Below are 72,089 nucleotides of genomic sequence, written 5' to 3' on the forward strand. Positions count from 1 at the left end.
GTGCAGACAGGGCACAGATCACACTGGGCAGGTTTCCAGCTGCCGAGTCCAGGGCTGCTGAGGTTAGACTGGAATCTCAGGGAACCTGGACCTGGCTGTGTAACTGGGGGTGGGGGGGAGAGGGCGGGGACACCATGGACAGCTTCTCCTCAGGATCCAGAATAGCCTGAGACAAGACGGCCATGCCCCAGACACACCTGCCTCCCCTCTGCTCCCTTTCCCAGGCCAGCAGAGAAACCACAAACCCAGCAGCTCCCTCCCTCTGGACCAACAGTATCTGCACTACCTGTGCTCTAGCTCTGACCATATGTTCCTGTCCTGAATGTGGTTCCTCCTGGACCTCACACCAGAGGGTGCCCTCCCTTTCCTCTTCTGCCAAGGCTTCCTCCCCTCACCCCTGTCCCCTCTCCTCCCCTCCCCCGTCTCCTATCCTCCCCTCCCCCTGTCTCCTCTCCTCCCCTGCCCCTGTCTCCCCTCCTCCCCTCACCCTGTCTCCTCTCCTCCCCTCCCCCATCTCCTCTCCTCCCCTCCCCCTGTCTCCTCTCCTCCCCTCACCCATCTCCCCTCCTCCCCTCACCCTGTCTCTTCTCCTCCCCTGCCCCTGTCTCCTCTCCTCCCCTGCCCCTGTCTCCTCTCCTCCCCTGCCTCTGTCTCCTCTCCTCCCCTGCCCCTGTCTCCTCTCCTCCCCTGCCCCTCTCCTCTCCTCCCCTGCCTCTGTCTCCTCTCCTCCCCTCACTCTGTCTCCTCTCCTCCCCTGCCCCTATTTCTTCTCCTCCCTTCACCCCGTCTCCTCTCCTCCCTTTCCCCATTTCCCCTCTTCCCCTCACCCCTGTCTTCTCTCCTCCCCTGCCCCTGTCTCCTCTCCTCCCATCCCCATCTCCTCTCCTCCCCTGCCCCGTCTCTTCTCTCTACCCCTCACCCCTGTCTTCTCTCCTCCCCTGCCCTGTCTCTCCTCTCCTCCCCTCACCCCTGTCTTCTCTCCTCCCCTTCTCCTTTTCCCTTCTCCCTCTCTCCCTGTCTCTCCCCTCCCCTTCTCCCTGCTCCCTCTCTCCCCCTTCTCCTTTCCTTTCTCCTCCCTCTCCCTCCCCTTCTTCCCACTTCTCCCTTCCTCTCCCTCTCCTCTTCTCTTCCCCTTCCTTCTGCTCCAAGAGCTCCACCAGGAAAGAATCACATGGAAAACCCATCTTCAGACACAAGCACTCGTGGGTCCCATGTCTACATAGCTGTGCCACTGGACTTTGCAGCTTGTCCTTACACAGAGGGATCCCTTAGCAACATCACCAACTCCCTGGTTCCCTCCACCTTCCTGGCTCTGGGCATTCTGTGTCCGGGGCACACTTTGTGTCCAAGGACTGGCAAGGTACTTGCCCTCCACAGTTGGGACTCACAGGTGTGACCTACCATGCCATCTAAAGGGTGAGAACTCTTCATTAAAATGTCAAAATCACCCATTACAAATGCTGAGAACATGAGCTAGTGTCTGACACACTGTAATACTACAGGAGGGTACTTCCAAAACTGAGGAATTAAAGGACAACTTTTGGTGCAAAAAAAATTAAAATTTTAAAATCTGTGTATAGTTTTCTCATAACACATTTTCCACAAACTTTTGGTAGAGACCTTATGCGAGTACAAAGGTTGACATTCTTCTTTTTTTAGAAATGGTTTATTTGTTTCTTATTTGACAGAATGAGCATCAGAGAGACAGAGAGGGAAATCTTCCACCTCTTGCTCACCCCTTGAGTGACTATGATGACCAGGGCTGGGGCTAGAACCTGCAGCTCCACCAGGGTCTTGCACATGGAGGCAGGAACTCAAGTACTGGAGTTACCCCTGCTGCCTCCCCAACTCACTAGTGGGGAGCTGGATCGGAAGCAGAGCAGTCGGGACCTGAACTGTGCACGGTGACGGGTAGGAGAGGCCTGGCCTAGGCCAACCCTCTCGGGGAGGAAGAAGGCGACCTCCTCGGTAAATGACCCTGGGAAAGCCGGGTCCCGGGGCAGCAGTCAGGGCCTTACCTTGCACCGCATCAGCCCAGAGTGGACTTCAGGCCCAGAGCCCGGACAAGAAAGAGTCAAGAAAATGTTCAGGAACATCAGTCAGGGTGGAGACTCTGAGTTGGACCCGGACACAGGCAGCAAAAGCAAAAACTGACAAGTGGGACGATATTCCACTGGCAGCTTCTCTGGGGGAAGACACACTCAGGGGTGCTTTCTAGCATGCAATTTATCCAAACAGCTGGAGAGCAAAGGAACAGCCCAGTTCAAACAGGGAGCCACAACTCAGAACCCTGGTCAGGATGGCCGTCACCAAAACCACAGAACCCACTGAGTGCTGGCAAGGGTGTGAAGAAGGGGTCCTCAGCACAGTGTTACTAGAGCTGGCAGTTACAGGCCTCTCTGGAGGGTCCAGAGAACTGGCAGCAGAGTCAGCCATGATCAGCCATCCCGCCTGGAGCCTGCACCAAGGAGCTGAGCCAGTCTGTAGAGCAGACACTGCACTCCATGTTGCTCACAGCACTGTCCACTGTGGCCAGCACAGGGAAACAACCCAAAGGCCCACAGCCAGGTGAGTGGACCAAGCTCTGGTTTACAGTAGAATGCTACTCAGCCTGGAAAAAAAGTGAAATCCTGATGATGCTGTGTCGGGGAAGAACTGTGGGCCATCATGTGATGGAGTCAGGCACCAAGATGTCACTCCTTCCTCATGCGCATAGCTGCTTGTCTGGACAGAAAGGTTCTCAGGGCCAGAGGAAGCTATGGGGGAGAGCGATGGGGGCAAGTGGGGTACCAGACAGGGTCAGGGGGAATGCTGGATAGGGGCAGAGAAGGGGGCAGAAACCTGTGTAGCAAACACTAAGCCACCGAGAAGTATGGTCATCTCCTGATTGCTAGGGAGAGTGCTTCAAAGACTCAGTGAGGATGTCAAAGGTATGGATGCTCCTAACCTGAACTCCTAATCCTAACTCCAAATCTAAACTGAAAAAGAACCTGAAACCTAACCCCCAGCCATAAACCTAACCCATATCCTATCCCATATCCTAACCGGTACCCATACCCTAAACAATACCCTAACCAGAACCCTAACCTTAGCCCCAACCTTAACCCTAATGCAAACACATAACCCTAACAAGAACCCCTAACCTTAAACCGAACCAGAATCCAAAACCTAACCCTAACACTAAGTCTAACCCGTACCCATACCCTGTACCTATACCCTAACCCTAACCTATAACCTAACCTATACCCATACCAGTACCCTAACCCTAACCACTAAGCCTAATCCTAGCCCTAACCCTAGCCATAACCTTTACTGTAACCCTGACCCTAACCCATACACTGACCCTTACCTGTACCATAACCATACCCGTACCCTAATCCGTACCCTTACCAGTACCCTAATCCTAACCCATTTCCTTACCTGTACCCCAAGCTGTACCCTAACCCTAACCCTAACCCTAACCCTGAAGTACTGCACATGCTCAATAAAACAAATAAATGTGGAAGATGCATGTGCAGTGAAGCGACAGAACTGTGCATGTGCGAAATGCTAAAACTGGGGAATACCGCATTCTTCCCCGCCCGGCACAAAGGCTCCTTCCGCCGGAGTGCAGATGGGGGATGGACACTTGGTTCCTCCTCTTCCTGCCTCCTTCGTCCTCCTTCCAGCAATGGCGGCCTCCATGACTGACGGAATGTGTTGCCTTTGGTGCAGCGGGGAGCCTAGCCGCATGTTTTATGTTTTCCTGTTTCTTCTTTGTGTTGCTGCTTGTGGTATTCCTTGGGGTTTCTATTTTTGTGTTCTTTTTTGTACCCGCCGCAGAGTGAGCTGGAAAGAGAGGGCACAATCTGGGAATGAAGAAGCGAGGTCAGGCCGGCAGGCCCGGCAGGGAACGGGGAAGGGCTGGAAAGGCCAGGGGAGGCCGGGGAAGGACGGGCATTGCCGGGAAGGATGGGGGAGGCCGGGGAAGGACGGGCATTGCCGGGAAGGATGGGGGACGATGGGGGAGGACGGGGAAGGCCGGAAAGGCCGGGCGAGGACTGCGAAGGACTGACGAGGAGGGGGAGGAAGGGCAAGGATGGACAAGGCTGGGGAAGAAGGACAAGGACGGGGAAAGCTGGGCAAGGATGGGGAAGGACAGGGGAGGACAGGCGAGGCTGGGGAAGGACTAACGGGGATGAGGGAGGAAGGGCAAGGACGGACAAGGCCGGGGAAGGACAGACAAGGACGCGGGTGGCTGGGCAAAGATAACAGAGGATGGGCAAGGCTGGGGAAGGACAGGGGAGGATGGGGAAAGCTGGGCGAGGATGGAGAAGGACGGAGGAGGATGGGCAAGGCTGGGGAAGGACAGCGAAGGACAGGCGAGGATGAGGAAGGCTGGGCAAGGCCGGGAAGGACAGGCGAGGATGAGGAAGGCCGGGCAAGGACAGTGGAGGATGGGGAAGGATGGTGGTGCAGCAGGTGGAGAAACCGGAGAGAAAAAAGACAAAAGAAATGGCGACTCCTCAGTGGCTTCAGTCAGCTGGGCTGTGCACGTTTTTGGCAGCGGGAAATTTTCAAAGATATCAAAAAGCCTGGTTTTTATGTGAAATTATCAAATTGCATATTGCTTTTCATTTGTGAAATGATCAAATTGGTTTTGGCATAAAGCGCTTAGTGTAGGAGGAGGGAGGGAGGGCACAGAAGGCTTCATGGATGCCTGTCTGTGGCACAGACAGAGCTGAGGCCCCATGAATACTGATACCTGTTTTCCCCAGGAGTGTGGAGCCATCCTATGTAAACATACCATGCTATGTAAACATAGAAGGCGGAGGAGGACGAGGAAGAGGATCACGAGGAGCTGGTGGAGGGCCACGAGGAGGACGAGCAGGAGGAGGAGGTGGCAGACCACGAAGACGAGGAGGAAGAGGAGAAGGAGACATTCAAGAAACTGCCATTTGACTCTGGTGCAGTAAGTCAATACCTAAAGAAAAATAATTCCTGGCTGAGACTCATTGAGGCTTGTGTATGCGATGAAGGCGCTCTCCAAGAGCCACTGAGCACTGCTCATAAGTAGATGATGAGTGAAGTCCCTGCTTGCAGAGTGAATGTGTTTAGGAAGAGGGAGAGGGGAGAGTTAACAGAATGCCTCCTGAATCATAAGGAATAAATGCTAAAGTCCCGAATGCTTGATTCATGACCGTGCTGTGGGAAATAGAGGCGAGGTCTCATTAGCAATGATGCATCTTCTCTCCAGGTATGTGAAGCCTTCATTCGTCCACACGAGAAGAGGAGGTGACATCAGAGCAAGTGATCCCATCAGGCTGTCTGAGCCAACCATCCATCCATCCATCCATCCATCCATGTATTAATAAAGGTCTGTGTTTATGTGAGAATCTGACAGTTCTGGAGTCTTCCATCCCTCGCACCTCATGATGAGGATTCCTCACAGATGTCCCCTTAACCACACTCACCTCACACAGAGAGACCAAGGCTGCCAGGCTGTCCTGTGAGTCCCAGAGCTTAGAATAGCATTGCCTGTTCATGTCCTGGGATTCTGTATCCCAGAGCATGGCAACTGTCTGCCAGAGTGTCTGTGTGCACAGGTGTGTGTGTGTGTGTGTGCGTGTGTGCATATCGGTGGCTGTGTATGTGTGTATGCATGTGCCCAGCTTCCCCCAGCTGGTGTGCTCTGACTATGTAAACACAGACACACACATGCTCACACACTTACAGGTCCTGGGTTCAGCAACTCTCTCCTGCAAGGGCAGGCCTCTTTTGGCCAGTGTTGAGGGCTCAAGGGGGACTGGCCCCAGGTAAAGGTGTAGTGTTTAGAGGAGTGGTTAACCCTTCCTCAGCTAGAAGCTGGTGGCTAGGCATTTTCCCAAGTTGTCTGTGGGGGTCTGCTTTGCTTTCCTCCAAGAAGGCACAGAATGAGTCACTAGTTCCCTCTCTTCCTTCCCACTCCATCTGCCATGATCCTCATTCTAAAAATAGATTTTCCCCTCCCCTCTCACCTGGCCTTCCAATGTACCAGGGATTCTCAGGGAAATTGGCTGTGTGATGAGACCCAGGGTGAGGAAGAACGGAGTAAGGGACAAGCAAGCAGGGGGAGGGGCGGCTGTCCATTCCTGCTTTGCACAGATGGCTGTTAGCATCCCTACCCCACCCCGTGAGATGAAAAAGTGTAATCCTTGTTAATTACCTTTGCCTACATGCCATGGATGAAACTTCAGAGATGTGTCTATACAGGGAAGAAACTGTTTACAAAACTCAAAAGTGTGACATACTGCTCTAGTTCAGTACTAAAAAGTTCAACACACTTGCCCTCCTTTGCAGTTCCCTGGCTGGGGCAGCTGATTTGAGTGAGGTTCAGATATTGCTGTGGGTATAGCTAATGGCTTCTACCCTTAGCTCACATGGGAGGAGGGAAAGGCCAGAATTCCTTGTCCTATGGGTCCCTCAGGAGACTGCATTTTGGCTCCTGGCCAGTTCTGCACAATGTCAACTTTGAATATTTGAATTCCCAGAGTCTAACAAGTTTCTAAATAAATAAACTCATTATGTGTCTGTATTTAAAATTATTTCACCTCTCTCATAAAAGCTGTAGCATCCTATTACATTGGCCTTGCAAGCTGATTTTTTAAAATAAGCAAACAAACAGCTGAAGGCATTTTAGTAGCCAGATTTCCACACATGTATACATATCGCAAAGTCATTCTCTCATGTGTGGCTGGGTGGGAGGATCCTAGGCTATTCGGTGTGGCCTTATAATGAATTGTATTTTAAAAAAAAAAAAAAAAAAAACCCTACAACCAGAAAGTCAGTGAAATATTAACCACATTGAAAGGAAAGCTTGACTCCAACTTAAGGGCCTTTATGTAGGTGATAATTTTGTCTGTTGAATCTCTCGGGAGCCAGAGAGCTTCATGGCTATGTCCTAGAGGGACATCAGTGTACAGTCAATAGAGGCAGGTACAGAACTCTGCCAGATGGAATTTTGTTTGGGCATTTCCCATCCCCACCCCCACTCTCTCTGATGTATCTGTCTATATCTATAATTTGGAAGGAGTAAATACACGGATGTTATCCTCATATTTCAGTTTGGTGAAAAAGTCCGTGTGTCCTATGGTGTTAACAATTTCTCAACATTTTAACTTTTGTGTTTTTATGCGGATAAGAACAGTTATTCTAAGAAGTACATATTTAATTTAAAAATAAGGCAAGGGCCCGGTGGCATGGCCTAGCCGCTAAAGTCCTCACCTTGAACACCCCGGGATCCCATATGGGCACCAGTTCTAATCCCGGCAGCTCCACTTCCCATCCAGCTCCCTACTTGTGGCCTGGGAAGGCAGTCGAGGACTGCCCTATGCATTGGGACCCTGCACCCACATGGGAGACCCGGAAGAGGTTCCAGGTTCCCGGCTTCGGATCAGCGCTGCTCCAGCCGTTGCGGCTCACTTGGGGAGTGAATCATCGGATGGAAGATCTTCCTCTCTGTCTTTCCTCCTCTCTGTCTTTCCTCCTCTCTGTATATCTGACTTTGTAATAAAATAAATAAATCTTTCAAAATAAATAAATAAATAAGGCAAGTTCTAGTTCTCTTGAAAGCATGAACCCCATCTGGAATTAGAAAAGAAAGTGGAATTTACTCTCATTAATGTGTAGAAAGTGTGTTCTTTAAAAGAATGGGATTTGAAAGGGCACAAAGCAGAACCCATAACATTTCACTGGTAATGTGGAGAACACAAAGAAAAAAAAAAACAAGACAAAAAAAAACTTATGCAAACCCTAAAATAGATTACAATGACCTTAGTCACTTAATTTTTCAAAAATAATATCTATGATTAAAGTGTGGAGGAGGTGTGTTGTGCTTGGAATGATACTCTTGCCTTATTATAAAGATTGTTTTGAGGATAGAGAACTGCTTCATTATAAATAAAAGTGCAAGTAAATTCTTAATTAAATGCCTGACTTCAAAACTGTTCATTCTTAAATTCCTAATCTTTGATTTTTGGTATTGTTCTTACTCATTAGCAAACGTGTTTCAGCTTATACATTCAGGCAATCCTTTCCTACCAACTTCTGTAATAATTCTGAGGCAGGAGATTTTTATTAATTCTTTTAGTAAATGCCTGCGTGGGGGTCAATGACCTGTGACAGGAAGAGCAGGAGCTCCCTAAACCGTACTCAAGAACCTGCCTTGTTCAAATGACAGTCTTTGGAGGTAGCACTTGGCGGGCTTCGGGCATGGGCAGGCTTATAAAACGAGTGTCAATGAAGTACTACTGTGATTAGGCATGGACAGAGCTCATTCCCTGCTCTGAATATGCACATCAGAATTTGAATGTGAATCCATGCTCACTGATTAAATAGTCATCTTCAAGTGCCTGAATGCCTCTGGTCCTCCATATCTCTACTTGTGAACTGGAAGTAATAATACTTCCCTTCGTTTGTTGCTGTTCAGGTTAATCTGGGAAATGTGTGCAAAGCAGCTAAGTCACATGCAATCACTCAATAAATCTTAGTTCCCTTCTGATTTATCAGTTAAGTTTTTTGAAGAGGAAACATCCTTTTCTCTCTCCTGCTTCTTTTTCTTTCTTTCTTTCTCTTTCTTTCTTTCTCTCTTTTTTTTCAGACAGTTTTTGCATGTCTATGGTGGGCATTTTGTATGATTCTCAATAAATTATGCCTTCAGGATGAAGAGAAGTCGTATCTAAAATTGACCTCATTGTAACTGTCTATACCAAGCCAGACAGGCAGCATGTTTATTCTATACACTTGAGAGTCTTTTTTTTTTAATGGAGGTGGGATGGAGAGGAAGGGGGACTTATCTAAATAAGATGATTGAGATTTTAGCTTTCTTCTTAGGTTTTGGCATTGTGGTAGCCACACAGCTGAATTTAATTTTCCATACTCCCCACTTTTTAGATCCAGAATGAAAGTTTGGCTTTTCATGGAGTGAACTTGTCAGTTACTTCCCTCTCCTGGCCAAGGCACTGCTCTCTGAAAGCAGAGGATGCAGCACCCTCACAGAGCTCTTAAACTGAAGTGCCTCTGGGGAGTTAGAGGTATGCTATGTGAGTCAGGCAAGTGGGTGTAAGTACTAGGCCCTCTCCTGTTTTACATTTAGTTCCTTGGCATCCAGATTTTGTATTTCAGACCAAGAGGGAGAGGTTGGGATACAGCAAACTCACAGCCCATGGTTTCTCTGAAGGTGGCCATCGCTGCTCAGCTCCAGCTCATTGCTGCCCTTTGCATGAGAGGGCCCAGAACTTTCTATGTGATTTTTTTTTCTGCTTTAAAATGTAGGCCCATCATTTTCTTCAAGAAGGTTCTTTATTTTCATTTCTTCAGCTACACGTTAGTCATTTAGTAGCATGTTATTTAATTTCATGGTGTTGTCAATTTCTTTTTCTTCCTGTTGTTGATTTTCTTCTGTGACTTTTCATTTAAGGGGATGTACAGTCGCTGTGTAATGGAGACTGTCATATCTAGTAACATGTCATTTAATTTCATGGCATTGTAAATTTCTGTTTTTCTTTCTATTGTTGATTTTGCATTATGATTTTTCATTTAAGGGGATGTACAGTAGCTGTGAAATGGAGACTAACATCCAGATGTGGGGATACAATGTAGTATGCATTTCTGCTTCCAGACAAAGATGGACTTACAATGAAACTGTTTACTATTTCTTGACAATAAGATGCTGGACTCTGCCATTGACCATGCCCACAATGATGGACATATGACTGTGTATGAAGAACTTTATTTTAGTAATGATACAGAGAAACTAGGTGGGGGGAAGGATTTGGGGAGAGGATAAGGGAAATGCCAGGAACCTATGGAACTGTATCATAAAATAATAATAATAATAATAAAATGTTAAAAAAAAATGTAGGCCCAACCAAACATCTCTGAATGCAGTACGTATTTTGTGAGCCTTAATTTTTCAATATCTGGATTAGCTGATTTCTAAGCCTCTTTATTCTTGAAAGTTGCAGTACTCTACAATATTCATGTTTCCTGAATTTTATCTTGTGTTTTTAAGATCTGTATCTTCCTCCGTACCCTAAAGGTAATGTGTATACGTGTATGTGTGTGTGAGTGTGCGTGTGCGTGTTGATAGATGGAAGTGCTTATTACAGAATCTGATATCTGGCCATTTATCTGGAAAAAGAGTAGTTGATGGTCATGTTGTGTCTTTCTTTCTCTACATTCTGCCTCATCATTAATTGGCTTAAGAAAATAAATGGAACCATCCCCTTCTCCTCTTGCAGACACTGGCTGCTGATAACCATCCTCCAGCTGTGAGTGATTATTACGTTTCAGTGGCTGCTGGTTGAGGACTCCCCTTCACCAAGACCAGCCTGGTGGGGACTTCTTGTTCTGTTCTTAGGAATGCTCTTCAGTCCCTGGAAATGAGGGTGGGGGCTGACAAGCACAGCTATTCTACTTCAGTGCTGACTGTAGACTTCACTTGTGGCAGGGGCCATGAAATGAACTAGTAGTAAAACAGTTTATGAGATGACCGAAGGAATGGAATTTGGATTTGGCTTGGGTCATGATTTGTGAATTTCTTTTGGATTTCAGACCCCTGGGAGACTCTGATGAAAGGTTTGAAATCTCTTTCCAGAAACTGCTTAAATGCATAGGATTTTTTCATTTAATTTCAGCAGTTCATAGACTTCTCAATTCCAGAGATATTTATTTACATTTTCAGACTTGACTTACCCTAGAGTGTTTATTTTGTAACATCATAATGTTCTTATCAAATTTCTCATTATGTTAGAAGTGTGTGCTTTTCTGATCACAGAACTTCCACACAATAAAAAATGAAACAGAATGTATCCTACAGAAAACGGAAGTTCTTTTCTTTCTCTTGTTAAACTCTATTTGCAGATGAGCAAAATCCATCCTTTATTTAAAAGCTCTTGCAGTTTTTCACCCCATACATACCAGGGTACTTCAAATTGTTTATAGAAAATGAAATTAAAAGGTATATTTCTTTTGGTGCCAAAAAAGTGAAATCCAAGATGTTCATGTAAATATGTGTACTAGGAAGAAGCTATGCATGGATTTCAACATGATTTTCATCAAAATAAACATGTCTTTCAGTTCAGTTTCTTCACATTTTGAAATAACTAGCACATTCATGCTTACTGAGTTACAATGCTTTAGAGTAACTTTCTTTTTTTATTTTTTTATTTATTTATTATTTTTAATTCATTAATTGCATTGTATTATGTGACACAGTTTCATAGGTACTGGGATTCTCCCCACCCCTCCCCAAGCCCTCCCCCCATGGTGGATTCCTCCACCTTGTTGCATAACCACTGCTCAAGTTCAGTTCAGACATCTTCCTCTCGCCATTGCTTATAAATCTAACCTATTCTTTTTTTCATTTTTTAATTACATTTGATTGTATGACACAGTTTCATAGGCTCTTGGATTCCCCCAACCCCTCCGTGTACCCTCCCCCCATGGTGTATTTCTCCACCTACTTGCAGTATCACAGTTCAAATCCAATCCTCATTCTTTCATTGCAGCCATATACTTTACATAGTATCCAGCATCTTATTGTCCAGATAAGTTCAACAGTTTCTTAAGCAGACCATCTCTGGTCTGAAGGCAGAGCTGGCAGAATATCATCCTGACCAAATAAAAGCCTGGACTCATATATACCTTACCAGGTAGGACACAAGCATAAGTTACTCCTCACTAGGGTATTGAAGATTTCTCTGCACACCCCTCCTAAAACTGTTCTGAGCCTTAACTATTGGCATATGCCTTGTTAGAGTTATAAGCCAGTAAGGACTATCCCAAAATCCACCAAGTTCAGTAAAATTAACCTATTCTTTTTTACAGGTAGCAGATCTCCCATGGTTTGAATAGAACATGGTTTTCAATTGAGCCCATCCCCTATGGATCACATTTGAGCAGGACAGAAAAGCTCCCCAAAGCAGGATTCTAAGGAAATGAAAATGAAGTCTACAATTAAAGGAAGCTCACAGTTCAGGGCGCAGTGTGCTGGCCCCTGAGCTGTGGGGCAGAGGGCTCTCAGGAGATCCCAGCAGGGTGCCTCGGCCTGTCAAGATAGATCAGATTTCCAGGCATCTCTCCAGCTGGAGGGACCCAGGCTCCGGCCCAGAGCCATGTAAGATCTGTGTAAGAGCCACTGAGATCTGTGCTAGTTCAAGCTTCCTGGGCTCTTCTGAACCTGAAAATGGCCTTGTTGCCATTTCTTTCTGATACTTTGAACAGGTTGTAGCTAAAACCAACCCCAATAGCCCCAACTGGAGAAGAATAAGTAAGTCTCAGGTCAAGTTTCAGGTCTCAAGTTTCTTCCTTCCTCCTTCTCCTTTTTCTCCTCCTTCTTCTTTTCTTTCAAGGAGAGTTCCTTGTCTTATGGGGCATCACTATCATCCTCCCCATAATGTATACATACCTGAAGCCAAATGCTGCAACTAGATGAATGTAGAAGTTTATCTGAAGTGAAGCAAAATGTTTTTGATGCTCTTAAAAACCCCCACATAATTTCTAATGCAGGAATTGGAAAGACAATTTGTAAAGAAAAATGTTTCTCCCTGGGTAACCAGACTATGGGAAAATTTTTATAATGGACACCATCTCTTACTTTTAACCATAGCATAAAAATATGACAGTATAAAGTTACACAGTGAAACCCGTCAGATGCAAAATTCCAGTTTTTGATTATAACTTATAAACCAGGATAGACAAATTTCTGAAAAGCAGTTTTCTTTGGCAATGATGTTGTTGATTAAATATTAAAAATTCAGAAAAAAAATAGTTTAGTCCATTCCTTTACATGGAAGATTACATAAATGAGGTAGCTGCATTCTGGTTCTACTGGGAACTACTTTGTTTATTATAGCTCATCGGATTATATTAGTCTAGAAACATAGTGAACATTTTAGACTGTATTTGAAAAGGTAATATTCAAAGAACAAAAATGTAATCATGTAAATGTTTTAGAAATTAATTTACCTAATTTACCTTGTAATCTTGATTCCTTGTAGTACAATATTTGTCCTAAGCTCACATTTTTTTCCCTGTGGATGCATAAAGTTTGTTCTGTGGGGCCATTACTCAATTCAATGTTATTCAAAGTGTACTTCAAGTTAACTCAAATTGAGTCGGAAAACGACTATTGAATGCTTAATAATATATAAGGCAGGACAAACAAAATCGTACAACAGCCAGTTTCGCAAATATAGTGGACCTCATCATTTAACAGACATTTATAATACTTTTCTAATGGAAACAAAGATCATCATGTACCTGTGGCTGGTTGTTCATGACTGTAAAGCTGTTCTTGGAGTTTGAAATGCTGAATCCTCTGCCTACTTGCCCCAATATTTGTTCTCCGGCTTTTTTGTTAACCTTATGAAGTCACACACCCAACATGTGTCAGTGCTATTCTATGCATTTAGGATCTTCCACCTGCAAATAATACCACATTCCATTTCTTTTAATACCTGTCAGATGTGGAGGTCATTGCTGCCACACTAAATTATCTGTATGTTATTGCTGCTTTGGTTCTCAATCAAGATACTTGGAAACAGGAGAGTGGCCGTTTATCCTGGTGTGTGAAACACCCTTGTCCCACACTGGAGCACCTAGGGTTGATGCCTGGGCCTACTGGCCATTCCAGCTTCCTTCTAATGCACACTCTGGAGACGGCACTGATGGCAGCCTGGATCAAGGGCCTGGCTTCAGGCTTAGGCGGGGCACAGACCTGGCCATTGCAGGCATTGGGAATGAATCAGCAGACAGGGCTACTGATATTGTCTCTATCTCCCTCAAAAGAAATACTTGAAAACAAAACCAAGGGGTCAGTGCTGTGTTGCAGCAGGTTAAGGTGCTACCTGCGATGCCAGCATCCCATGGAGATACTGGTTTGAATCCCAGCTGTTCCACTCCCAGTCCAGCTTTCTGCCAATGGAACTGGGAAAGCAGTAGAGGATAGCCTAAGTACCTCAGCCCCTGAACCCATGTGAAAGACCTGGATGAAGCTCCTGGCTTCAGCCTGGCCTACCCCTCACCATTGTTGCCATCTGAGGATGGAAGATCTCTCTCTCTCTCTCTCAGCCTCCTCTCTATTTCTCCTTCTCTTTCTGTAACTTTCCATTTCAAATAACAAATAAATCTTTTTTTTAAAAAAAAAGAGCCCTTTGTATCACCCATCCATTCACTCAATAGGTGTGTATTCCATGTTTATAACTGTAGATCAAGGGAAAGCACCAGCAAGCAGCATGGACAAGGCTGTTGCCCATACGGAGTTCACGTTCTGGAGGAGACCAGGGTATAGGGCTGTATACTACAAGATTTGTTGTGGTATGTTTGAAGGAAGAAAAACAGAATCACTTCCTAGAGAGCCCGAAATGACCGTATTGTGGAAGAGCAATTGAAGATTGAAGATACTTTGAGAAGATGACATGTGAGCAGACAGCTAAGTGAAGAGAACATTTAGTAAATGTTTGGAGTGACACACATCCCCGGAGCTTAGAGAATGGCAGGAATAGCCACCTGCCTTATTTTTTTATCTTTGGACAGAAGCAGATATTGGACAAAGGTTATGAACAACATTTATTTCAGTTGTGGCAAGTACATTTTTGAATATCGTATCTACAATGGACTGACTCCAAAACTTAGGAACCAGGATAAAGATGCTTGTGTCAGGCCCGGCAGTGTGGCCTAGCAGCTAAAGTCCTTGCCTTGAATGCCCTGGGATCCCATATGGGCGCCAGTTCTAATCCCGGCAGCCCCGCTTCCCATCCAGCTCCCTGCTTGTGGCCTGGGAAAGCAGTCGAGGATGGCCCAATGCATTGGGACCCTGCACCCGTGTGGGAGACCTGGAAGAGGTTCCTGGTTCCCGGCATCAGATCAGCGCTGCACCAGCCCTTGCGGCTCACTTGGGGAGTGAATCATCGGACGGAAGATCTTCCTCTCTGTCTCTCCTCTTCTCTGTATATCTGACTTTCCAGTGAAAATAAATAAATCTTTTAAAAAAAAGATGCTTGTGTCTCCTTTTATAGATAGCTGTAGGAAGTGGGACTTCTGTGTTTGGTCTATAAACATTGGATTAGTGGCAGCCGCAGAATAACATATTAAATTTTTAGACCTGTAAGTCAGTCTAGTTAAACAAATATTTATTGAATATGCATCAAACAATCCAAGCCAAGTTCTGTGTTAAGCACTGTGCACACAAAGAGAGATAAAGTATGTTTCCTGCCCTGGAGGACCTTCTAGTTTAGTGGGAAAGAGGCCTGTGACCAGATGCTGTTGGTCCAGAAAGAGTTTATGATTCAAATTTGAGGGTAAAAGATTGTGTGTGTTTAATAATGTGCTTAAAGATATGTTTCTAAATGCATCTTCTGAGATTTCCATTGTCTAATACAAAGGTAATTCGTACATTAAATGGACAAGTGTTTTCTGAAAAGTCTGTCCATGACATTAGTTTGTTGTTAAGGAAATGCTGGTTGTAACAGCGGAGTAAGATAACAGGTGCATTCCCCACAGCCTTGAGTCCTCAGATAGGTCAACTATTCTTCTGTCCTCACCAGTTTAGTCTACTGTATTCTCTGTGTAGTTAGAATAAGGTTTCCCATCACAGTTCAAGAAGTTCTTTTTGGAGGGTCACCCAAAATTTTCCCTATTTCCTTGCCACTTGGTGCCTTGTCAGAGAGTAAACAACTGATCAAAATGACCAAAGTGAAGCTTCCATGGCATAACAAGGCACATCACATTTTAGGTTTGATTTTTATCCAGTAGAAGACTCCTAAACACACGTGAACTTGAGTGGCTTGTCTCTCAGGCTGTCACGTGATTTTATTGTTTGCAAAACAGAAGCAAGCAAAAAAAAAAAAAAAACCCAAGGCATTGCCTGCCTTCTCTCCCAATTCTATGCCAGCCTTCCTGCTAAACCGTGTGTGCATCCACGCCAACATTCCAGCCCGAGCCCAAACCCGAACATGGACCCTAAAACCGAACACTAATCCTAACCCAAACCCAAACCTGAACACAAACCCTAAAGCCAAACACTAATCTGAACCAGAAACTGAACCCCAAATCGCTATCCCAAACCCAAACCCAGAACCCAAACCCGAACCCAAAACAAAATCCCTATTGCAAACCCAAACCCCAAACCAGAAAACAGACCCTAAAACTGAACACTAGTCCGAACGCACACCCGAACCCCGAAGCCCAACCCCGAACTCAGACCCTAAAACCGAACACTAATCTGAACCCGAACCCGAGCCCCAAACCCCTATCTGGAATCCGAACGCTGAACCCGAACCCGAACCCGGACCCTAAAACCTAACACTAATCCAAACCCGAACATTGAACCCCTATCCCAAACACGAACCCAAACTTGGACCCGAACCCTGAAACTGAACACTAATCTGAACCCGAAGCCAGAACCCGAACCAAAACCCCTATCCCGTACATGAAACCCAAACCTGGACCCTAACCCTAAAACCGAACACTAATCCTAACCCGAACTCGAACCCGACCCAAAACCACTATCCCAAACCCGAACCCTGAACCTGAACCCGGACCCTAAAACCGAACACTAATAAGAACTCGAACCCAAACCCCAAACCCCGAACCTGGGCCCTAACCCTAAATCCGAACCCTAACCTGACCCCATCCGGAAACCCTGGCTTTCCTTCCTTGTCTTGATCACAGTCGCCAGCAGGGGGCAGCGTTGCCTTGAGGACACTCATCCTGCAGAAGCAGAGTGGCTGTTCAGGGAAGCTTTGTTCCTAACTATGCATAATGGGTAGCATGGCAAGGATTCTCTGAGAGAAGGCCACGGACCTGGGGTGATTCCTGGACTGCGCACTGGCCACCTCGGGCATCTGGAAGCCCAGAGGCAGTACTCTAAGGGTCTTGTGCAGGCACAGACCAATGGTCTTCTGCTCTAGTGCACCTGCCTGCAGATGGCAGGGTCGCAGGTCACCCGGTACTCCAGGGTGGAGGAATGCCCCACATATGGCTTTCCATCAGCTCACCCCTCAGAAAGGCCCGAGAACGCTGCCAGAGGCCTGAGTGCAGCCCTGCAAGCCAGGGGTCCCTGCTTCAGCTCACCACTGCCTCACAGAGCCCAGGGTGGCCAGCTGGGGTTACCCCTCACACTGCGGTCTCCTCAGTTAGTTTTCTGAAGAAGAGAACTTGACAGGCCTGACACCCATGCAGAGTCCACCCCTGCATCCCAGCGGTGCAGAGACATGTGACACATGGCTCCCACGGCTGCAGAGTAGCAGATATGGGACTTTGAGTGCTGTGGTAGAGCCGGTAAGCCATCTTGTGGTGCGGGTTGGAGTCCCCACTGCTCCACTTCCCATTCAGCTCCCTGCTAATGTACCTGCGAACGCAGTGGAGGAGGGAAATAGTGCCCATGCCCCTGCACCCAGTGGGAGACAGGGAAGAAGCTCCTGGCTCCCAGCTCTGGATGGGCTCAGCTGTGCACATAAGCCACATGAGCCCCACCAGCTCCACAGACAGGCTGTCACCCCTCAGGACTGCGACCCTGGTGTCCCAGTTCCCCCTGCAGTTCTCCCTGCTCTCACCTGGAGCCCTGCCCTCCCATCTCTTGTCCTTCACTCAGCCACCTGGACACCTTTGCCCTATCCAGTCATCTCACCTCCCCACCCCCTGACTCCTGCCTTGATCTGAGGCCAGGGCCTCTCCCCGACCTGGGCTCACTCCTGCAAGTTTTAGCTTTGTCCCAGTGTGAGGGATGCCATCCATGAGTTTTTACAGGCAAGCCAGGTGCTCACAACAAAGGGGAAGGACACGTCCTGCAGGGACAACACTAACCTGCCTGTGTCCCCCAGGGGGCGAGCCAACTCCACTAGGGAGGGCCCAGTCCTTCCCTGGGGCTCCGGAGGGTGAAGAGTGTTGGGGGGAGGCGGGTCAGGGTCTCAGACCCCTGGCCAGCCAGACCCCAGCAGAATGGATGGCCCTGACTGGATGTTGGACCCTCCCCTCCACTCAGCTGTTTGCCCTTTGGTGGACACACCCAGATGCCTTGGACAGTGCCCTCTGGCAGGCTCAGCAACATTCCAGGGGTCCTAGGTCAGCGGATGCCGGAACTGTTCACAACTGACACAGCCCAGTTGGGAAAGTGTCCTCCCCAACCCCTTGCTCCACGCAGATGCATGGGGACACCCTCACAGTGCTGCGGAGGGCTCCTGGGCTCAGTGGGTGTCTGCCACAGGTGCGGGTGCTGTCTGGGCTCAGAGCTCTCCTGGCAGCAAGTTGATCACCATCTTTTGTGGAAAGCCTGTTCTGTGATTCCCTGGAACCTGAAGCCACCTGTTCTCTCAACACATCCTTCACTTTGTTCTGGGATCAAAATAGCACTCCTGTGCGGGGGTTCACGGTGGCTTCTTTGTTAAGATTTTGTTTTACCTATTTGAAAGACAGAGAGGAGTGACAGAGAGATCTTCCACCTGCTGGTTCATTCCACAAATGTCCACAACAGCTGGAGCTGTGCTGATTTGAAGCCAGGAGACTTGAATGGCAGCCAGGTGCAGGGGCCCAAAGACTCAGGCTGTCCTCCCTCCATCCATTGCTCTCCCAGGCCATCAGCAGGGAATTGCATGGGAAGTGGAGCAGCTGGACATGAACCTGCAACCACATGAAATGCCAGAAGCTTTGTCCATTGCACCAACCCACCACAATTCTGACCAGCCACCTCATGGAGGCCTCTGTCTGTCTGGGCCAGGGTCAGTCAGCCTCCCAGGCCCTCGAGAGCCAAGTGGGGTGGGCACTCACCAATGTGCCACTGGGGTCCAGGCAGTCCTGCTTCAGGCACGTTTGGGGCTGAGGTTTGCTCTCTCCAGGGACACAGGCACATGCCCAGCCAGCCCCTCAGGGGACCCTTGTTGTCCTCATCACCTACCCCACATTCACTATGCTCCTGATGGTACCTCGCTCGCCCCCCAAGTATGACCTGTCTGTCTGTCTGGGAGCCCACCCTGCCTGTGGGCATTGAGGAGGCAGCTCCTGTTGGGTGCCTGTCTGCCGTGTCTGCACCCTGCCTGCGAAGCCCTCTCTGGGCCTCCTCAGGACTCCCCAGGAAGAACCTGAAGCTTCCCTCTGGCCATGGCTCAGCCCAGCCAGCCCATTTTCCAACAACAGACTTGAGCACTGGCCAGACAGACAGATGTTGCCACTCCCCTGTGTTGCCCTACAGGAAATGCTCTGGGACTCACAGGACAGCTTGGCAGCCTTGGTCTGTGTGAGTTGAGTGTGGTTAAGGGGACCTCCGTGATGAATCATCCTCATCATGATGTGGGAAGGAGGGGAGACTCCAGACTTGTCAGGTTCTCACACAAACACAGACCTTTATTAACACATGGATGAGTGGATGGATGGTTGGTTGGTTCAGACAGTTTGATAGGATCGCTCGCTCTGATGTCACCTCCTCCTTTCTCGTGTGGATGACTGAATGCTTCACACACCTGGAGAGAGGATGCATCATTGTGAACGAGGCCTCGGCTCTATTTGCCACACACAGCAAGGTCATGAATCAAGCTTTTGGGAGCTTAGCATTCATTCCTTAGGATTCAGGAGCCATTTTGTTTAACTCTCTGTCTTCCTACACACATTCACTCTGCAAGCAGAGACTTCACTCATCATCTACTTATGAACAGTGCTCAGTGGCTCTTGGACAGCACCTTCATTGACTTACTATAGCAGCGTCAAGCAACAGGTTCTTGGATGTCTCTGTCATCTCCTCGTCCTCCTCCTGCTCCTACTCCTCCTCCTGGTGGTCCTCCCTCTCCTGCTCCTCCTTGTAGTCTTCCACCTCCTCCTCGTGGTGCTCCAGCTCCTGGAGGAGGTGGAGGAGGACCATGTCCTCGTGGTGCTCCAGCTCCTCCTATTCCTCCTCCACCTCTTGCTCCTCGTCCTACTCCTCGTGGTCTTCCACCTCCTCCTCCTGCTTCTTCTATGTTTACGTAGCATGGTGTGTTTATGTACAATGGCTCCACACTCCTGGGGAAAATAGGTATCAGTGTTCATGGGGCCTCAGCTCTGTCTGTGCCACAGAAATGCATTCATGAAGCCTTCTGTGACCCTCCTTCACTCCCTCTTCCTACACCAAGCGCTTTATGCCAATACCCAATTTGATAATTTCATGTTGCACCGCCTTCTTTCCCTGTCCCCTGCCTGGCCTGCCGGCCTTACCTCGCTTCTTCATTCCTGGATCATGCCCTCCTCGATTGTGCCCTCCTCTCTTTCCATCTCGCTCTGTGGCAGGTGCAAAACACAACACAAAAATAGTAACCCCAAAGAGTAGCACAAACAGAAACCAAGAGAACAAGATAAAACGTGCGGATAAGCTCCCCGTCAGTTGTAGAGGCCACCACAGTTGGAAAGGAGGAGGGAGAAGGAAGTAGGGAGAAGAGGAACTCAAGTGTCTGTCCTCCCTCCATCCACCCTCCGCCAGAAGGAACCTCTGTGCCTGGGAAGAATGTGACAACATGCGCGGTCCAGCTGACTGAAGCTGTCGGGGGCCTGCTGTTTCTTTTGTGCTTTTTTTTCCCTCTGGTTTCTCCGTATGCTGCACCACCGTCCTTCACCATCCTTCTTTGTCCTCCCCTGGCCTCGCCCAGCCTCGCCCGGCCTTTCCCGTCCTTTCCTGTTCCCTCTCCAGCCTGCCAGCCTTACCTCGCTTCTTCTTCATTCCCAGATTGCTGTGCCCTCCTCTCTTTCCTTCTCGCTATGTTGCGGGCGCAAAACACAATACAAAAATAGCCACCCCAAAGAGTAGCAGAAACAGCAACAAAGACAGCAACATAAAACACGTCACTAGGGTCCCCATCAGTCATGGAGGCTGCCATAGCCGGAAGAAGGGAGGAGGAAGTAGGAAGAGGAGGAACGCCAGTGTCCGGCCCACATCCGCTCTCTGCCGGAAGGAACCTCTGTGGCGGGCGGGGAGGAATGCAAAGAGAAAGACAATGAGAGGACCCAGCTAAGCTGTGTTAGGGGACTCATGAGTGGTCTCCAAGGACTCGCTTTGCAGTGAGACCTGTGTTGGGGACCAGGATAGGGTGTCAGGGGAGAAGGTGGCAGATAGGTCAGATCCAAGTGGATGATTGTTCTCTGACAGTCACTGATGAATGACTTGGGGAGAAAGAGAGAGACAAACTTGAGTATCAGATTCTGTAGGACAAATAGGAGCCCTGGGACACAATCATCTCTAGGGACTCTCAGTGCCCATGTGGAGATGACTGAATCAGACAGATGATCCAGTCTGTGGAGCTCATGGTGGTCCTGAGAATACCTTGATCCCCGTGGGTGGGTGGGTCGGTGGGTAGGACCTCGCCCCAGGTCTGAGAACCACCTGCAGCAGCTGATGAGCATCTCTGAGGGCAGCCAGGCCCACATGCCTGCCTCACTCGGTTTCCGTTCTGAATTCTCTGTGGATGAGAACACAGTGAGCTCTCTGGTGTGAATTTCAACTCTGCAGTTGTTTCAAAATGACATTCAATGAAGAAATTATGAACTTTCCCATAGATGATGAGGATGTGAAAGCAAGAGCAAATCTGCATAGGACAAAAAACTGTGTCTCTGGGCTCTCTCCCACCTCCAGCTAGACCCAGAGAAATCCATCTCACGTGGTTTGCAGATCTAGAAAACGTGAAACGTCCAATAATAGCTCTCCTGGAAGAAAAACACCATTTCCTTTGCTTTTTCCTGTCAGGGTAGTATAGTGTTTGGCGTGAACTCTTTCGCCTGTCCTGACTTCCCAGAAACAAGTAGAGACCATGTCATTTTCAGGCACCCACCCCGGTGGACTGAAGCACCCGCCGTTTCCTGGATGCATTTTCAGTGTTTTCATTTTTTTTTTTTTTTTCCTTTTTTCCCTCTGGGTGATCACTCCACCTTGGAGTGAGGGAGCATCCCCTCCCTGGGGCGGCTGTCACCAGGAAGACAAAGGGCCAAGCCTCCACACTAGGAATGAAGAGACACCAGCAGCTCACAGAGCAGAGCAGCAGCACAGCAGAATGGCAGCTCGGCAGCGCAGAGGTGGGCGGATCGAATCCCAGCAGTGGCAGCAGGAATCCAGGTAAGCAGGTGATCCAGGGGTTGGAGAGGGGAGGGGAGCGGGTGTGGTGGGGGGCAGGTATGCAGGGCAGATGGGGGCGGGTAGGCAGGTGGGTCAAGAGAAGAGTGGTTAGGATTAGGATTAGGGTTAGGGTTAGGGTTAGGGTTCGGCCCTCTCCTGCCAGTGTGTCCTGGCTAATGAACCAAACACTATGAGTGAAGTGAAACACATCTGAAGGTGGCTTTGTTATGGACTACACTGGGGTGCACCAGTGACACCCAAGAGGAGGAAAGGCCTGCCTGCCTTCCAAGTAACAGGATGTTCTCTGTCATAGCAAGTGGTTTTGCTACCACTCCTCCCCCACCCCGCCCCTCCAACACGAGGGAAGGAGGGAAGAAAGCTGTGTTTAAGTGATGGCGGGTGGATCTTGTGTGCATCTTGCTAGTCACCTCCCCCATCCACATCTCCTTTCCCAGGCCAGAGCCAGAGCAAGAGCCAGCATACAGGGATGTGTAAGGAGAAGCATGGGAGAGCGCACGCGCACCCTGCCTCCTTGTCAGAACGAGCCTCTGTGTGTGTGTGCTCCCAAGAAAGCAGCAGCCTTTCCTTTGGAAGCCACTGGCCTGTGGGACTCAACCTCTTACTCACTTCCAAGAGGCCTCATTCATTGCCTTCATTAACATGCAGATGGTTCTTCCCTGTTGTCTGCCAAATGCTTCACTTTCTCTCCACTCCACCCAGAGCCATCCTGCCCTCAGGCGTTTGTCAGTGAAAGGATCTGCCTCTCTGGGGCAAAGGTCAGCCACAGTCGGTCACTCCCCTTCGCTCTGGAACTGCAAAGTGGGATCTGGCCGCTGCTTTCCGACTCGCATGGGGCAGACCATGAGTAGTTCTCAGGAACGGCTCCCTTCTGATGTGGCCTTTCGATTGGCATATTGCGTCACTCTTCCATCCATCACCTTAACTATGTGAACACACGTTATTAACCTGTGGGTGTACCTCTGTCACTCAAGCAGATCAGCTCAACATCAAGCATCCCTCCCTCTCAGTAGAACAATCTAGCTGAACCTATTACTCCAAACACAGGTAAGCGAACTTCTTACCTGTCCTTGTGTATGTGCGTATGTGCGTATGGGGGCAGAGGGGAGCAGGCAGGGGAGGGGCTTAAGCTGATCGTGGTTGCAGGAATATAGTAGGCCTGTGCCCTGTGCCCTGTGCCCTGTGCCAGGCCCAGTTCTCTGCTTGGATCGGTGTTGTTCTGACCAACCAACCGGCCGACGTACCAGGACACAGCAGTCTAGTGCCTTGGGTAGTCTTGAGCCTGCTCTGAACGCTGAGCTGCTACTGTCGGTTTCACTGAGCCTCTTACATCTCACATTCAGTGTCTGAGAAAAACATTTTTGTTGTTGTTGTTAAATAGTTATTCATCCATCCACCCATCCATTCATCCATCCATTTTATTTGTATTGGAAAGGCAGATATACAGAGAGGAGAGACAGAAATATCTCCTGCCTGCTGGCTGGTTCACTCCCCAAGTGGCCACAATGGTTAGGGCTGAGCAGCTCCAAAGCCAGGAGCTTCTTCCGAGTCTCCCACATAGGCAGGTGCAGAGTCCCAAGGCTTTGGGCCATCCTCGACTGCTTTCCCATGCCACGGGCAGGGAGCTGGATGGAAGTGGAGCAGCCAGGACATGAACCGGCGCCCATATGGGATCCTGGCGCATACAGGGCAAGAACTTTAGCCACTAGGCAACCGCATGCCTGGCCCAAACAACAACTCTTGCCTTCTCCTCGTCTTCTTGTCTGGTCCGGGGAGATGCATGCTGTCGACATGTCTGGCCCAGGCCTTGTATGTTTGGCACATACGGCCTGATGATCTATGGGTAACTTGGTGTTTTAGTCCAGGCAGGCCTTAATGTGCTCTCCGACGGGAGCTACAGCCTAGCTGACAGGGGGAGTGCCTGTCAGCCTGCCTGCCGTTCCCCTAGCAGGCTGGCGGGCTCCCAGCCCCAGACCTTGGGACCGTCTGGGGGATACTGCAGTCAGGCCTGCCTGATGTGATTTCCACCCAGTCAGTCCCGGCGCTTTGCTGACAGCTGGGTGTTGCGGCCTAACCCAGCTGGCCCACCCACAACGCACCCACCCATTTTGGCTCTCTTTTTGCGTGACTGCGTGCAGTGCCCTAGCTTGATTCCGGCTTGCGCTCCCTCTCCCCCATCCCCACCCCTGGTTCTTGCGTGCACCAGTGGGTTCTGTGGCACAATCTGAGGCGGCCCACCCCCAATCCCAGCTATTGCCATTGGGCTGGGGTACAGCATCCTAGCCTAGCATATTCCACCCCCAGCCCTCCTGTGAACTGGTGGGTGCTAGCCAGTTCAAAGTTCAACCCAGCCTGGCTTGTGCCCCAACTCGGCCTGGCCTGGCTTGGCTATTTATATGTGTATTTTGGAAGGCAGCTCTCCTTTGCGCTCACATCAATGCCCCCCAAAACGTGGGTAGAAGCTGGCACAGTGGTTGCTGTAACAGACTGTCCCTCTGCCTGACAGTGCCAGCACACCACATGGGATGCTGCTCCACTGCCCGATCCAGCACCCTGCTTGTAACCTGTGAAAGCAGCGTGGGTTGGACCCAGTTCTTGAGCCTCTGTGCACCCACATGGCAGACCTGGGAGCAGTTCTTGGCTGCCAGCTTCAGGCTGGCCTGGCTATGCTGGAGCCATTTAGGGAGGGAGTGGATCACTGGATGGGTTTTCTCTGTCTCTCTGTTACTCAGGCTTCCCAACTACAATAAATTTACAATAAATAGATACATAAATAAGACAAAAGCAAAAGCATTGTTAGAAAGCCTCACAGTGAGAATGGAGCCTGCAGAGTCTCCATTCACAGGCAGCTGGAGTTGTCAACTGCAGCCAGGAATTCAACGTGGATACTCCTTTCTTGGCACTGGCATGTGAGTCATCTTAATGACTAGTCAAGAAGGGCATCCCACTAGCACTTCTTTTCGGTATAGTAGAGGTTTTCATCTGTATGTTGGAGAGACAGAGTTGCAGACTAGGAGGGAGGTGAGGGAAGAAATGCCAGCCTTGTGGGGCATTTGATAGGGCCCCAGCATGGTAGCCTAGCAGCTAAAATCCTTGCCTTGAACACCCAGGATCCCATATGGGCACCAGTTCTAATCCCAGCTGCCCTGCCTTCCATATCCAGCTCCCTACTCAGATATGGCCTGGGAAAGCAGTCGAAGACGGTCCAAAGCCTTGGGACCCCGCACCCATGTGGGAGACCTGGAAAAGGCTCCTGGCCTTGGACTGGTTTAGCTCTGGCTGTTGCAGTCACTTGGGGAGTGGACATTCAGATGGAGGATTTTCCTCTCTGTCTCTCCACCTCTGTGTATATCTGACTTTCCACTAAAAATAAATAAATCTAAAAAAAAAAAAAAACAAATGGTTTATTTCAAAAATTAATTAATTAATTAATTAATTCAGTAGCTGGGTGGGGATGCCAGCATTGCTGGTGGAGGAGGGTGGGTTGATTCTGGAATTCCCTGACCCGGGTTATTTATCCTTCCATCTTTTTTGGCCTCTTGACCCTGAGGACGCTTCCCCTCCCCCCACCCTCCTCCCTCAGCCTGCTGATATCCATGTCTCTCCAGCCCGGCCCGAAGTCTGAACTCCATTCAGCGGCCACTGTAGTGGATACGGGCGGTGAAGGATACTGAGATGGAGCCGGTGGCCACAAGCCATAGTCAGGAGGACCGTGTGTGTGTGTGTGTGTGTGTGTGTGTGTGTGTGTGTGTGTAGGGTTGTTGATCAGGCAGTTCTGCTTGCTGTGTGTGGAGCGCGGCTGGACTTTTTCCTGGGGAAGCAGCTGGTGCTTGCGTGTGGCTGGCCCATCTGGATGGGACTGACTGCGGTCGCCCTCCCCGTCTCTGGAGAAAGAACCCTCTCTCTGTCTCCCTCCATTAAGGAAAGCTCCCTCAACCTGGGTGGAAAAAAGAAGGAAACAGAAGCTTCAGACGGCGGAAGTCGCAGTGCATTGTGGGCTCGCCTGAGTGAATCAAAGTGGCGCAGGGCCCCTGACAGTCTGGGCCGAGAGCGGTCAGCATTCGCATCACGCTAGGCGTCCGGGCCTCCTGGCCTCCGGTGGGGATCGGGCGGCCAAAGCTCGGTGGGCTTCCGACAGGCGGAGCGCACTGCAGCACTGCATGGCCCCAGACATGGCTCCAAACAAGATCCCACCGCGGTGGCTCAACTGTCCACGGCGCGGCCAGCTGGTTGCAGGAAGATTCTTACCTCTGAAGACAATGTTAGGACCAAGAAACGATAGTCAAGTTGCTGAAGAAAATCAATTCCATCCCAGCATGCTCTCAAATTCTCTCAAGAGTCGAAAGGCTAAAATGAGCTTATTGGTAGACCTGACAAATACTTCAAGATTCTATGATAGAAATGACATAAAGAAGGAGAAGGAATTACGTATATAAAACTTGAGTGTAAAGGACATGGTGAATGCCCTACAACCGAGATTACGAATACATTTATTCATCTGTGCGAGCGGTTTAATGACAGAACTCCACCCGAACTTATCGGTGTTCATTGTACCCATGGTTTCAATTGCACTGGCTTCCTCATATGTGCCTTTTTGGTGGAGAAAACGGATTGGAGTATTGAAGCAGCAGTTGCTACTTTTGCCCAAGCCACACCACCAGGAATCTAGAAGGGCGATTATTTGATGGACACATAAAGATTAAACTATGAATTGGAAACATTGCAAGAAATGAAGACATGGGCTAGAAGCATGGCCCCCATGATGAGCGGTTTGAGCAGCAGACACACTGTGTAAAATATTCCTACAGGGATTGCAGGCCCTGGCCCCTCTCAGGTCCTGGGTGGAGCCGTTTCTTTGGCACTCAGCAGAGTGACTTCCATATATGAAACTTGAGAGTACTATTACTCCCGGCTCATAGTCTAGCAAGAAGAAAAAGGTGAAGACGTCATCTATAGCTGCCTTAATGATAAACAAAACATGCGTGGAGATTAGGGGACTTTAGAATGACTTCATTCTTCAAGGCCACTTTATAACATCTTACTGAAATACAGTATGGATACCAAGGAAATGCACATAAAAGTACAGAAAAACAAAAAATGTGTCCCTGAGCGCACTCATAACCAGTGTTCCGATGAAGAGCAGAGCATGACGAGCACCAGAGGAGCCCTCAGCACTCAGGTGGGAGTCAGGAGGAGGCTGGTCAGCATCTACGAGAGAGCGCTCTCTAACACATTTATTCTTACAAGGGAAGTTATTGGAAAGCGTTATTTTCAGGAATTTACGTTTTAATCACAACATAAAAACGAAAAATGTATGTAATGGCAAAAACACCATTGGTGAAAGTTTTATTTTATTTTTTTTTAAAAACCACCTTTTTAAATTTATTTTTATTACATAGTCAGATAAAACGGGGCTTTCTGAATGCTGAATATGTGTTGCGGACCACACTCCAAACGCTACGTTTTAAGGAACCATTCATTCATGTATTGCCTGTATCGTACCTATTGCTTACTTTATTTGGGAAACTGAACAACTATCAGAAAGCACATGATTAATACATATTTTTTGAGAGATCGAGACAGACTGGGAAGGCTGGTATTAAGTGTAGTGGGTCAGACTCCTGCCTTCAGCGCCAGCACCCCACATGGGCACCCATTTGAGTCATGGATACTCCACCCTTTATCAGCTCCTTGCTCACACACCTGAGAATCACTTGGACCCCTGCTCCCACAGAGCAGACCTGGAAGAAACTTCTGGCTTTTGGCCTTGGACCAGCCCACCACCAGCCGTTGCAGCCATTTGTGCAGTGAACTCCCAGAGAAAGAGCTCTCTGCTGCTCCTTCTCTTTAGTTCTGCCTTTCAAATAAGTAAACCTTTTAATGAAAATAGAGACAGACTAAACATACACAACCTTGGATTTCATGGATTTAAATATGTTGAGTGATACCTTTTGTAAGCATTCTAAGACATAAGTTACTTTAAATTTCCTTTCTTTTTTTTTTTCTTTCTTTGTATTTTTATCATTGTTATTCTTTTCCATGATAAGGTTTTTTTTTTTATTCATTGATTACATTGTATTATGTGATACAGTTTCGTTGAAACTGGGAGTCACCCCACCCCTCCCTCCCCCCTCCCCCCATGTGGAATATTCCACCTTGCTGCATATCCACTGATCAAGTACAGTTGAGATTCCCTCTTTCTATAATTTGGTTGTACTTCCACCATATTCCAAGAGATCTCTGTGACTACACTAGGAAAAAACAAATATAATGAAGAAAATATTAAACTCTTATGAATAGGGCAGAGATTTTCAGAGACTCACAGAAACATAATTTTCCCAGAGCACAGGCAGCTTTGTCTTCTGAGAACATAAAGTCTATTGTCTCGTCTTGGAAGCACTAATTCTTTTTTTTTTTTTTTTTTTAAGATTTATTTTATTTTATTACAAAGTCAGATATACGGAGAGGAGGAGAGACGGAGAGGAAGATCTTCCATCCGATATTTCATTCCCCAAGTGAGTCACAACGGCTGGAGCGCGCCAATCCGAAGCCGGGAACCTGGAATCTCTTCCGGGTCTCCCACGCGGGTGCAGGGTCCCAAAGCCTTGGGCCGTTCTCGACTGCTTTCCCAGGCCACAAGCAGGGAGCTGGATGGGAAGTGGAGCTGCTGGGATTAGAACCGGCGCCCATATGGGATCCCAGGGCTTTCAAGGCAAGGACTTTAGCCGCTAGGCCATGCCGCCGGGCCCAGCAGCACTAATTCTTAACAACACCAGTAGCTTTTTATGAAACGAATACTGAAGTTACAGATTAGTTCCTATGTTTTAGGGGAAGCAAGTCATACATGTTTTGGTGGTGCTGGTCTATTTGGATGATCTCAAATCACACATGAAGAGATTACCTTGTGTAGCACAGATCTGAATGACCTTCTAAAAGCTTGAGCTGCTTTTTGGTTGAGAAGAACCGCTTTTTTCTTTAATCCTTGACGCAGAAAATGACACAGCCTGTGGGCCTGGTGAGATTTGAAGATAAATCAGGCAGCACCAGGAACTTTGCCGTAGCCAAGGCAACTTGCTGTTATGATGCAAGGTTCCAAGGCTCTGCCATAACTGACAGTCTGTCATACTGGCTTCTCATATTTAAGTCCCTTTTAATTTTTAAAGATAGGTAATTATCAATTCACATGTAATCTGGGAAACCACCAAGTTTTTTTTTTAATTCAGTTTTACAAACTGGGATATAATGTTATATCCATATATTTCAACTCACTCTCTATTTCTCTGGGAAATACGTGGGGCCTTGTAAGTTCATAAAAGAATGAGTTTTCTTTTACTTGTTACAGTCTAACATTAGGGAGTATTGCTGATCTAGCCTTTTCCTGGCTTGTAAATGGCCATCTTCTGTGCCTTCACATGGCAGCCAAGGAGAAAGAGGTGAGGGCTCAAACAGGGACATATGTGGGGACACAAAAGTGGCCATCTACTTGTGTTTATTACTGTCAACACTGAACTTTCCCCCCGAGTACCAAATGGAAGAAATAGTATAAAGTGATGCTCCACCTAGAAATAGTTTCCCCCTCAGGTTTCTGCATGAGTGATCAAATGTCATTTATTAGCTGGACTGAAACCTCTTTTATTTACCATGTGTGTCACATAAGAAAAAATAGTGTTTTCTAGAAATATCTCTAAGTCTTGGTTTGTAAAATAAAGGAAATACCTCTGAGGATTCTCCCATAATTGCAAATACATAAATAAATATACAATAAAATAACATCACAGAAAAGGCAGTATGGATACAGTCTTGGCATAACAACCTAAATCACCATGTTTGCCAACAGCACTCCATATCAATGTGCTATTGATGGGTGTGAGCAAGATCATGCCAGACATGTCTAAGGCTTATTAAGTGGTCTTTATTAACCAAACTAGGTGGTAACAGGGCCCACTAGAAACACCAAATCACAAGTCCATATGGCAATCCATCAATTGTAACACCAAGGAACAAATGGTCATTACTCTCAAGTCCATCCATTAAGCTGAAGACCTATGTCGCAGCCTCCCCAACAATATAAGTTATCCTAAGAGACATGCAGTGAAAAACCTGCACACACTTCATTGCTAGCTTCATTGTCCTATCCAAGCATTAAACAGAGGGTAAGGAATACAGATACACAGGGGCCATGCTCAGGGGATACCTGTCCTTAGAGGTCCTGGGGAGGCCAAGAGTCGGAGTGCCAGAGCAACAGACACACACGACCAATAGGGTGAGCCCCTCCCTATCATGAGCCTTTATAGGGGCTTGTGAGGGGACTGATTATATAACAATGCAGTAACGCCCCCCTCAGGTGATAGGTGAGACACAGGTGGGCAGGAGGGGACACCTAGGAGGCAGGGCAGTGACTTCCAAGCTTATGACCCTGAACTAGCTGCCTACCTTACCACAGTGTCAGTTTTAGTCCTGGCTGTTCCATTTCCAATCTCTGCTAACATACGTGAGGAGGCACTGAAGGCTGAGCCAGATCCTTGGACCTTCTCCCGTGTGGGAAACCAGGATGGAGTTCCTGGTTCCTGCCTGCCTTCTGGCCCAGCTCTGCTTATTGAAGCCATTTGAGAAGTGAATCAGCAGTTGAAAGATCCTATTCTTATTTATTTATCTATTTCCTTATTTATTTTAGTTCCATAGGCTTTGGGTTTTCCTTTCCCCTCTTCCCCAAACCCCCTTCCCATTCTCTCTTTGATGCTCCCTTTCTCTTTCATATTTGAAAGACACACATGATGGTTGCCGCACTTACAAGGAGTGGGTGGACGCCACAATGACTTCAACCAGAGATCTGGCACACCCCAAAGGCAGCCAAGGCCACATATGGGCAAGCGATGAACAAAGACCAACATTCCTTGCCCTAGCAGAACCCACACAGGTCCAATGCCAGCACCCACATCAGAAGGGGTATAAGCCTTTGTCTTCACTACTCAGCAAGTAGGGACCTGTGCTCCCTGAGGACCCATGCCTGGGATGCTGAGAAATCAGCCCTGGGCTGGCAGGAGTCCAGGAAGAAGCTGTCAGGTGTCTAGGAAGACACTCTTCTTGTTTCATAGGAACACTTACCAGGCCCCGGGGGCAGATGGAGAGTCTCGGACAGGAAGGTTGCACCCTGACAGCCATTCTCCATGGGTAATGAGGTCTGCAGTGGCTGCCATGGCCTCCTCCAGCTGTAGCAGCAGCTCTGGAGGCTGTGGTGAGAATGCACCAGTGTCCAGTCTCTGGAAGTCAGGTTGTGCAACGACAGAGACCAGCACCTCTATAAGGTGGCTGATGTCAAACGCAGCCTTCCGGTGGCCCATCCTTCTGCCCCTATCTCAGAACAAGGTGCCTCCTTTCAGTGAAGACCTTGAGGAAATGGTAAAACTCTTCAATTTCATGATGATCTGAACCAGAATGAGAGGCCAGTTAGCCATGTGGTCACTGCTAAAGACAGCACAGGATCCCAGCACAGGCCCAATGAGCAGCGGCACTGAGAGGTAAGGGAGCAACCCATGGGTTCCAAGCCACAGAGCCTGTGAGCCTCCTGAGACAGGCAGCTGGCCCTGACACTCAGCTGGCCCTGGATTAACCCTCACACATGGCTGATGACTGCCTGCCTGTTGGGCTTTACAGGCACATCCTCCCCAGAATGGTGGGCTACTGACATGGACCCCTCTCGTACCTGAGTCAAGCCCTGCAAGCTACAGCCCCTCCCATGGTCCCAGTCCAGCCCAGCAACCTCGGGCCTGACATGAGCCCTTCCCTCACACCTGTCCAGTTCCAGCAACCCTTAGCCATGAAAGCCCCTTCTATGATCCTAGTCCAGCCACAGAAAGCCTTGGCCCAGTCCCCTGGATCCCCTGGTGGTGGTGCTAGGTTGGCATCAAATCCCTCCACTTACTGATCTCCAGCTGCATGGCACAGAGCTCCTGTTGCAGAAAGTGCCACATGAAAGCCAGGTTGCAGCCATTGACTCAGTTGTGCTTGGTGGAGATGGTGTCATCCTGGAGGGGCCAAGGCAGTGATCCAAAAGCCTGCTATAGGTGCCCCAGGTGCCAGCTCAGCTGGGGGAGGGGTATGGGCCACATCGGAACATATCCAGAAGCTAAGATCATCTCAGTCCATAGCCTCCCAGATAAGCCCAGGGTAGGAGGAGGGCCCAGGGGTGGCTTGGTGGTACCACTCATTGTCTCTGGTACCCTGCCCCCTGTCCTGGTTCTTCAGGGAGCCACTAAGAGATGTGACAGGGACTTTAGCTAGCAAGAGCAAGGAGTGCAGGTTGTGGGGGGTTGGGCAGATAGGGCAGGTTTAGGGTTAGTGATAGGGCAGGGTGAAGGTTAGTGATAGGGTTAAGGATAGAGCAGGGTTAGGATTAGGGTTAGTGATAAGGCAGGGTGCAGCTGCCTCACCAGGTTGTCTACCTGATGGTGCCACCTGCTGGACACAAATACCATTGATCCGGACTACTGTGTCATCTTGAGGGTGATGACCCTATGATCACCCTGTCTCAGTGCTGATGCATGGGGTGGAAGTAAGCATCCCAGAGCATGGAGTAGGGGAGGCTACATCACAGGGCAGGACAATGTGGCCCTCCCACAGAGACTCAGTTTGTTAGAGTCACTATACGGACCATCTGTGGGTATTACTACACTCTATGGACATCACATCCATGTTACAGCCAGCATACAGACCAGCTGTGGGTTACCATTCTGTGTGTAAGTCACATCAATATATCGCACCAAAAACTGAAAGTTTTCAAAAATGTGCTCGCAACAGTACCAATTCACTTAATTTTCAGATTTATTATATTTTATTTGAAAGGCAGAGTTATAGAAAGAACGAGACAGAGAGATCTACCTGCTGGCTCACTCCCCAAATGGCCGAGCTGAGGTGATCTTAAGCCAGGACCCAAATGGCCAGTTGCTTTATGCACATGGGTCTCCCACATGGGTTTAGGAGATCAATGCTTGAGCCACCCTGTACTGCTTCTGCAGGCACTTCAGCAGGGAGCTGGATCAAAAACAGCTGCTGGGACACAAACCAGCACCTACATGGATGCCAAGGCTGAAGGCAGTGGTCTAGTGCACTACAGCCACAGCACCTGGCCCACCATCAATTTAGCTTTAGGAAGAATGGAAGTGTTTAGTTTTAAAAGACAGATGGATTTGAATGGCTGAGCAAGAGATACCCCAACAACAGCTGGTGTACTCTCCGGATTACCACTGTTGGGGCTGGGCCAGAGTTAGGGTTAGGGTCAGAGGGGTCTCCAGTTCTGGTACAGGCACAGGCTCTAGGACCACTTTATACTGCCTTCCCAGGCCACAACAGGAAGCCCCAGGAGTGACTACAACAGAAAGGCTGAAGCAGACACTTTCGTGTCCAGGATCAGCTACACCATCACACGCTTCCTGGAGCACAGTCCAGGTGGGAAGGTTCCCAAACAGGCAAGCCACCTCTGGCTTCCCTTCCTGCTTTCTTTCTTTCTCTTGCTGCTGCTGCTGGGACTCAGCTCGCAATGTGCCCCATCCTGGAGTACATAGGAAATGAATGAAATTCAGTCCTGGGCTGAAGACTACTCAAGGTCACAGTTCAGAAATGAAAATGGAAAAGAGGCGGGCTCCCGGACACAGCTTTCTGGTGTTCTGGTGTTTTGGGGCGCTCACTATCATGCATCTTTCCCATAATTGAATCAGTTACTTTGCAACATAAGCTTTAAACATTAATAAACATTACATAGATGTAAAAATTCTCCTGGGCAGACACATGGTAAAGGACAATGCCAGCAGGTGGACGCCAGCAGGTGCCCTACTGAAAACCACTGTCCACATTCTGTCCAGCTCATAGTCTTACAATACCATATTCCTGTTTCTATGAATTCAGACATAATGACATTTTACAACATCATTCAAAGCATATTAACTGTTAGCATTAGAAAATAGCACCATCCTAGGGACGTACAGCTGAGTACACTGGCTCCCTGGGTGAAGGGATGCTCAGGGGACTTCTTTTATTGACCCACATGGGTGCATGCTGCTGGGCCATGTGGCTCCCTTTGGAAGGGCCTGGGTTCCCAAGGCAATGGGCAAAGCCCCTTGGGCCACCCAGCAGTGTACCCTGGAAGTTTGAGGGGTCTGGATTTACAGAAGGATGACAGGATCACACAGGTGGTAGCAAGTGGATCACACAGGTGGTATGCCCAAGTTAGGAATTACACCTGAGGGACTTCCATGGAAAAGTCCATGACATGAGTATGTAAGTAGGGAGCTAACACCAAATTGATTTGGAGGGGAGAACAAGAATAAGAGAAGTGTGTCTGACAGCAGAATCTGTGCAGGAAATGTGTGCTCACCCTTATGGAACAATCTCTGCTGCCATGTCCAAGTACTGCGCATGGGTACAGGCCTGGCTGGGGAGCTAAGGGGATGCCCCAGCTTGGTTGGAGTTCCCACTGGTGAGGACAAGAATAGGATTGGGGGCAGCAAGCTGGGTTGGACATGGCTACAACCTCCACTGGTGTGGATGTGTACTGGGTCTTGGCAGTGACAGATTGGGCTAGACTCCAGAACCAACTGGTGCGCATGAGAGCTAGGTTGGGTATAGAATGGGTTAGGGTAGGTCTTGACTTCAGCTGAACCATGTGAGAGCTGTGTCTGGGTGTGGACCAGGTATCACTGGGCTGAAACACACAACAACCAGAATGTGTTTAGGCCAATTGAGCAAGGCCACTGTTCATGCAAGGACAGGAGATGAACAAAGTCAACCTGGGCCAAAGACCTACTGATGTGCACCAGGTTTGTAAGTCCCAGGGACAGGGGATCTGGTGAGGCTCAGGTTGCATGGCCCAGGTCATGTGGCCTGCCTTCTAGGTGGGTATTGGGTTCTTGAGCCCCAGGGGTTGGGTATCAGGTGGAACTCAGGTCACTTGGCTCGTGTCTTTGGGCCCACCTGTGAGGGGTTGCTAGGTTAATGATCCTCATGGGTGGGGAATCCAGTGGGACAAATGTTGCCTGGCTCAGGTCTCTTGCCCACCTGCAAGGTGGGTGCTGGGCTTGTGAGTCCCAGGTTTGGGGGATCCGGAGGGGCTTGGGTCACCTGGCTTGGGTCCTTTGATCCGCCTACTAGGTGAGTGCAGGTACATGAACCCCAGGGGCAGGGAGTCTTGTAGGGTTCAGGTTACCTGGCCCAGGTCCTGGGACCTGCCTTTTAGGTGGGTGCCGGGTTCGTGCATCCCAGGGATGGGGGATTTTTCCGGGCTTGGGTCACCTGTGAGGGGAGTGCCAGGTTAGTGAGCCTCAGGAGTGGGGGAATCCGGTGAGGCTTGGGTCATCTGGCCCAGGTCCTGGGGCTCATCTATTAGGTCGGTGTCAGGTTCATGAGCCCTGGGGACAGGGGATCCAGAGGGACCTGGGTTGCCTAGCCTGGGTCTTGGGGCCTACCTGCAAGGTGGGTGCCAGATTCGTGAGCTCCAGGGGTGGGGAAATCCAGCGAGGCTTGGGAGGCCTGGCCTGGGTCCTTGGGCTCACCTGCAAGAATATGTCCTACCTAGTGAAAAAGGCAGAGCAGTGGACACCAGCCATGTTATAAAAAAAGAATATGGCAGCTCATTTGGTGCCATAGCAGAAGAAGGAGAACAGAACAAACTGAACAACTACCCCAGTCAAACGATGGCAGGAAAAAAACTCAGCGAATGGGGACTTGACGCTTACTATGTTAGCTGATGGACATTAGGACGGTGGCATCATCCTTGGATCAGTGAAATCAACAGAATTTTAGAACTATCCACACCACTTGGTCAGAACCCTCGGAATAAGTACACATTGTGACTCTGGGTTGATATGAGGTGGCGGTTCCTCATCCCTGGGTACTGGGACATTTAGAAAGTCATGTGTGGTTTCCCCCTTTGTTTCTCTCCTTCCTGTGGAAACAAGAAGAAATAGCAAATCTGGAAACAATGAGTTCACCCAATTTCCCCTGCACTTTGATCCTTTCCACCCTGGTCAACCATGTAACCATTATAAAAAAATAAATTTTTTAAAAAACATGCAAGTCAAAATATAGCACTATCCTGTTTCTATTTTTTTTTTAAAAAAAGATTTATTTATTTTTATTGCAAAGTCAGATATACAGAGAGGACGAGAAACAGAGAGGAAGATCTTCCATGCAATGATTCACTCCCCAAGTGACTGCAATGGCCAGTGCTGTGCCGATCTGAAGCCAGGAGCCAGGAACCTCCTCCAGGTCTCCCACATGGGTGCAGGGTCCCAAGGTTTTGGGTCATCCTCATCTGCTTTCCCAGGCCCCAAGCAGGGAGCTGGATGGGAAGCGGGGCTGCCGGGATTAGAACCGGTGCCCATATGGGATCCTGGCATGTTCAAGGCAAGGACTTTAGCCGCTAGGCCATCATGCTCAGCCCCTGTTTCTGCTTCTAAAACTGATGAACAGACTTTGCTAGGAGCAATATCGAAACTCAGGAGAAGTCTTACCATGCGTATTTGCAGACCTGTGTACAGACACATAAACACATAACTTTTTTTAATTTCAATTTTGAATTTTATAGTACAATTTTGTAGAGACTGAGATTCCGCCTCCCCCACCCCAAACAATACATAACTTTTTAAATAGGTTTATTTATTTCTATTAGAAAGTCAGGTTTACAGAGAGAAGGAGATACAGAGAGTAAGACATTCCATCTGCTGGTTCACTCCCCATATGATCTCAATGGTAAGAGCTGAGCTGATTCACAGCCAGGAGCCAGGAACTTCTGTGTCTCCCATGTAGGTATAGGGACCCAAGAATTTGGAGCATCTTATACTACTTTTCCAGGCCACAAACAGGGAGCTGGATGGCAAGTGGAGCAGCCACGACATGAATGGGCACCCATATTGGATTCTGGTGCATGCAAGGTAGGGACTTTAGCCACTAGGCTGCCTCACTGGCCCCTAAATACAGAAGTTTTAACCATTGAGGCCTGGCATAGACATTTTCATAAGATTTACTTAAATTGATCAGGGTGGGAAAGATTGAGGGTTTAGGGTTAAATGAGTGAGACCATTGTTTGCAGATTTTCTTTTTATTCCTCCTGTATCTGGGGAAGGACTTGGGGGATAAAGGGAGAAGCTGCACTCAGTTTCCAATTGCCATCAGTATCCGGGGTTGGAGATTGGCCACCCAATATCATCCCAGGGTCCCCGATATGGAGTATGCCCCAAGGATTCTACTGAAGCAGTTTTGATAGTTCTGAAATGTCCACCTTGCCAATCCAAGGATGAGGAAATCCTTCCAAGGTCCATTGCTGACGTAATTCACATTAGAGTCCCCATTAGCCCAGATATTTACAGTCAACGCTTGGCTGTGGTAGTGTCCAATTTGTTCTACCCTACATCCTCTGCTATGGTAGCAGATGTCCTCTGCAAACCCCCGTGGACTGCCATATCCTCCATGTGCTTCTGGGCATGCTGTCCATTGCATCTTAGCCATTGAGGATGAGCAGTTCTGGCACATGCACTCATTAGTGAGTCCACCAATCCTCCAATTCTCCTCATGGTTGGAGTTATCAGTCCAACGGTTCAGTTGGGAGGAGCCCAAAGAGACCTCACCTGAGGTGATGCAAGACCTACTCTTGTGTGTGCTTGCCAGTATGGGGTCTGTCTGTCACCAACATCAGCCTGCACACACACTGGTAGTTGCAGTCACTGGGGTCAGTTTTGTCTCCAGCCCCATATCATATGCAAACCAACAGATACTGCGGCCAAGACCAACCCAGCCTATTACACACTTGGCCCTCAAGTACACCAGCGGGAGCAGTAGCCTAGTCGGAGAGACACCTAATAACCCCCACCTGGACCACCCCCATCCGATTCCTGTGCTTGCCAATATGTGCAGAAGAACGGTTCAGTCTGTCCCACATTCCATTCAGCTCTCCTACATATAAATGGAAACTGGAGCGTAGTTCAACCCAACCGACCCCACTATCTAACCCACACTGATGCCAGTGACTGCCACCACCTGTTTAGCCAGGCTTTTCTTCAGTCCCAGTTCTCATACTCACCAATAGGAGTTGCAGCCCATCAGAGAGGTGCCCACAACCTCCCAGCTGGACCTGCTCCCATTCCCAGATCACTCGCCAGGTGACAGCAGTCTAGTTTGACATGATCTGCTCCCAGTCCCAGCACTGACCAGATGATGCCATGGCAAAGACCGACCAGCCCCCACTCAGTTGGGCCCATGAATGTGCCAGCAGGCACAGTTAACCCAGCTGGGCTCTCTCCCTAACCCAATTCACACGCAGGCCAACAGGTGTTTCAGCCCTTCCCAGCTCAGTCTGCCCCCAGTCCCAGCCCCTATGCTCACCTGTGGGATGAGTGGCCTAGCAGGGAAGCCCACGCTGCCCCCAGCCAGGCTTGTAACCTCCCCTCTGGACTCTATTATGTACTGGTAGGTGCACAGCCCAGCCTGGCATGGTCTTCCTTACCCCAGCACTAACCAGCAGGCACTGCAATCTGGCCTGCCCTGGCCTGTGCCCAATTCCAGCTCCAACTGGTGGGTGCCACAGCTCAGCCCAGCCCAGCCCAGCCAGCCACCAGTCCTGACCCTAATGTGAACTGGCTGGCATTGTGCCCCAACCTGTGTTGTCCTGTATCCTGTCCTGGTTCTCATATCTGCCAGTGGGCACCATGAACTGGCCCAATCTGGTCTGTACCCCAGACCTGACCACATATATACCAATTGGTACTGTAAACTGGCTTGATCTGGGATGCTCCCAGCTTTGGTTCTTGCACTCATCTGTGGGTACTGCGTTCTGACAGAGGAGTTCCCCAAGTTCCGCTATCAGATCTTTTCCCAGTGGCAGATCTTGTACACACTAGTAGATTCCAGGCCCAGACTGAGACTTGTCTACCTCCTGTCCTGGAAGGAACAGTGGCCCTGCCCAACTGGCCCACACCTATTCTGGTTGTTGCTGTTGTGTGTTATAGCCAAGCCACATCTGACCCATGCCCAGAAACAGCTCTCACATGGTTCAGTGGGAGCTGAGACCTAACCAAGCCTGTCCTATACCCACCCTGGCTCTCACAAGCATCAGTGAGTACTGGAGTCTAGCCCAGTCTGGCACACTGCAGACCCACTCTACACCCACGCTGAGGAACACTACATTCACATTCAGCGCAGATTGCCACTCCCATTCCAGCTCTTGCACTCACCAGTGGGAACCACAGCCCAGCCAGGGTGTCTCCTTAGCTCCCCAACCAGGCCTGTTTCCAGCAAGCCACAGATATTGCACATGCCAGTGGTTGCTCTGACCCAGTTCAACATAGCCCACCTCCTGTCTTGTCCTTTGCAATTGGATGCTGTAGCCTGGCCTATTGTGGTCTGCTCCCAGTCCCAGCTATCACTGGTGGATGCTGCAGCTTAGCCCTGCCCAGTTCACTCCCATCCCTGGCTCATGCAAAATGGCAGGTGTGATATCCTAGACTGGCATGGTCCACACTCCATCCTGACATCCGCATATGCCAGTGTGCTAAGGTTTGACCCTACCCTGCCTGTTTGGCCTCCACTTCCTAGAATCAACACTCACACTTGCCAACAGGTGAAATTACCTTGCCTGGCCTGACCAGCACCCAGGCCTGAATCACATACTCATCAGTGGGAACTATGGCCCACCAGGGAGTTTCCCCAAGTTCACATACCAGGTTCATTTCCAAACCCAGATCTTACACATGCCAGCAGGTGCTAGGCCCTTATCAGCATAGTCTATTCCCTCCACCCCAGCCTATGTATGAGCTGGTGGATGTTGCGGCCTAGCCCACCCCACACCTTATTCTTGGGTGTGCCTGCAGGTGCTAGCCTGGGCTAGCCTGACCTGTACCCAACTCCAGCACCCATGAGTATTGGACAGTTGCATGGTCATGCCTAGCTCAGCCTATCAGCCCCCAGCTCTTACGCAAACCAGCAGAAATTTCAGATCACACGGGTGGGTCCACATATCCCCCACAGAATCTGCCCATGGACCTGGTTCTCTTATGTGCTGGTTAGTGCCATGGCTCAGCCTAACGTGACCCATCCTCTGTTCTGACTCTCACTGGCAGGCACTAATGATCCTGCACTACCAGGCATGCCCCCAGCCATAGCTTTAGTGTGCACCAGTAAGTGATAGTCAATGGTGTTTAATGCTAACTCAGTCCCAACTCAGGTGTTCCACCTGGGCGGGCATATCAGTCTGACTTAGAAACATTCTCCAGTTCCTCCCTCTAAATTGCTTAATCTCAGCTCCCATCACTCACCTGCAAGTACAGTGGCCTTCTTGGTGGAAATCCCCCAGAAGACATTCCTCACATGCATCATACTCCCTCAATGGTTCTCCTTCACATCCCCATACCCCTTCCCAGATCATCCATAGTCCTTGTGCCTGACATGTTGACCTGTCCACCAGAGACCCAAGATCATAGCTGGGTTCCCAGATCTTGTGCTCTGGCACACATGCAGGTCTGGGACCTTTCCTCTCCACTAACCTGGGACACAAGTACATATATGAGACCCCAGGCATGGCACATGAGTGCACCACACTAGCCTGGGTCCTCCCCCTGCCACCACCACCCTTGGAACAAACACATGCATGATCTCAGACCTGCTCTGACATCTCCCAATGCAACTCCCTGGAACCCAGAGCTCTCAGAAAAGAGCAAAGCTGCTGGTGGAAATAAGCTACCAGCAGCTCTGGCTCTACAAAAGCAGGAGGTTTAGGGACAGTTTTGTGCACCAAGTGTCTTGGGTACCAGCATGGTCCTGTGCAACAAGGCCATTGGGTACAGATACTGCCTCATGAAACTTTGGCCTTTGTATGGACAGATGGCATAATGTATGAGGAACAACTGGAACAACTGGAACAACTGGAACAACTGGAATGGTCTGGAACAACTGTGGCCTTTTTGTGCATGGATGGCCTCATGTGACAGAGAACTGTGGGTGCAGGATGGCTTTGTGCAGCATTTCCCTTTCATTGCAGAGATGTCCTTGTCCGACAGGAGCCTATTGGTGCAGAGATGGCCTTGTGTGACACTGGCCTTTGCAGGTTCAGTTAATGTGACAAGAACCTATTTGTACAGGGCTGGCTTCATGTTGCAGGAACCTATATGGGCTGAGATGGCTAACAGGGGCCTTTGGGTGCAAGAATCGCCTCATGTGACAGGGACATCTGGGTGCAGAGCATTCTCATTTGCCATTGGCCTTTTTTGTAGGGATGGCTTTGTGTGACAGAGGTCTGTTTGTGCAGGATGACATCATGAGACATTGTCCTTTGAGTGAAGGATGGCCTGTGTGACAGGCCTGAATACAAGTCAGCCACAAATGAGTTGAACCTGTAATTCAAGAGATGGCCTCACAGGACCAGTCCCTGTGTTTGCAGAGACTTCTTGAAAGACAAGAGTCTGTGGTTTCAGGAATGGTCTTAGGCAACAGGGGTCCTTGGGTGCACGAATGGCTCTGTGAAACAGGGGCCTTTGTGTGCAGAAATGGCTTAATACAGGAGGGATCTGTGAGTATGGGGAAGCTTCATGCAACTTGGGTTTGTGATGCAGGATGGCCACACCGGACCAGGGATTACCTGGAAGACACAAAACTGGTTCAGTGCAACAAGTGCCTTGGGTGCATCCATGGGTTTAAGTGAGGGTGTCTTTTGTGTGTAGGGACAGCCTTGTGCTACAGGAATCTCATGAGAAAGAGAGAGACCTGTGGTTGTAGGAGGGCCTCGAGTAGCTGGGGTATCGGAGTGCAAGGATGCTCTCTTGTAACAATGGCCTGTGCATGAAGTGATGGTCTTGTGTGAAAGGAATCTGTGGATGCAGGAAATCCTTGCACATCTAAAGCTTAGGGATGCACAGATGGCTTCTCCAAACAGAGGCCTTTTGTTTCAGGCATGGCATCGGGTGAGAGGCATCTGTGCAAGACAGACCTGTACAACATTCGTTTTTGGTTGTAGGGATTATCTCAACAACTAAAGCCTTTGTGCAGGATAACATCACATTACAGGGGCCTTTCTGTTCAGGGAAGGCTTCATGTGACAGCAGCCTGTGGGTGCTGGCAGGACTTCATGCTCCTTTGGCTGTGGGTGCAGGGATGGCCTTGTTTGACATAGACCCACGTGTGCAGGAGTGCTTCATGTTAGTTGGGCTTATAATGCAGGATGCCTTCAGGACCAGTCCCTGTTTTTGCCAGCACTGCCTTGAAGACAAGCATCTGTGGTTAAGGGATGGCTAGTGTGACAGAGGACTTGGGCTGTAGGCATCTCTTCATGCAACAGTGATCTGTGGTACAGGGCAATGGATCATGGATGGCCTTTAGAGCCAGAGGCCTGTTCATGGTATCGACATGCAAAAAGCATCTGTGCGTGCAGGAGGAGCTGGGCCAACAGAAGCCATTAGGTGCATGGATGGCCTCTTGTGACAGGGACTTATGGGTGCAGGTTGCACTCATGTGACATTGGCCTCTGGCTACAGGCATGGCCTTGTGCAGCATTGGCCTTTGGCTATGGGGATGGCCTTGTACAACAGTGCCTGTGAATGAGGACAGCCTTGTGTGACATTGGCCTTTGGGTGCAGGACAGCCTCATGCAACAGGGACCTGTGGGTGCAGGACATCCTTGTGCAACATTGACCTTTAGATAAAGGGATGGCCTTCACGATTGCCCAAGATTTCCCAGCTCAGACAGCTGTCCTCCATCTATACCTAGGTAGTACTAAGTCATTCAATAGAGTAGCTTCATTCTTCCTCTAGAACAATGCATGTCCCACCTAAGGGTTAATTAAGGCTCCCCAAGTCCTGTGGTCCCAGGTGGAAGGCCACAGCTAACTGGGAAGTTTCTGTTTCAGGCCACAAGCAGGCAGTCATGTAAAAGTGCTGACCAGAATCCTTGCCAGTTAAGCTACACATTATTAAGACATCCCTTTCCGAGACTGGCAGCAATTCACAACTGTTGAGCTATCAAAACCACCTGAGCAAAACCCTCGGAGCGTGTACCACATTGGGGATCTGGGATGGGTGGGAGGCTGGGTGGGGCTTCTCCCTTTATCTCCCCCTTTACCCAAGATACAGAAAAAAAGAGTGTATGAAAATAAGTTTTACCCACTTTCCTGTAGCCCCTGAACCTTTATGCCCTAATTAACCATGTAAAGATTGCCAAAAATAAATTAATTTTTTTAAAAAAAAGACATCCCTTTCAAGTACAGCTTGGGCATCTAGGGCCCTGATCTATACTTAATTCACAGTGTTTTAACATTCCAAATTCCATTAATGCTGGTGCTCACAAAGTTTTGTATTTACTAAGGTCAACCTAATCTGGGAGCTTGCTTGTTCCTTCTTTCAGTTCTGCCTGCCTCTTCTTCAATATTTTCTCCTCTCCACCCCCACTTCTCCTTTTCTTTGTTCTCATCCTCTCCTTTTGCTACAAAGAATGTGGATGAAATACACGGATGTGTTTTTGTCACCAAACTCTAAGCACCAGACAAGTGAATTTGGCTTTCACTCTCCCTTTAACTCCCATCCCTGGGCTAATTTCTGGTAATGTGGTCCAGCTGTGGAAGACAGTGCTGTTTTCTCTCTCTTGCTTTCTTTTCCTTTCCTTGTTCATTTCTCTTCTCCCCCATCCCCACTTTTCTTTCTTCCTTTTTAATGTTTCACATCCTTAAAAAGAACCCCGACCAATGCAAAAGTTATGAAACTTCCAACGTCTCCATTAGCACCCCCACCCCTGTTCCGTCCTCACCCTTCACAGGAGCAGAGCTGGTGGTCCTCCCCTTCCCCCGTCCTCTGACTGAGGGAGCCTGTGCTGGAGGCAGCCATGTGGTGCCGTGCTCGACTCTCGGCCCCATTGCTCATCCCTCTCCAATGACCTCTCCTGTGCCAGAACGAAATGTCTCCACCCAGCTTCACTTAAAGCGCAGCCTGGAGATGCCTGCAGCCAGATGTGTGCCAAATGCCTGAGTGGCAGCCGTGGCCTGATGGAAGTTAGAGCAAGCAGGAACCTGAGCACCTGTACCGGTCAGAGGGCCTATTCTGTCTGTTCCCATGGCCACACACAAAGTGCGGGCAGTGCTGGGGATGTGGGCTGGTGTGTAGATGGCTCCACACCTAGCATGGATCCAGCACAGCAGAAAGGGTGGGCCAATGTCCTGTAGATATAGATCTGGGAGAATTCACAGGGCATGGGCCATGGTGGCTCTGGCTTCACATCCTACTTCTGCCTCAATTTGTGGCACTGAACACACTGGCAGGCACAGCAGTGCCTTCTTCACTTTGCCAATGGTGTTCAAAGCAGATCCTGTATGCACTGGCTCCCTGCTGAAGCACCAGTTCCACCAGGAGCATCTAGAAACAGAACAAGGCCAGCACCTAGGGCCTCAACTACCTGTTGTGTGGTAGCCTCCCAGGGCTCAGCCAGCTGAATGAAGAGGGCACCCTGGGCTCGGATAACCATGGAAGAGTAACACCACGTCCCATTGTTCTGCAGCAGCAGCCATGAGAGAGGAGATGGTGAAATGGATGGTGAACCTGATGGCTGATGTGCAGATATTTGGTGGTGTTAGCACAGGTATTTATCTTCCCTCCAGCAACATAGACCTGATTGTGGTTGGAAAGTGGGCGTGTCCTCGTTTGCAGCTGTTGGAGCAGTCATTTGCAGAAGCACAACATGGTAGAGACATGTTCCATCAAGGTCCTTTGCAAAAGCACAATATTGATAATTAAACTTACAGTGCATGTGGCTGAAGTTCAAGTGGATAGCAGCTTTAAGATCGATGGGCGGCAGAGGCCGTCAAGGACTACACGAAGCTTTAATTGGTTTTAGTAGTGAAACAGTTCCTGCATTGGACGGATCTGAATGCGTTTTGACAGGAGTCAGCTCGTACAGCCTCATTCCAATGGCCGTTAGCTTTCTCCAGCTGCATCCACGAATTAATGCCCAGAGACCTAATGAGAACCTGGGAATGCTTCTCGTAGAACTTTCTGAATCCTATGGAAGAAATCTTAATTACTTGAAAATTAGTGTTAGGATAAAAGAAGGAGATGCCTGTTATCATCAAGATCTTGAAAGCCATGACCGGTGGGTGCAACCAGGATGCTGTGCTAAGGAGTCCCTCCTGCTGGAAATGTTGGTAGGAACTCCTACAGCTCATGCAGGTGAAGTGTGCAATTCACCTACATCCTGCTCTGTAATTTTTCCTTGCGGGTACCTGGGGAGGGAAGGGGCAGAGAGTTTTGTGGGAACCTGACAAAAGTTTTATTTCCAGGGTTTCTGTTTTCATATGTTAGGCAAAGCAACAGTTCAAACTTAGTTCAAACAGGTTAAACTTCTGCAAAACATTAGTTACCATCATCAGGTTAAATTACGATAGTTTAAACTTAGGCTATGTCACTAGGATTAATCGAAATAGTTCAAATTCAGAATTTTGTCACAAGAATTAATTGGCTAGTCATTTACATTTCCCATATGGGCAGGAAAGTTAACAAAGGTATTCTAATCTGGGGTATAGTTTTGTTCTTGGCTAATCTATTAACTTGAGTACCGATGCATATTGGGAAAGCGTGAAAGTACCTCCAAGGTGTCACTGGGGGAAGAGTGACTCTGGGCAAGGAGGCCCTCCGCCTCCTCTTTCCTGGAGTCTCTGTTCAACAGATTCCCATGGGCCTCTGCCCTCCCAGCTAACCTGTAATTCCACAGTTCTCAGACATGTCATGTCACCACTTACCTATTTAGAAAGTACTTTAGGAAGGATCATGGGTCATTAAGGACGTGGTCGTCTACCACAGGTGGGGCAAGGCCCAGAACTGGAAGCAAGGTCACCCTCCACACAGGTGCCTGTCTGTCCAACCCCGGCTTCTCTCTTCAACTCGTCTGCACCTTTTTATGTTGTCACTCTCTGGAAACAACATTGACTAAGACATACTACCTTTTACTACATCTACTGCTTATCACTTCAGTAAACAAGCATCGACTTCTCTGATGGCCAAATTAACCACTGTCTAGCTGATGCCTCATAGCAAACCTCAGTCCATGCCTTCCAAACATCAGACCAGGTTCACCACACCTCTACTGACCCTTGCGGTGGCTGCAGTTCCGTGTAGATAAGCTACTGTCAAAGGGACTGCCTCACTGAATGTCCATCACTCATCATCCCTGGCCATCTCCTCCACTTCCTCCACCCTGTGGTCCAGCGTGCATCTGTTTTGTAAATGGCATAACAGCATGAAATTATCCATGAAAGGCTCTCCTGGCTATTTGGAAGCTCTGGGCAGCAGAGGCAGGGGGTCCCCTGTGGGCAACTGGAGACACAACAGTTCATCTGGAGGAAGAAAACACACACACACACACACACACACACGATAGCCTGCCTATGCGCCTGAGCAGACAGCGGCTCTGCTATACCCTGTACCCTATCCTGCCCAATGACCTCGGTGCCCATGGGGAACCAGAGCAGTGCCAGCAGGTGAACCTGTGTCTGGTGCACGTCTGTGTGATGGTGGTGTTGGATCCAAGAACAACTTGTGCTCACCTGTGAAGCCTTACAAGGCATGGACAGTATCTACTCTCATGTTTGGTTTGAAACTTTGGAACTGTTTTTCTGTGTAAATATTGAGAATTACAATTTGTGCAATAACTTAGATTTTTAAATATACGTTCATATTTTCACGTTATATTTAAGAAAGTGGTTTTTTTCTTTTAAAAGAAGTCAAGCTCAGGTCCTTTGCCAAGTTGCATTTTCTAAGATGGGTTCATTGTGTGAGCTGTAGTCAAATGGGCACTGTCAGAGGTTCTTGGAGGCTTCTGTTTCACTATTTTACTTTTGGTCAGACGTGAAGCTAACTGCCTGGAGGCTTCTGGAGGCTTCAGCCCCAGAGCTTGGGACAGGGTGTCCAGCTCTCATCCTGTTCTGACTGCAGTTCTAGCATTTTGACTTTATTCTTTCAACCTTGACAGAAAATCCAGCATTGAAAATGCCAGAAGTATAATTTTTTTAAGCCTTATTTATTTTTTATTGAAAAGTCAGATACAGCAATCCAGTCAACTGTAACCCCAAGAGGAACAAATGGTCATTACCCTGAAGTCCATCCGTTAAGCTGAAGACCTATACCTCAGTTTCCCCACCTGGGCACACTTACAAATCTGCAGACATTCACCCTTCCCCGGCTTCTCTGTCCATATTTCATTACTGTCAGGTCTCACCTCTCCTGGAACTCTCGAAAGCACACACATAAGAAATACAAAGCATTAACATCTTCACTGTCCTGCCCAAGCAGTGAACAGAGGGTGAGGACTACAGACATGCGGGGCCCATGCTTAGGCGCTACCCGTCCTCAGACTGTCCGTGGGAAGCCAGAGAGCAAGCAGGTACTGGGGAGTGCCAGAGCGATGAGACACACAACCAAGAGTGAGCCCCTCCCTACCATGGGCCTTTATAGGGGCTTGTGAGGGGGGTGGTTATACAACCATGCAATACTGCTCCCTCTCAGGCTCCAGGTGGTGATAGCTGAGCATCACAGCTGGGCAGAGGGGAACACCTAGGTGGTGATGGGGGAGTGGCTTCCAAGTTTGTGCCTCTGAACTAGCTGCCTACCTCACTACAGACAATTACCGTTAAGTGTTAAAAAAGTTTTTAGGGCCCGGCGGCGTGGCCTAGTGGCTAAAGTCCTCACCTTGAACACCCCGGGATCCCATATGGGCACCAGTTCTAATCCCGGCAGCTCTACTTCCCATCCAGCTCCCTGCTTGTGGCCTGGGAAAGCAGTTGAGGACGGCCCAATGCATTGGGACCCTGCACCCGCGTGGGAGACCCGGAAGAGGTTCCAGGTTCCCGGCTTCGGACCAGCGCGCATCGGCCCGTTGCGGCTCACTTGGGGAGTGAATCATCGGATGGAAGATCTTCCTCTCTGTCTCTCCTCCTCTCTGTATATCTGGCTGTAATAAAATGAATAAATCTTTAAAAAAAAAGTTTTTAGTAAAATTAAGCTTCTAATAGAAAAATTAAGCTTTCTAATAGAAAATAGTGATTTCCTTATAATTAAGATAGGATATAATGCATCTGTAATGACCAGTATTGCTAATATAGAACCCTAGACAAGATGTCTTCTCACTTTGTCTCTTACTGTGAATGCATAATCAGGTATTGGGTCGGAAGTTATCCCACCACCTTGAACAGAGGAGTTCCACATGAGATAATGCAAAGGCGAAGGAACTTTATCGCTAGCACGCTAGGGTCCAATTCTCATCCGACATAGTGGAGTCTTGACAAGGATCCCGACCATACATTTCACATAGTTCATATAGGGTTTTGGCTGCATTTCTAGGAATGGGCCATTGATTCTACAGACATTGGCAAGATTGTAATTGGTCAGTTTGTATCACCTATGGCCATTCTGGTGGCCAGTCTCTCTTGTCCGTGCCCATCCCAGTGGTCAGACTCTATCACCATGACCACTTGATGACTAGGGACCTTCCAAGTCTCCTCTGATTGGTCAACTCTGTCTAGGGTGTGTGGTGGCCCACTTTGGGGAATCTGTTGCCTCAATTCTAGGGACTGAAACTTAGCCCTAACCTGTCTGAGACCTGCTCAAGGACTGTCATGGCCTTACCTGGGTTCTCCTCACAGCAAGCGAAGCTCTCATTACAGCAGCCAGAATTAGTGGTTAGCTTAGCCATTGATCAGTCAGCATCACTCATCCTGTATTCTGATTACCATTACTTATCCAACCCTCTGCTAACTGCTATCACTTAACACTTACATATGTGCTTTAATTACCTTATTACTGTTACTTTAATACCTCATTACGATTACTTTATACCTTTAATACCTTATTACTATTACTATAATTACCTTATTACTATTACTTATCACTTAATGCTATCCCTAATGTTTTCTTCTAACACTTGCATATTTTTGCCATTAACTTGATTTTCTTTATTGCCAGACATTCATTTATTTAACTATTTCTTAATACTGCTCCCTAATACTATTCCTTGTTAATATCATCCTAGTACTATTTATCTATTGCTTAGCACACTATTTTCTTAATTCACACAGGAAATTAAACACAATAAAGAAACTGTATGCATAGTGGCCAAGTTTGAAGAACTATCAATTTATATTAATAGACCTTTTATGTATGGAGGTAATCCAATAGAAACTGAAACCAAAAACGATGAGATACGCAAGCAAGTTACTATGTACTCATAAGAAAGATAGGGAACATTAAAATACAAAATACAGACCAGGAAATTAACACCAATAAGAAATACGAGCTGAAAAAATAAATGTACACTGTATTTTCAAATATTCTTCAGTTCTGTATTTTACAAAGCCAGCCGGGCAGCGCAGAGGTGTGGGGTGTCAGCGGCCCAGAGCGTGCTGTCAGCCTCCCCGGGCCGCCACCTCGGCCCTTCCCTCCGCCATCCGTCAGCCACCCCGGGCCGCCATCTCGGCCCTTCCCTCCGCCATCCGTCAGCCACCCCGGGCCGCCATCTCGGCCCTTCCCGCCGCCATCCGTCAGCCACCCCGGGCCGTCATCTCGGCCCTTCCCTCCGCCAGGCCGTCAGCCGGCGTCACAACGAAGATGGCGGCGGCATCCGGCGAATGCCAGTCCCCGAGGCCCGCAGGCTCTGCGCCCGCCCCGGCTCCCGAGTCCTGAGGGACGGACGTCCGGGGCTGTCCTCACCCGGCGGCGGCCTGCCGAGGGCAGAGGCGGCAGGGGAGAGAAGGGACAGGCGGGAGGAGGAAAAGACGGGAAGCGCGCAGGCGCGGCCGGAGGCGAGGCGGGCGAAGTGACGCAGCCGAGCGCCGGGGAAAGGGCGGATACAAAGGAGCAAGAATCTTCTTCCGGAGTTGGCGAACTGAGCTCAGGAGAGCGGCCAGCTGGCGGACGTCTCTGAGCCGACAGCGTCCCCTGCTGCGGGGAGGCTGGAGCTGCAGAGCAGGCCGCTTCCGCGCTGAGGCAAGCCTCGCTCCCCCTCCCGCCCTCACACCGGTGCGATTCTGATTGGCCGCGCGTCCTCTAACGGTACGTGAACGGGCCAATCACGCGCGCCCAGGAAGCCCTACGGAAGCACGCGAGTGTTGTTTTCTGGTGGCGGCAAACTCTTCCCGGTTCTGCAGTGAGAGTAGCCCGAGACAGTGCAGCCGCTGCCGCCCCGAGACCTGCTCTGCCCGTGAGAGGCTCCGGGCTCTGCATCGCCTGCTGCGGTGACCGTGACCGTCCTCTGCCCAGGAGAGAAGCCCGGGACAGTGCAGCCCCTGCCGCCTGCTGTCCGTGCCCGTCCTCTGCCCGTGAGAGAGGCTCCGGGCTCTGCATCGCCTGCTGCGGTGACCGTCCTGCAGCGCAGGAGCCCTGGGGAGGACGCCCGACTCCTTAGGCGCTGGGAAGTGGTGAGTGTGAGAGCGACTCCTCGGGCCCAGGGCGGGAGGGGCAGTAGCCAGGCCTTGGTGTCCTCACCGTGAGGAGCGATTCGAAGGTCATCACGGAGACTGATACCCTGGACCCCGCGCCATTCCTTCTTCCTCACAGCTCACGAAATTCGCGCCGGCCTAGCCATGCACCAATCAGATGGAAGCCCGCATTCCACCTGAGACCCCCACCCCGAACCTCCAGCCCCTTCCCCAACCCCGCCCACTCACCCATCATCCATCCCCCTGGGTGATCCCCTGGGGCCTGCCCTCCAGCCCTCCCAGTCCCCGTCCCCACACCCTGCGGGCCCACCTGCAGAAAAGGCCCCAGGTGCTTCCTTCTGCACCCGCATGTGAGACATGGAGGAGGTTCCTGGTTCCTGGCTTCGGATCGGTGCGCACCGACCATTGTGGCTCACTTGGGGAGTGAATCATCGGACGGAGTATCTTCCTCTCTGTCTCTCCTCCTCTCTGTATATCTGACTTTGTAATAAAATAAATAAATCTTTAAGAATATATATACATTTATTTATTTTCCAGTGAAAGTTGCAAATTAGAAGAGGCAAAGATGATCCATCCAGTGCTTCACTCCCCAGGTGGCCAAAATGACCAGTGCTGGACCGAGCTGAATCCAGGAGCTTGTAGCTTCCTCCAGGTCTTCCCTGTGGGTTAGAGGTGCCACTGGCTTTCCCAGCTGGCTCACTGAGAGCTGGGTTGGGAATGAAACAGCTGATTCCATATGGGATACTGGTGTTGTAATTGATAGCTTTTCATATTATACCACAATGCTGGCTTTGGCTTTATTTTTTTATATTGATGACAATATTTTTCTTGCTTGTTATTTCTCATGCTGATTCATAGCAAGTGTTTTACATATGGGACAGTAGTCTCATTACAAATCGTGGATAAATTCTGATGCTCTATAAAGCATCAGTAAGGTAGAAGGATTGGAGTTTCACAGTTCCTTCTTGCACATTTATTTTGTGATTCTCTAGGAGTTGGTTTCAGGTATTTTTTTCATCTAGTATTAACTGAATTCTCTGTGTGTTGTTTCTTTTTCTCATAGTTTTTAACAATATTTATTATTCAGGTATTTTATTTATAAAAGTCATGGAGACAGAGTGATCTGTCATTTTCTGGTTAACCCCTTACATTCTTGCAAAATCGTGCCAAGGCCTGGCCAAAAATAGGAGGCAGGAACTCCGTGTGTGTCCAGGAGAGCAGTTGCAAAGACTCACTTGCGAAATTCCCTGATGGCTTCCAGGGAGCGCGTTAGCAGCAAGGCGCAGTTTGTTGTGGAGTCATGAGACAGACACAGCAAGTCCAGTGTAGAATCAGGGTCTTCTGAGCTTTTCTCAACCACTCCACCAGATTCCCACACCCCATTTTAATTGAGCATCTTACAGGATTCTGTTGTTTGTCATTTATTAAGGTATAAAGGATATGTGTCTCCTAAATTTTTATTTGTATAGTTTACGTAGAGTCTGCAATGCTTATTGCCTATAATCTAAACCCAATTTTAAATAACACTGTGCTATTCCTTGAGAAGCTCAGGTATGTTCTGGTCCCAATTTTTTTTCAGCTATTCTGTATATATTTCTGTCATTCCTTTTAGTTAGTGTAAATTGAAACAATGTTGTTCATTGTTGGTAATATCATTTTGAATAAAGATGTATGTATTAAATGATATGTGGGGCCTGGTGCGATAGTATAGGTTAAGGTCCTCACCTTGAATGCACTGGGATCCCATATGGGCACCGGTTCTAATCCCGGCAGCCCCACTTGCTATCCAGCTCCCTGCTTGTGGCCTAGGAATGCAGTCGAGGACGGCCCAAAGCCTTGGGACACTGCACCTGTGTGGGAGACCCAGAAGGGAGGAAGTTCTGGCTCCTGGCTTCAGATTGGCTCAGCTCCGGCTGGGAGTGAATCATCGGACAGAAGATCTTCCTCTCTGTCTCTCCTCCTCTCTGAATATCCACCTTTCAAATAAAAATAAATAAATCTTTAAAAAATCTTTAAAAAATGAATAGAGAATAGAGAAAGTGAATGTCTGTACCCTCATTTGATGCCAAACACTCATTTTGAATGACCTGACAGCTAAAATCATGTTGAACTTTTTACCTGATTAATTTCTGAATTATTTGTTTAAGAGAATGTGAGAGAAAATCGGAATTCCAATTCACTGGTTTGCTTCTTAAGTGTCCGCAACTGCCAAGTATGTCTCAGGGCTTAGGCTGGGAGCTGAGAACCCAATGCGGGTTCTCCTTGTGGGCAGCAGAAACGCAGTGCCCAAGGCCATCACTGCTTCCCTAGGTCTGCTTTAATAGGAAGCTGGAGTCAAGATCAGAACTAGGAATGCGACCCTGGTACTCTAATGTAAGCTACAAGTTTCTTACCTGCTGGGCTAAACACTCATGGTTCTGTTTTTTTTGTCATTACTGTTAACTGACATACATTAATTAAAATTTGCATACCGTACCTGTAATTTGACAGCAATATAAACATGAATGAAACAGGGTAAGACAGTGTGGGTCTGGTGGAGTGGATGCCTGTCACTGCAGAGCAGCTGATTCAGGTCCTGGCTACTCCACCCTTTCAGTCCAGCTTGCTACTACTGCATCTGAGAAGCAGCTGGTGGTGGCATAAGCGCTTGCCCATCTCCCACCCCTATACGAGACGCGAGAGGAATTGTGGGACTTGGAGTCAGTCTGACACAGCCACAGCTGTGAAAGCCATTCAGAAATAAACCAGTGAATGAAACATCTGTTTTTCTGTCCTTCTTCCTTTCAAGTGAATAGAGACATTGTAACTAAAGAATGTAACTCTTTCCACCTAAGTTCAAGGTTAGTTTTCCAACAGTGACATTTACAAAATACCAGGTTACACCATTGTAAATCAAGTACGAGATGCGTGAGGGGTTCAATGGGAAAAGCAATCCTGAGTTTTGATTGGAAGATTTTTGTGACAGGTGTTGTGAGGTCACATGTTACTTTGCTGCAAGTAATGGAAGGACTGCTTATGGTCTTACGTTCATTTTCTGATCTTGTTCCCTGCTAATGTGCTTGGAAGATAGCAGAAACTGTCCGGATTTTTTGGACACCTGCACCCCTGTGGAGGATCTGAATGGAGTTCCAGGCTCCTGGTTCGGGCCTGCGCCTTGCTGCCTCTTGTGGCCACATGGGGAGTGAACAAATGGAGGGAAGCTCTCTGGCTGGCTGGCTTTGATTCTTGCTCTAATGCTCACTTTTAATTAAATAAACAGACTGTTTTTTAAAAAATTAAAAAGGGCCTGGAGTGATAGTCTAGTGGCTAAAATCCTTGCCTTGCATGAGACATATAAATAAATATAAAGAAAAAGAAAAAAAAGCAATAGAGAATTAAAAGAGCACGAACCATATTTTATACTCTGTACATGGGAACTGTTAAATTTCTTTGAGATAGTCCACTGTTACCGTGAAGGGGTGATTTCTAATTTTTGAAAATTCTGGTCAATTTTGATCAGTGTGTCTATGAATGCTATCATAAGGTACAGTGCAGTATTTGAATGCATATACAACATAAGCGGAGTAAGCCGGGTAGCCAGGCTTTCCATTTGCCTTTACTGTTACGGCATAGCAGGGCCTTCGTTGCACTTTCTTAAGTTGGTCTTATTGTGAACTGAAATCGCCACGCACTGATGGAACACTGGATCTTCTTCCTTCTGTCACATGTCACCTCTTCCATCACCTTCCTATCCCCTGTCCTCATCCTGCTAAATGATAATATGCTAGGTTTATTTCTACATTCACCTTATTTCAGTTTCTAATACCTTTTTTTTTTTTTTTAAGATTTACTTATTTTTATTGAAAAGTCAAATTTACAGAGAGAGGGAGAGAAAGATCTTTCATCTGCTACTTCGGTATCCACGTGGCTACAACTGCCAGGCTGCGCTGATCCAGAGCCAGCAGCCAGGAGCCAGGGACTTCTTCTCTTCTGATTCTCCCAGGTGGGTGCAGGGTCCCAAGGCCTTGGGCTATCCTCAGCTGCTGGCTGAGCATACAAGCAAGTAGCTCGATGAGCAGTGGGGCAGCTGGGACATGAGCCAACACCTAAATGGGATCCACTGTGCAAGATTAGGACATCAGACCCTAGGCTACCGCACTGAACCCTATTATATCCAGTTGCATCTATTTTGCAGCAAATAATAATATTTCATTCTTTGTAATGACTGAATGCCGTCTTGGCAGTCATTAGGTTTCACTACTAATACATTCAGGAGAAACAATATCTAAAAACAAAAAGGCTTGATTAACTTCATTTCTGCTTCAGTGCCTTTGGCTTCCTTCCCTTGCCTACCTCCTTTGGGAAAATATTAAATTGCATAACAGTGAAAGGTTGGCATTCTTATTTTGTAGCATATTTTAGAGCTTCTGATTTTTCGGCATTCAGTTGTATGATGGTTATAGGATCGTTGTCTGTAGATACTTTACTGAGGCATATTTATACCTCAGTTGTGGTATATTAGGGTATATCTATAAATATTTGTAGATTTGCACAACTTACATATATGTATTACAAATTGTTGAATTTTATTGAAAGTTTTCTATAAGACTGTTTGAATGATGCTTATCTTTCATCCTACTTATGTGAAATACTATGGAAAGTTATTTCAGAAAAAGCATTAAGAAGTAATTCCACTGTGTTTTTCAATTTAAAATACAGTCAGCTGTAGGTTAAAATCTCCCAACAGCTGATTGAGTCTAGTTTTGGAATCTAAGTATTGTTGGGTGCAGAATAAATTGGGAACTCTTTTTTCCTTTCATATTTTTACATTAGTTCTAGCATCTTTGGTGTTAATTTGATAGAATTTATCAGTGAAGACATCTGCTATTGACCTTTTGTTTGGTCAGGCTTTTTTTTTTAAGATTTATATATCTTTATTGAAAAGTAAGACTTTTTTTTTTTTTAAAGATCTATTCATTTTATTACAGCCAGATATACAGAGAGGAGGAGAGACAGAGAGGAAGATCTTCCGTCCGATGATTCACTCCCCAAGTGAGCCGCAACGGGCCGATGCGCTCCGATCTGAAGCCGGGAACCTGGAACCTCTTCCAGGTCTCCCAAGCAGGTGCAGGATCCCAATGCATTGGGCCGTCCTCAGCTGCTTTCCCAGGCCCCAAGCAGGGAGCTGGATGGGAAGTGGAGCTGCCGGGATCAGAACCAGTGCCCATATGGGATCCCGGGGCTTTCAAGGTGAGGACTTTAGCCACTAGGCCACGCCGCCGGGCCCGAAAAGTAAGATTTATAGAGAGGAGGAAAAACAGAAAGATCATCTGTCCACTGATGCCCAGTGACCAGAGCTGAGCCAATTTGAAGCCAGGAGCCTGGAGCTTCTTTTGGGTCTCCACTTGGGTGTAGGGTCCCAAGTCTTTGGGCTGTCTTCAGCTGCTTTCCCAGGCCACAAGCAGGGAGCTGGATGGGAAATGGAGCAGCTGGGATTTGAACTGGTGCCCATATGGGATCCCAGTGCATTCAAGGTGAGGACTTTAGCCACTAGGCTACTGCACTGCCCCCTTCTCAGATTTTTAATGTCTGCGATTCAGTTTGGTAGGCTCCAGCATTCAACCGTTTCTAACAACTTGTGTGTTTATAATTACTGTTAGCAGTCCCTGGTGATCCATTGCATTTCTCTCAAATCTTGAAAAAAGTTGTTTATTTTTATTGGAAAGGCAGACATACAGAGAGAAGGAGATACAGAAATATATTCCATCCACTGGTTCACTCCCCAAATAGCCGCAGTGGCTGGAGCTGAGCCGATCCAAAGCCAGGAGCCAGAATCTTCTTCTAGGTGTTCCATGCAGGTTCAGGGTTCCAAGGCTTTGGGTCATCCTATACTTTATCCTATACTATGCTTTCTCAGCACACAAGCAGGGAGCTGGAAGGGAAGTGGAGCAGCCGGGATAGAACTGCATCTATATGGGATCCTGATGTGTGCAAGGAGAGGACTTCAGATACTCGGCTACCACACCAGGCCCAATGATGGAAAATTTCAGAGCGATATGATAATAGGCTTGGTTTCTCCCGAGGTCTCTTCTCTTTGGCTAACGCACAGCCTCCATCTTTTTGCACCTTCACATGGTGTTTCCTCTCTCCTGTACAACCTTTTTCAAACTGGGCTTCACAGTTTTCATATTATTTCCAATTCGAGGCTTGGCCGGGTCCAGTGCAGGAGCAAGAAATCCCACTGGGGCTCCCATGTAGGTATCAGGGGTTCAGTTGACATCATCACTGCCATTTCAGGGGTCTCATCAGGAAGCTGATCAGGAGCAGAGTGGCTGGTGTAGAAACTGGTGCTCTGTTAACAGGATGACAGCATTACAAGTGCTGGCTCAACCTGTTTTGTCTCTGTGACAACCCTGACTAAATATTTAAAGAAAGAAAAGTCTCACGAAGCTTCTCAAAATGGTGTCAAAGAGAGAGCAAATAGGGACATATTCGAAGAAAATTCAAGATTCAACAAAGGCAGGGAGACTCGGTATTATTTGAACCTGGAACTGATTTCTGTGTGCCCAGTGATGACCAGGTCAAAGGAAACCTCTAGCCTCGGCCATCACAAGTGAGAACACAGGACTCCACCTCTGCTGGCTGCCAGCAGGTGACGTCACTGCTTTTTCTGTCCTCAGTTCCCTGCGGCCAGAACCACGCTGTGGCTGAGTAGAGCGGAGCTATGGGCCGGGCCTGCAGGGGTGATGAGGCTCTGTATGAGCATGAGGACACGTGGATCCCACCTTGTCCATCTGCAGTGCCGCTGTGGGCGACTGTAGGGGAGACGCACATTTGCAGTGGCTCTGCATGGGAAGTATTAAAGGTATTAGTAGAAGTCCACAGAGGACTCGGCTTCTTTTCTTAATTTCTTTGTATGTTTTTTTTTTTTTTTTTGAATAAACATTCTTTTAAAATTTATTTGCAAGACAGCATTACAGAAAAAGACACAAAGACATAGAGGGATCTGCCTTCTGCTGGTTCACTCCCAAATGGCCTCATTAGCTGCAGGAGGGCTGGCCCTAGTTAGGAGCGTGGAGCTTCTCCTGGTCCTCCCACATGGGTAGAGGGGCCCGAGGACTTAGACCATCCTTTATGCTTTCCTAGGCCATTAGGGAGCTGGATTGTAAGTGGAGCAGCTGGGACTCGAGCCAGCACCCATGTGGGATGCCAGCACTGCAGGTGCTCAGCTACTAACTGCTGGTCCTATCGTTGTATGTTTTTGTTTTAGAGGCAAGGACAAAGCGCATGGAGAGAGAGTATAAAGAGTGCCAGATCAGGATTTGGGTACTTCTAATTAGCAGCCTCCTCCTGCTGATGTTTCTGGATAGACAGCAAAAAGCTACTTGAATTTTTTTATAAAGTCATTTATTTTTATTACAGCCAGATATACAGAGAGGAGGAGAGACAGAGAGGAAGATCTTCCGTCCGATGATTCACTCACCAAGTGAGCCGCAACAGCTGGTGCACGCCGATCCGAAGCCAAGAACCTGGAACCTCTTCCAGGTCTCCCACGAGGGTGCAGGGTCCCAAAGCTTTGGGCCATCTGGACTGCTTTCCCAGGCCGCAAGCAGGGAACTGATGGGAAGTGGAGCTGCCAGGATCAGAACCGACGCCCATATGGGATCCTGGCATGTTCAAGGGGAGTACTTTAGCTGCTAGGCCAGCGTGCCAGGCCCCCTACTTGAATTTTTAACTGTCCATATGGGAGTAAGCATGGATGGAATTCCTCATTTCTATCTTTGGCTTGGCTTAGCTTGGCTCTTGTAAGTGTGTGTGGAGCATGAACCAGTAGATGTAAGTTGTTTTTGCATTTTAAATTAATGAAATAATTGTTAATAGTTGGAAGCTATGTCTTAAATCTAAGAATCCAACATAGCTGAAGCTGTCTACTTGAACTTGGTATTTCAGTGATGTTCCTCGTGGACTTGTGCAGTCAGCTATAATTGAATCTGGCATGAGGGTTGCATCTCAGCCAGGCACTCTGGGTTGTGTTTATGCAAAACAGAAACTGAATCACTATGGCAACAGTTTTTAGAAGTTAAAAGTGTTTGAAAATTGATGGTGGTGATGATCAGAGTTTTAAAAAATGAGTTAAATTTGCAAATTTTCTGGTGAGTTCTACTTATATCGTTTTTGACATTATAAAAGGATGCGGTGAATTATTTCAAAAATTTCAAGTGATAGGTTATATTTTAATATCTCTAACTCCAATCAGCATTAAATGTGATTTCCTGTATAGGCTATGTTGCGTATTTATATTTTGATGTGAGTATAAATGTAACAGTAAGGGAAGGTCACACATAAATTACATGAATTACAATGATTGTTTCAGAGCTAAGAGCTTTTGGAGAAAGGCGACATTAATGTGCATGTGTTTTTAAGAATGGGATTATAAAATGAATTAATTTTTTGAAGGTACATGACAATATTTTTAGTAGTAATGAATCAAGAAGACTAACCTTTGGGCCTGGCACTGTGGTACAGTGTGTTAGATCGCTACTGGTCATACTGCATAGAATATTGCAGTGCCAGATTGATTCATGGCTGCTCCTTATTCAGATTCCTGCTAATGTGCTTGGCAAGGCAGTGGAATTTGGCCCAGAGATTTGGATCCTTGCCCTCCATGTGGATGAAGAGAGAATTCATTGCTACCGCTTTCTGGTCCATTGATCTTGTCTCTGCTTCTGTACCAGTACCAGGCTGTATTGATTCCACTGCACTGTAGTCTGTCTTGATCTGGAATTGTGATTCCAGCTTCATTTTGTTATTCTGGATAGCTTTGACTATTTGTGCTCTTCTCTGATTCCAGATGGATTTTTTTATGATCTTTTCTAGCTCTGAGAAGAATGTTTTCAGGATTTTGATTCATATCACCCTCAATTTGTATATTACTTTCAGTAGTATGGATTGTTAATTTTTTTTAGATTTATTTATTTAATAAATATTTTTTATTTTTCTAATTTTTACATGGTTGACTAGGTCACAGAGGGTCAAGGTCTTTAGGAAAGTTGGTAAGACCATTGTTTCCACATTATTTTTTCTGTGTCTGTGGTAAGGGGGGAATTAAAGGGAGAAGCCCCCCCAGTCTCCCACCCATTACAGGTCCCTGATGTGGGGTCCTGTCCAAGTGGTTTTGATAGTTCACCAGTTCTGAATTGCTGCCAATCTCGCCATTCCAAGCACAATGAAATCTCTCCAGAATGCACTGGCTTACATAGCTCGCCTTAGAGTTTCTGTCTGCTCAGATTTTCACTGCCGACACATGGCTGGGATAGCAGATCATTCATTTCTAAGCTCCGTTGCGGTACTAGGTGTCCTGTGCAGCCTCCAGTGGACTGCCCTAACCTCCCTGTGCACCTGGGTATGCTGTCTACTGCAGAGGCTCAGCTTTGATGCATGCACTCCATGCTCACACCATGGAACATGCACTTCTCTTCTTGGTTGGGATTCTGGGATCAGCAATTCAGTTGAGGGAATTCCCAAAGAAACTTCATCCTAGGTGTTCCCAGACCAGATTCTTGGTGTACATGCCAGTACAGGGTTTGGCACAGTCTGTTGCCCCAATCAGCTTATGCAAATGCTGGTGGTTGCAATTGCTGGGTCAGTTCTGTTTCCAGCCCTGTCTTCCACGTGAACCAATGGGTGTTGCAGGCCAGAACGATTCTGCCCAGCACACACTCGGCCCTCACATAAACCAGTGGGAGCTGCAGCCTAGTTGGAGCGACCCATAATAACACCCACCAAGCCTGCCCATTGCTCTGTATCCCAGGCTTGCCCATAGGTAAAACTGACTTGTCCAGTCTGTCCCGCATCCCATTCAGCTCTCCAACATGTCAATGGGCATTGAAACCTAGTTCAACCCAGCCCACATACATGCTGGCAGGTGCTGTTCTGTCTAGCTACCGCTGCCCCTGTCTTGGTTTTCATGCTCTCCAGTGGGAGTAATAACCCCAGAGGGAGGTGCCCTTTATTTCCCTACTGCACCACTCCTATTCCTGGATCATGCACTTTCCAGGTGGTACTGCAGTTGAGCTTCATAGAGTTTGCCCCCACTGCCAGCCTCTGCCAGCTGATGCTGTGGCAAAGGCCAGCCAACCCTCACCCACTCTGATTTATGCTTGCCCCAATAGGAACAGTCACCCCAGCCTGGCTTTTCCCTGATCTAGCTCACACGAGGCCCACAGGTGTTGTAGCCCATCCTGGTCTGGTCTGTGGCATTCCAACTCACACTCTCCAGTGGGAGTGGCTGTCCTGGAGTGGAGCCCTCCACATTGCCCCTCCTGGCTTTGCCTCCTCCCCACTTGGTTCTCATGTGTACTGGATGGGTGCTGCAGTCCATTCTGTCTAGCACATCCTAACCTCGGCATTTGCCAGTGGTGTTGTAGACTGGCCCGCCTGGCCCAGCCCAGCAGTCACCCAATCCCAGCTGTAATGTGTACTGGTATATGTTACAACTGGACCTGGCTCGACCCACACTCTGTTCTGGTGCCCAGATTTGCCAGCAGGTGATGTGAACTGGTTCAGCCTGGTCTGCCCCTGACCTACGCCAAATGTATGTCGGTGGGTACTATTACCTGGCCTGGCCTGGGCTGCCCCTATTGTGGTGATTGTGCTCACCTGCAGGGACTGAGTCCTGACAGGAGTTTCCCAAGCTTCTCCATCAGAACTCCCCCCAACGCCAGATCTTGCACATAGTGGTGAGTCCATGGGCCAGCCCTACTTAGTCCACCTCCTGACCTGGCAGGAACAGTGGCCTTTCTTGACTGGCCTTCAACCAATTCTGATTCTTAGGTTAGATGTTTCAGCCCAGCCAAAGGTCATCCATGACCAGACACAGCTCATGAATGGCTCAGTAGAGGCAGAGACCTAGCCTAGTCTTTCCTACCCCTACCCTGGTTCTCATGAGCACCAGATGGTGCTGGAGTCTAGCCTGGCTCAGTGCACCCCAGACCCAGTTCACACTTGTTCTATTGGACACTGCAGCCATCTTCAGATCAGAATGCAGCTCCCACTTGGGTCCCCATACTCACCAGTGGGAGCCACAACCCAGCCAGTGTGTCGGCTTAGCTCCCAACCAGGCTTGTTCCCAGCCATAGATCATGTGTGTGCTGGTGATTGCTCAGACCCAGCTTGGCACAGCCCCTCACCTGTCTTGTCCTTTTCCTTAGATGCTGTGGCCTAGCATTCCTGATTCATGCAGACCAGTAGTGTAAGAGCCTAGCTTGGCATGACCTGTGCTCCATCCTGATTTCTGTTCTTGCTTGTGAACTAAGGTTTGCTTGGCCCTGCCTAGTCTGCCCCCTTCTATAACCAACCCACACGTTAGCCATCTGTTGGAGTTACTTTTACCCATCTTTCTTGACCCCCAGGCCTGGGGCTGTGATCATCAGTGAGAGTTGTGAACCACTAGGGGAGTTTCCCAAGTTCCCTCACTTGACTCATTCCCACCAGATCTCATACATGGCAGTGGGTGTTAGGCCAGTGCCCGGCATAGTCTGCCCTTCCATCTTGGTCTTGCATGAGCTGGTTAACATTGCAGCCCGACCCACCCCACATCCTGTATTAGGATGCACATCTGGGTGCTGCTACATTGGCCTGCTCAGTCTGTTGTTGGATCCTTTACCTGTGAGTGATTGCAAGTTCCATGGTCACACCTAGCTCAGTCCATCACCACCCCGACTCTTGAGCTAACCTGTGCGACTAGTATTTCCACAGGGTTTGGCTTACACATTCCCCACAGAATCTACCCTTGGACCTGGTTCTCTTGTGTGCTGGTTAGTGTCATGGCCCTGCCAAATGTGACCCGTCCCCTGATCCAACATTCTGTCGGGTACTAGGATCTAGTCCTACTAGACATGCCCCCAACCTTAGCTTTCACGTGGACTGGCGTGTGTTGGTCAGCATTGTTCAGTGATAGCAAGTCCTACACAGGACTCACAGTAGGCTGGTGTATCAATCTGACCCATACAGATTGTCTGATCTTTTCCCTCTATACCACCAGGTCTCAGTACCCTTGTTACTCTGCTGCTGGGAGTCCATTGGGAGTAATTTCTCACCCAGACACGCAGTGGCCTTATGGACGTAACTGGGCAGCAATTCCACACCCCCAAGGCCGCAGAGCTCGCTGCTGGGCAGCTGGCAGGTGGGGCCTGGAGCGAAATGGCACACTGGCTGTGCAGGCCCGGCTCACCACATGGTCAAGGTGGCTGGAGCTAGGGTCCCAAGCATGGAGTCCAACCCGGCCTGGGTGCTCCCAGCAGCCGAAGTTCTCTCTACCCAGATCCCAAGGTCATACTCCTCAACATTTATTTCTTTTTTCTTGGAAAGCCTGATATACAGAGAAGAGGAGAGACAGAAAGGAAGATCTGTCCGATAATTCAATCCCCAAGTAGCCGCAATGGCCACAACTGAGTTTATCTGAAACCATATGGGATCCTGGCATGTACAAGACAAGGACTTGAGCCATAGTCTGCTATACCTGGCCCAGTACTGTGGAGATCTTCATGATCTTGATCTTGCAGGTCAAGGAAAAGATACATTTCTCCATCTTGTAATGTCTTCCTCTATTTCTTCTTTAAATGTTTTGTAATTTTCATTGTAGAAATGTTCCACATCTTTCGTTAGGGTAATCAATTCCAATGTATTCAAGGTTCCTCTCCACTATTTTAAAGGGGACTGTACTTGCAAGTTCACTCTCAGCCATGGGTTTTGTATATACTAGGGTAACTCGTTTATGTTCATTAATATTGTATCCTGTTGGCCCCGGCATGGTGGCCTAGTAGCTAAAGTCCTTGCCTTGAACGCAGCGGGATCCCATATGGGCGCTGGTTCTAATCCCTATGGCCCACTTCCCATCCAGCTCCCTGCCTGTGGCCTGGGAAAGCAGTCGAGGATGGCCCAAAGCCTTTGGGACTTGCATCTGAGTGGAAGACCCAAAAGAGGCTCCAGGCTCCTGGTTGCGGCTCACTTGGGGAGTGAAACATCGGATGGAAGATCTTCCTCTCTGTATATCCAGCTTTCCAGTAATAATAAAATCTTTAAAAAAATATTGTATCCTGTTACCATGCCAGATTCTCTCATGAGCTTCAATACTCTTTTTTTTTTTTTAAGATTTATTTATTTTTATTACAAAGTCAGATATACAGAGAGGAGGAGAGACAGAGAGGAAGATCTTCTGCCCGATGATTCACTCCCCGAGTGAGCAGCAACTGCTGGTGCTGCGCCGATCTGATGCCGGGAACCAGGAACCTCTTCCAGGTCTCCCACTTGGGTGCGCCCATATGGGATCCCAGGGTGTTCAAGGCGAGGACGTTAGCTGCTAGGCCACGCCGCCGGGCCCGAGCTTCAATACTCTTTATAGGCTTATATCTCTGCTTGTATAGACTGCTATCATTGTGTTCACTGATATTTTTTTTTGTTTGTTTCCTGTTTGAATTCCTTTGTTTTTCTTGCCTAATAGCTCCGGCCGGGATTTCTAATGCTATATGGAATAGAAGTAATGAAAATGGCCATCCTAGTCTAGATCCGTATCTTAGCAGAAAAGCTTTCAGCCTTTCTCCATGTAGTGTGATGCTGACATTGGGCTTTCGTTTATTGTTTTGATTGTGTTGTAGAATGTTCTTTTCAGGCAGTGTCTTGCTTACGGCTTTAGGATGAAGTTATGTTGGATTTTATCAGATGCCTTCTCTGCATTGATTGAGATGGCAATATGGTCTTCACTCTTCAATTTCTTGATGTGGTGAGTTGTTATAAATCAGAACACAGAGTTTTCAGCCTTTCTAGGGGAAAAAAAATGAGTTTTGTTCTGGAGCAAGGTGGCAACTATCTTACAGGATAGTGCACCAAGGGGGAGGCAAAACAGTTTTCCTAGTCAAAGTGAATATACAGTCATGCTACGTAAACAACACCAGAGTCCTCACTGGTTGCTAGCTGTTAGTTCTGTTGCAACAACATCTCAAGCAAAGTGAAAGTTACGGAAGTCAGCAGACAATTACATTTTATAAACTGGGCCTGGCGTGGTAACCTAGTGGCTAAAGTCCTTGCCCTGTATATGCTGAGACCCCATATGTGTTCCAGTTATAATCCTGGTGGCTCCACTTCCCATCCAGCTCCCTGCTTGTGGCCTGGGAAAGCAGTTGAGGATGGTCCAAAGTCTTGGGACCTTGTCACCCTTGTGGGAGATTTGGAGGAAGCTCCTGGCTCCTGGCTTCAAATTGGCTCAGCTCCGGCCATTGTGACCACTTAGTGAATCACTGGATGGGAGATCTTTCCTCTGTCTAGAGCCTCACCTGAACTGGCACCTTTACAGAGTTCATGGTTGGTCCTGTTGTTGTTATCTTCTAGCTGATCATTTGAAGCATAATATGTTGAACCACCCTGTGATGTGCGCAGTTAACTTGAATGTGGAGAAACTTTTGACTACATAAAGATAGCAAAAACATACAAAAAAAAGTATAAATGATTAAAATAATCCTCTTCCTCAATACTTATTGTTATTAAGAGACCAAGAGTTGAAACATCCTCATTTATATCTTTCAATAACTGATTGCCAGATATGAGACTTAATTAGGTTTGAAAGGCTGTCATAATAGTAGATTGAAGCTCCTTTATTTCAGATAACACATTACCATGATCAGTCAAATGTCTTTTAATCCTTTCTCAGTCAAATTGTGTGCTGCTGCAAACCACAGGAGTCATGCGTACAGTAGAATAATTCCAGTTACATCTTAGGGATAGTTGCTGGTTAATGAATTTTATTTGGTCTCCCAGCCTAACAGTTGATTTCAAACTGGCTGTCTCAGCATATAATTGACTATCAGTTTGTCTCTGGGTAAACCCATAAATCTTCTGAATCTTTTCACCATTTTTGCACAAAACATAACAATCTGAGCTCCCTGATGCAAGACCACTCCAGCCACAGATGTGGCAACAGTGATTACAATGACCCGCAGTATGGCTGCTGTAAACCGAGTAGCCTATTTTTTAAGCTGTTGAATCAAGGTATGAAGAACGAACCCAGATGCTGACTCTTCCCATTCTCTTTCTAGTCTAACAAGTATCCTCAACCCCACTTGAGCCCTGAGAAAGTATACAGACGCCCAGGGGGAAATTCACAGTATTATTTGTCAGTAAACATGTATACAAAGAACAATTTATGCATGACAGAGAATCCAGATTGATTCCAATGTACAGACCCCACCATGAACACAAAGGGTAGTCTAACACAAGCTTGAGTATAAACAGTTAAAATTTTTGTAAATGACACTGACAGGTTTCCAGTTTGGTTGCAGACAGTCCCTATCCAAGTCTCCATGGGTTCCAGAGCATTGACTAATTTCCAAATGTGGTCCTGACTAGAGTATCCAGGAATATAAGGGAAAGGACCAGCCATGCCACCTCCATGCCAAACAATGGAATCAGATGAACTAACATAAATCTCAATGGTTTCATTAATCTGAGTCAATCACAATAAACTTCCATTGGACTGGCTATGGGCAGAGCCCACAGGGCTTTGATCAATGACGTTTTCATAGGAAATATTAAATGTCTTCCTTATTTCTGGTCCCACACAAGATACCCAAAATAGCCATGATACAATGGAATCAGAAACTGGCGTGTGACAGTCATGCCTGATAGCCCTGCGTATTAACTATAGACTCAAGAAAAGCTACCCCAGATAACAAAAAACAATTGTTTCCCTATGACCTTGTTGATTTCATTTTTTAGTACAGTAAGTTAAGCTCTTTGCTCTGGGTACAATCAGTGAGAATGTGACCCTATGCAAATGGGAGTCCCTTCTGACCCCAACTCGTAGTTCTGTGTAACTGCATCCCTTCTTTATTAGAGGTCCCTTGTCATCAAAAGGCTCAGGAACCCAAGTCAAATCAGTGACATATACCAGAACAGAGCTGTTTAGCGGGGGATGAGGAGTGTAGGTCCAGTAAGTATGATTACTACCCCAGCTCACAGCTAAAGCAGAGGGCAGAGTGGTGATGACAACCATGGCTACAAACATTGTCTCTGGAGACAGACATTTCGGGTAGCTTCACGTGAGAGCTTCTGAAGTTGACCCCATGTGAGCAGTTTGGCAGTTGTCACTGTGATAAATGGCGCCTTGGCTGTCAGCTACATCCTTTGAAACTCCTGTTTCTTAAGGAAGATCCTTTTTCTTCAGGGACAGGGATGTTTCCATGGGAACTGCTGCCCTTCTGAAGCCAGATGAGCAACAGAGAAACCTGCAGTTATTGAGAGGCTCGATCAGGAAATCCTGTGGCTATAAGAGCATAGCCTCTGCCCCGGGACAGTAGTGTCCCAGTCAGTGGGTTGTCTTGCCAAGGCAGTGATCTATAAGGCTATATTAGAGAATATTTGTTAACAGGAGTATTAAAGTCTTCTTGAGTGAAATTTTTAAAATTTAGTGTTAAAAATGCTAGGCATAGGGTGTTTCTGGGGGTATTTTAAGTTATTTTTTACCAGCCTTTTTTAGTATGTGATGTGATGTGTACATTCAATAATAGTTTGTTCTTGAAGGTTATAAAGAATGCTTGTAATGCATAGTATGGGTTACTCTAAAATGGTTTGAGATTTTTGTTTAGTATATGTAGATTTGTTTGTATTAATAGTTGAGGGAATTTTTACGATCGGAAAATAGGTGAAAAGGAAAGATTTAATAGATAAAAGTGTATTTCTAACTCATCGGTTGTGTCTAGAGGAATTTACAGATGCTGTGAGGTAACGGCCCTGAGGAGATAATTGATACCTGTTCTTTTATACGTGTTCAGGCATTACAACAGAAAGCATTATTCATTGTTTCTATAGGGTAGGGAGATCCTGAGAGGCCTTTGTTTAGAGGTTTAAGAGAGCATAGAGGAAAAATGAAGAAAAAGTCTGAGTCACAAGGTTATTTATTCTAAGGAACAATATTAAATGAAAACTGTTAAACAACAGTTTTAGCAAACATTTACCCAAAGATTTGATGTTTGCTATAAATTTAAGAGTATAAGTTAATGATTAAACTGAATTGTACATTATGGACGCTAGTCAGAAAATAACATGAGTAACTTGTTAGATTGGCAAACTTGAGCATAAATGTATTAATGACTTAAAATATTTTAAAAACAGTTTTTATTAAACATTTAAATTATATGAACCAGAGATAATTTGTGTTGACTTTGTGATTTTTTTTTTAGGGAAGGACAATAAATTAATTTTAGCATCAGTTTAGGATCTTTAGATTTATGGTGGTTTTTAGTAACATGAATTTATTAATTTTTTCAAGATGGCTTACAAATATAGCTAGAGTCAGATTTTAAGCAGTTGTGGCTGGAACCATACAACTCATTAATGAATGACACAGCTCTTCTCTTAACTTTGTCCAATTTATACTTAACTGTATCAGAATGACTTAGGAAACATATATAACATCTGTTCTTCAAACAAATTTTTTTGTGTTATAGAAAACTCCAAAAATTGGTTCACAATAGGTGAAAGGTATAATTTTTTTGAAAGGCATAATATTTTTTGACCAGCAAGCACAGACCATAATGTGTGTTAACAATTTAAAATATTTCTAAAAATAACTGACTGGAAAAGAGTAACACAAAACTGAAATTTCTTATGAAGCCAGTTTTAATTGAATCTCAAGGAGTCTAGAGACCAAGTAGTGTTACTGTAAAGCAACCCCCTTTTTTGTTTTGTAAAATACACGGTAGAGGACTGTAAGAATAGAGTTGGATTAGCGGTTGTTCTCTCCACCACACCTGTAGAGTTCAGCACCGCCCCAACTCCAGTGCTTCACAGTAGAGGCAAGGGAAGCCTGAAGAGGTGAGGACCCTTCCTTGCATTGCCTGAACAACCTTTTTTCCCTTTTTTCTTTTTTGGTAGAGAATTATTGTTTTCTTTTACAAAGTATAAATTTTTTTTTAAGATTTATTTTCTTTTCATTACCAAGTCAGATAAACAGAGAGGAGGAGAGACAGAGAGGAAGATCTTCCGTCCGATGATTCACCCCCCAAGTGAGCCGCAACGGGCCGGTGCTGCGCCAATCTGAAGCCGGGAACCAGGAACCTTTCTGGGTATCCCATGCAGGTGCAGAATCCCAAGGCTTTGGGCCGTCCTCCACTGCTTTCCCAGGCCACAAGCAGGGAGCTGGATGGGAAGCAAGGCTGTCGGGATTAGAACCTGCAACTGTATGGGATCCTGGCGCATTTAAGGTGAGAATTTTAGCCACTAGGCCATCATGCCAGACTCAGAGATAAATATTTTCTGAATATAAACTTAATACCTAGCCTCTTGTACTGCATGAACAATGTTTGTGCATAATTAAATATAACACTGAAAGCATTCTTTAAAAAGATGAAATATTTATATCAAGGATAAACTGGTAAGAGTTAAAATCTAATCAACTCTTTAACTGCTTCAATGTATGAGATGTTAGTTAATATAATAAGATGCAAAATGGTTACAAACATGGAAATGTGTTCTTGATGAGGAAGACTGTAAAAGAAAAATTTATGTGATATAATTGATTATAGTATTTTACCATTTACAACATTTTCTAAACATTGATCATTGATACATGTGATAGAAGTCTGATCCTCTGTTAAAGGCCTCAGGGTCTCCTACATGGGTGCAGGATCCCAAAGCATTGGGCTGTCCTCAACTGCCTTCCCAGGCCACAAGCAGGGAGCTGGATGGGAAGTGGAGCTGCCAGGATTAGAACCAGTGCCCATATGGGATCCTGGCATGTTCAAGGGGAGTACTTTAGCTGCTAGACTTCCGTGCCGGGCCCAAAATGCATGTTATTGTAACATCTTTTAAATGGCTAAAGGGCTTTTACCCAATTAATAATAAAATATTCTACCTAGCTCCAGTAAACTCTAGCTCTGTTGAATTGTCTCAAAATATGAGACAGGTGAATGTACTACGCCTTATATCCAAGTGCTTTTTATATAAAAGTAATCTTTGTGTTTTGTGCCTTTCATTAGGTTTTTTTTACAGTTTATTATTATATCCTTTTATGATACAGTTCCATATTATGTTATCCCCTTCCAATTCCCCCCCACCCACCTAGTTCCTCTATATCATTACTAACATATAGTTCTTCATACACAGTCATATGTCCATCATTGTGGGCATGGACAATGGCAGAGAGTCTTAATTGTTTTTAGCTTATCTCCTATCCCAGTGAGTGCATGATGGGTGGGGAAGAGACAAAGGTAAGAGATGGGGAAGGAGAGTGCAGTGAGGGACAGACCAAGGAAGCAGTGAGTGAGAGCAGAAGAATGGGAAGGTATAGAGGTGGGTATTGGGAGTGCCGGGCCGCAGGCTTGGCAGATGGAGATGTACGTGGACAGTGGGGATAAGTACCACGGCATTGGTGGATAGAGCTGTCAGGTACCGTGTCATAAAGGACAGAGGATTGGCAGAGGTGTTCAAGACCTAGGAGTGGCAGGTATTTAAGGTGGCACATCTGTCTTCGTGGCCACTGTTCCAATCAGTCCTTACAATAAAGTAATGAATAGATAGAAATGTTTCCAAAGGTATAGAATATCTAAAAGCATTGCTTATTGAACAGAGTGAATGATGATTCTTTACAAGCAGCCGGTTTATCCTGTAGGCACAAGGACAACTGACTTTAATGATGTGGTTTAAATGAGATTTTTATAATGGGTAAATGCAAGGATGAACGTGGGTCCCAGTCATGTGAGGTGTTCAAACTGTAGATAACTTACAGTGCCATGAGCAAGACCTGAGATACATAAAAGCAGGCATAGCCAGAGGCACATAGGGCTGGATACAGTAGGAGACAGAAAAGACTTGTTAGTACAAGTTTCTGAAACACAAGAATACAGAGCGTGCCAGAAACACTGCACAGTCGATGGGGCCCTGTGTTCATTTATAGTGAGTTCATTTATTGCCTCAGGTGTTTGAGTATACTGAAAATCAGCTATTGTGGCAATCCATTAACAGCTACCCAGGAATGGGACAAGGCCACCCAGTGTCCTCCAAAGATCCGTCTCATCTACTTTCTTCCATTCCTCAAGCTCCCCACTCTAATTGGTAGTCCTCATGGACATGCATCCCTCTCGTATGTAAATGTCACCAAGAATAAGATTTACTTGTCATCTGTAATACACTGTTCTTGCCCAGGAAAATTGATTGTCTTTGTTTCTCTAGCCGCTGTGTCTGGTTCCGGTCTTGATGTTTCTTCCACAATACAAAATAATAAGGAAACTTGGGAAGCAAAACCAATTCTTAACTCCCTCTATCCACCTTTTCTTCCAGGTGTATCCCAGAAACCCACTGCATGCTTCCAAATCTAGAGAATAGAAACACACGTTCAGTAAGTTATATGTTTATGTCTCAGCTTGTTTTACGTTGTGTTGTAGGAGCTTTATGATGCTTTTCTTAAACTGAAACAAAGAAGTAAATGTGAGAGAAAGAAGGTAAGATTGTCAGAACTAGACATTGGAGCAGTTAAATCTGATTCAAACTTTCCCAGTTTTTTGATTATATAACTAAGACGTATTCATTGTGTGATTCAAACTGGAACTAAGAATGTATTAATTATATTGGGATATCAAGTTTGAAATGGTAAGAGTTTCCAAATATAAAAATAGTTATCAAGTTTTCAGTTTTGCTTTTTTGGAATTGCTGAAATGGTGCCTCGTAGCATTTGGAGGTTTTTATTTATTTTAACAACTGATTTAAGACGTGTCTGCTATTTGCTGATTGATTTTTCCCAATGGTCAGGATTGGACCATGTCAAAGAGAAGAACCAGGAGGTCCAGATGTGTCTCCTAGATGAATCTCTCACCCCAGTGCTTGAGCCATCTTTGCTGTTTCCACTGCACATTAGCTTAAAGCTAGATTGGAAATGGGGAAGGTGTTAGCTTAACTTGATGCGCCACAATGCCATTTCCTTTTGCAGGGTGTTTTTCTTTCTATCTTTTTTTCTTTCTTTCAGATTTATTAGTTTGAAAAACAGAGCTACTAAGAAAGAGAGAGAGATGGACAGAGATCTTTGGTCTGCTGGTTCACTCGTCAAATAACCAGAATGTCCAGAGATGAGCAAGTCTTAAATCATGGGCCAGGAGTTTTGTCCAGGTCTCCAACTTGGTTATAGGAGCCCAAGTATTTAAGCCATCCTCCAATTCCTTTCTTAGCCTGGTATCAGGGAGTTGGGCCAGGATAGAAATCAATGTCCCTGTGGTATGTCAGTTTCTTTATCTGCTAAAGCAAAGGACTGACTCCTGCTGAGTATGCTTTGGTTTTTATTGAAAATGCAGAGTTGCGGAGAAAAGATGAAAGAGACTGAGTGAGCTAGAGATCTCATAGGTAGTTCTTAAAAATTTGCCATTAGGGAAATGTAAGTTGAAATCACAATGAAATATCACCCCTACCCTGTCCAAATGATTATTGTTACTTGGAAGAAAGGGTAACAAATGCAGGTGAATATGTGGAGAATGAGACCTTTTATACAATATTGATGGGGTTATAAATTAATTCAGTCACTG

The 72,089-nt window shown here is 47.4% G+C and overlaps 1 protein-coding gene and 1 pseudogene across 1 annotated transcript in view; both read left to right on the forward strand.

Moving 5' to 3' along the window:
* Positions 1-2,921: 2,921 nt before the first annotated feature.
* LOC131480284 (terminal nucleotidyltransferase 4A-like) lies at positions 2,922-50,036 on the forward strand (annotated as a pseudogene).
* Positions 50,037-69,767: 19,731 nt separating this feature from the next.
* The window catches only part of LOC105942255 (zinc finger protein 569-like), a 14,543-nt gene continuing 12,221 nt past the window's right edge, over positions 69,768-72,089 (forward strand). The window contains exons 1-2 of the mRNA XM_058664169.1: positions 69,768-69,788; positions 70,962-71,018. Of these exons, the coding sequence (XP_058520152.1) occupies positions 69,768-69,788; positions 70,962-71,018 (78 nt within the window). The remainder of the gene's footprint in view (positions 69,789-70,961; positions 71,019-72,089) is intronic.

This window comes from Ochotona princeps, chromosome 5 (genome assembly GCF_030435755.1).
Source record: "Ochotona princeps isolate mOchPri1 chromosome 5, mOchPri1.hap1, whole genome shotgun sequence".
NCBI lineage: Eukaryota > Metazoa > Chordata > Mammalia > Lagomorpha > Ochotonidae > Ochotona > Ochotona princeps.